The sequence below is a fragment of the Adiantum capillus-veneris genome, chromosome 30, assembly GCF_014529385.1.
Source record: "Adiantum capillus-veneris isolate H3 chromosome 30, ASM1452938v2, whole genome shotgun sequence".
NCBI classification, from domain to species: domain Eukaryota; kingdom Viridiplantae; phylum Streptophyta; class Polypodiopsida; order Polypodiales; family Pteridaceae; genus Adiantum; species Adiantum capillus-veneris.
Window position 1 is genome coordinate 4,269,201 of NC_140960.1, and position 61,993 is coordinate 4,331,193.

Consider the following 61,993-nt stretch of genomic DNA (forward strand, 5'->3'; position numbering starts at 1 on the left):
TGCAGAGATAATCCCACGAGTAGTCCATCTTGGGAGAAAATGAAGCAGGCAATCAAAGAACGTTATCTCCCTCCTACACATCAGGCTATCAAGATAAACGACTTCTTTGTTCTACGCCAGCTAGGACTTTCATTAGAGGAGTACTACACCAAGTTTGTGTCTTTACGATGCTATGCTCCCCAAATGACCATGGAGCAACAAATTGCCCGTTTCTGTCAAGGTCTCAACAAACCCCTGAGTACACGTCTAGAAGCCATGAGGCCTACATCAATGCATGATGCCCTTCTCAGGGTTAAGCCTCTTGCAGTTGAAGGAACTAACTCTACAAGGAACTATAGTGGATTTAATAACGTTAGGGAAAGAGCCAGGGGAAATTTCAACCAAGGATATCAACAATGTAGAGTAGTTGCAGCGGTGAACTTGGAGCACACCTTCCTAAACGTTAGGTGCTATGGATGCAATCAAATGGGGCACTATAGAAATAATTGTCCTGAAGAGCAAAACTCTCGAACTACTACTAGAGCCATTCCTCAAAATCAAGGAGATAATCTAAGAGGAGGTAGAAATGGAGGACTAGGTAGAGTAAGAGCAAGAGGAGCCAAATCTTATGCAGTCATGGGAGAACGAACCTTATGAATGAGGAAGATAAAAGAGCCACTCGCTTGGCCATAGTGCAATCCTAGAGCTTTGTAAACCACTATAAATCAATAATGTAAAACTTTGAGTTACTTATATAATGGTACACATTATTTTCTTTCCTAAATTACTTAAGGAATCTAAAGTTAAATTAGCATTCAATCAAGAAATTAGGGATTGATCTCGCAAATGAGAAAAAGGTTCTCGTTAGTATGAAAAGAATTTGAATTTTGAAATTGAGATAGTTATTAAGAAACCAACTTACATTCTTTATGCACACGATAGCCTTCCTTGCAAAATGACCTAGATATGAAAGTAATGTACGAGACTAATAGGCAGCCGAAAAGAACTCTTGGTATAATACTTCTTAAAACCCTTTACGTATTGTTGGTAAACCACGTTAGAGCACAGAGGGGGTACCTCTGGTGCAATGGTGGAAGCTTGTGCCGAATGCAAATTGCTTGTAATGGCAAGAACACGCCGAGCGCGTTCAGATTCGCAAGCTGAAATATATGATACTTGTCGCTCTGAATGGTCAGTTAGACCGAGCACGTTCATGTTGACAAGGTGGATATATGGATCTTTAATGGAATTGATTTAACTTGGTTTTTGAGACGATACAAATGGTTTGTAAAGGTTTTTAAGATGGGCTCAACACTGAGAGTTTCTTGTGGAAAAATTGACTAGCAAGTAACTCCAACTAGAAACTAGAAAGAACTCTAAGAGTAATCAGTAACATTTGGTAAAGTGCAAAGGTTTTTCCTCCAAAGATGCCACTTGGGAGGATGAATTTCTCTTCTCAAAGATTTTCCTAATTTCGGTTGAGATGAGGGCATCTCAAATTCTTAAGTTGGGGTGATTGTAAAGTTTCCGGTTTCCGAAACCTTAAAGATTGTATAAAGCTTAATCAAACTGATATGATTATTGAAAAAGCAATATAGAATTGTCCGACCATGGCAAATATTGGTATTTTTGGAATCTTAAGCAGAACAAACCCCGGGCTAGAAATTTTCAGATTTAAATCCGAACAAAAACTAACCCCCCTAGTCCTTCCGGAAGATTCAATGTAAATTAAATTATTAAGAAAAATTAAAGGGTTGCAGTAATCATTTAAGCATAGACTTTATTAAAGGCCTCCCAGATATTTACAAGATATTTACCAATTAAGCAAAAATATGTCAAAATATAGCAAAATTGATATTTTAAAAGATGGCAGGTAATGGGAGGGTCATTGCTGACCTGCCAGGGACTCATTTAGCAACAAGGGTCGCCATCTGGAGCTGTAGGACTGCTTAGCTGCAAGCAACTGCTTTTTCCAGCCTTTGAGAGCTTGTGAGTGCCAGAAACCTATAAATAGGACCCCTTGCTTCACAATTTTGGACGGACTCGGAGCCTTGGCAGATTCTCTCTCATCTAGAGAGACCTCTACGTAGAAATCACTAGAGATCAAGCTCTAGTTGGTTAATTAAACAGTAATAACCCCTAATCTTTCTTAATTAGCAAAACTAGATTAACCTATTTACAAATTTCTTAATTAATTAAAGATTAAACCTATGTATACTCAAAAATCCTCTCTAAATTCAAAAATTCTCTTCTGATTATTATGATTAAGCTTAGGGATATTAAGCTAATTAATTATTATATCATATTAGGACTGAAATTATTCATTTTAATCATAAATTAATGGTAATTATACTAATTAAGTTTAGATTAAGATCAGATAATTATCAGAGATGTGTTAAATTGTCATTATCCTAGAAAAATTATCTTGTAATCTTTTGAGTAATTTTCATAATTAATTAAGCAAAATTACATTGTTTTTGAGAGAAAAGTAAAGGGAAAAATGATCATAATAATCGAATATAGTTTGAGATATTTATCAGAGGTAAATTACATCTTGAATCCATGATAATTATCTTAACTTCAGATAATTAGTTTATCTAATTATCTTAGCAAAATTACACTTTTTTGGACAAATTAAAAAGAAAATAATAACAAATTGATTCAAAATGCATTGACATAATTATCACAGGTAAATCACATTTTATGAAACCTCTAATGATTATGTTAACCTCAGATAATTAGTTTAACTCATTATCTCAACATCATTACACTGTTTTTAAGAGAAATTAAAAGGAGAAAAACAGCAAATTGATCCAACATGCTTTGAGATAATTATCAAAGGTAAAATATATTTTATGAAACTTGTGATAATTATTTTAACCTCAAATAATTAGATTATCTAATTATCTCAATATAATTACACATTTTTTAGGAGAAATTAAAAGGGGGAAAATAGCAAAGTGAATCAAAATGCTTAAAGATAATTATGAGAGGTAAATCGCCTTTTTTGAAACCTATGTTAATTATCTTAACCTCAAATAATTAGTATAACTAATTATCTCGATAGAATTGCACTAATTTTAGGGGAAAATACAAAGGAGAAAATCGCAAACTAATCCAAAATACTTTGAGATACTTATCAAAGGTAAATCACATCTTAAGAAACATGTGATATTTATTGTAAACTTAGATTATTAGTTTAACTAATTATCTTAGCAGAATTACATTGTTTTTAGAGGAAAATAAAAGGGGCAAACTAGCAAATTCATGCAAAAAGCTTTGAGATAATTATTAAAGAGAAACACATCTTAGAAAACCATTGATAATTATCTTAACCATAGATACTTATTTTAGATAATTATCATAGTAGAAAACCAATATTATTGAGTGTAAATTAAAGACAAAAATTAGTAAATCATGTGATATGATTACCTTGTATTTATCAAAGCTAGATTACATAATGAAAAGGCCATGATAATTATGTCAAGGTTAGAAACTTAGTATAGATATTTATTTAATTCAAAATATATTAATTCTAGCTGAAATTTAAAGGGAAAAACTAGCTAATCATGTTACATGATTACATTCTATTTATTAGAGTTAGCTTACATAATAAAAAGGCCGTGATAATTATTTCAAGGTTAAAAAAGTAGTATAAATATTTATTTAAGTCAATTTATCCTAATTTTAACTACAAATTGAAGATGGAAATTATATAATTAAGTTAGAAAATAATAAGATATTTACTAGAGGTCAAAAATATCCTTATCTACTTGTGATAATTATATCTTGTGATAATCATGCCATAAATTTCTAGTAAGTTTAGAAAATTATAATTGACTAAAAGTCCTATTTTTGGCCAAAGATTAATTAAAATAAATAGACTTTGCAGTCAAAAGTTTTTAGGAAAAGTATAGTAAGTGTAAACCTGTATATAAAGTTGGGAAAATGAAATCTTTGAGAGAAAATAAATAGAATAAATATTAAGCTCAAAATAAGCAGATTCCAAGCTTAAAATTCGATGGAAAAATTAGGAAAAAGATATACAAAATTATAAGAAAATTAGGATAGCTTAGAAAATTCTTAGGGAAGCTGTGGAAAAAGTTATCATGCCTATATATGAAAATAAGAAATTACTAAGTCAAGAATTTACCAATTAAAACTATAAATTTATCTAGATTTGGGTAAAGTTGGATACAAAGGTTATGTCTAGCTTTCGGATAATTTACCTAATGATTAAACGTCCTTTTTATAAGGATAATAAGTTATGACACCTAAAAGGACCCGAGAAAATCCTACATCTGATGATGAGGACATAGCTCCAAAACGAACTAGAGCATCGTACGACGATGAAGCCAGGCCTAGTAGTAGGCCTACGGAGGAGAGTCTTCAGGCGCTAGTGCAGCAGCAGATGGCCAATCAATCCCAGGTGGGTTTCCACTTATTCAATTAAGTCTTTAAATAGTTTGAGTTTTTTTATAAGTTAGCATTGCATACGTAAGGAGTGAGTAAGAATAAGAAAATGAATAATTGACCAAAAACAGAGAGTAACTTCCAACGTGCATTTGTTTATAATGTAGGAAAGAATTTTTTGGGTTAAAACTGGTTGAATTAGGAAAGATATGATTGATCATCCTTAAGACAGCTTGTCTCAAGACACCTCGACTCCTTGGTATATTTTGATGATAATGATGGCTTTCCACAGATAAGTTGGTTACCCCCATGTACGTTGAGTTTCTACTCCGTGTCATGTTTTGATGTTTCTACGTAAGTTAGGATACGTTTTTTATCCTAGGGGAGCCGCCCGGTTGTATGGCCAACTGGTTTGGTGTATGGGCACCCGGAACCTTGGATGGGGGTTTATCCACTCCGGATTGTGAATAAGAAATGGGTGTCGTTTTTTTCACCCTTACGTGGTCTTGAGACAAGCAGAGTATTGGTCACGGTTATTATGGACAATGTTTTTATTGACAGTATCGTGTCTTAAGTTTAAAGATGTCTGTTTGCTAAAAGAATGTTTTCAATACTGTTTTCAAGGGCTGTTTTAATAAAATCCTGTTATGAAGGATAAAAGAAATCATTATTTTAATTGTGATAAGAACGTGGTAGTAATTAAATAAAAAAACAATCATGTGTGAGTGTGGGGTGGTAAGTCGGGATTGACTAAGGTTGTCAATCATGGACGGATGGACCTGGTCAGTCAGGTAACTATCCATCCCTGCACACTAAAACCTTTAGAAAACTTCTTCACTTGGAAGAGGGATCTACCAGCGGCTGTGTCCTCACATATGTTAGGGGGAAAAAAGCATTGGTTGAGGATACCTTATCCTAATTTGTGGAAGTTATAGGGCCAAAATAGTTTTTTGGACTTTTAATACGTTGTCCCGTTTCCGCTGCGAGACAGGACTAGGTCTTCTTCTAAGGCTATAGACCCAAGCCATTGTCAACGGTAAAGGTCTATTCCTTGGATTTTTCTTGTTTAGAGACTCTGATTTTTACCAGACCTAGAGACCTGTCAAGGATCCCATCCCGACCTTGGTATTGGCGGGTTGGAGATGTCACAAGTGGTATCAGAGCATGTCTTAACTAAAGTCTTGGACCTAGGAAAAAGTTAAGGTGTTAGGTTACAATAAGTGATCTTGATGAATTCAATTAAAGAGATATTTGATTAAGAAGAAGGAGAGAAAGAAAGAGAGAGAATTATTTCCATATTTACAGGAAGATTTCCATCAGGCCTACTGCAGATCCATGGATTTCAACACTAGGTTTATGAAAGCTTGCCTATCTCGACACTATTCAATGCAAAAAAGCGTGATGAAATGGCTAGAGAAGAGATTTTCTCCTTCCACTTGGAGGATCAGTTGGTCAGGATCTGGTGGAATTTTCTTCATTGATGCGGAAGAGCTAGAAGGTTTAGAACTAAATATGAAGAGACTCAAGTGGGCCGAAGATCTTCAAGTGATTGAAGTATACTTTTTCATTGGAACGGAGAATCCAGAGGAAACCCTTGTAATAGATGATGTCCAAGTATCACAAAAATCAGTGGGTGTTTGATTTAGGTGTCTAAAGTAATCTACCCAGGTTGATTTAGTCCCATAGGTGTAGGCCCTAGCTTTAATGGACCAAAATGTTGTATATTTTGATCCTATATCTGATCCACCCAAAGTCCACTAGATTCTAGTATAGGATTGTCATCACCCTTGTACATAGTAGGAGCTTCATGGATTGTATTAACTCTTGTACATACTATGGTTCTCATGGGTATGCTATAAGCAGTTTTGTTTATAGTTTGGCAATTGTCCTCATCCTACGTGTAAATAAGTAAAAAGCATAAGTAAGAGAGATTTCAATTGGTACTAAATTCCACTAATTTAATCTCAGGGAAATACTCGTGTAAATAGCCTTTATACTGTTTCTCAAGAGAAAAAATTAATACTAAAGCAAGTTCAACTCCCTACTTTCAAGGGAGAGGGACCCAATTTAGAGCAAGATGCCGAAGCATGGCTACATGCTATAGACGACTATTTTAATACTGCAAGAACTGCTTAAGAAAACGGAACAATGTTGGGTATGTTCCATCTCAGCGGAGGTGCCAAACTTTGGTGGAAGCAACACTGCAGAGATAATCCCATGAGTAGTCCATCTTGGGAGAAAATGAAGCAGGCAATCAAAGAACGTTATCTCCCTCCTGCACATTAGGCTATCAAGATGAACGAGTTCTTTGGTCTACACCGGCTAGGACTTTCATTAGAGGAGTACTACACCAAGTTTGTGTATTTACGATGCTATGCTCATCAGATGAGCATGGAGCAACAAATTGCCCGTTTCTGTCAAGGCCTCAACAAAGGCCTGAACAAACCCCTGAGTACACATCTCAAAGCCATGAGGCCTACATCAATACAGGATGCCCTTCTCAAGGCTAAGCCTCTTGCAGCTGAAGAAACTAACTCTACAAGGAACGATAATGGATTTAATAACGTTAGGGGAAGAGCCAGGGGAAATTTCAACCAAGGATATCAACAACGTGGCTTAGCTGCAGCGGTGAACTTGGAGCAGACCTTCCCAAATGTTAGGTGCTATGGATGCAATCAAATGGGACACTATAGAAATAACTGTTCTGAAGTGCAAAACTCTCGAACTACTACTAGAGCCATTCCTCAAAATCAAGGAGATAGTATAAGAGGAGGTAGAAATGAAGCACGAGGTAGGGGAATAGCAAGAGGAGCCAGATCTTATGCAGTCATGGGAGAACCAACCTTATGAATGAGGAAGATAAAAGAGTCACTCGCTTGGCCATAGTTAGCAATCCTAGAGCTTTGTAAACCACTATAAATCAATAATGTAAAACTTTGAGTTACTTATATAATGGTACACATTATTTTCTTTCCTAAATTACTTAAGGAATCTAAAGTTAAATTAGCATTCAATCAAGAAATTAAGGATTGATTTGGCAAATGAGACAAAGGTTCTCATTAGTATGAAAAGAATTTGAATCTTGAAATTGAGATAATTATTTAGAAACCAACTCACATTCTTTACGCACGCGATAGCCTTCCTTGCAAAATGATCTAGATATGAAAGTATTAATGTACGAGACTAATAGGAAGCCGAAAAGAACTCTTGGAATGATACTTCTTAAAACCCTTTACATATTGTTGGTCAACCACGTTAGAGCATAGAGGGGGTACCTCTGGTGCAATGGTGGAAGCTTGTGCCGAACGCAGATTGCTCATAATGGCAAGAACACGCCGAGCGCGTTCAGATTCTCACGCTGAAATATATGATACTTGTCGAACGCAGATTGCTCAGAATGGTCAATTAGACCGAACACGTTCATGTTGACAAGATGGATATATGGATCTTTAATCGAATTGATTTAACCTGGTTTTTGAGACGATACAAATGGTTTGTAAAGGTTTTTAAGATGGGCTCAACACTGAGAGTTTCTTGTGGAAAAATTGACTAGCAAGTAACTCCAACTAGAAACTAGAAAGAACTCTAAGAGTAATCAGTAACATTTGGTAAAGTGCAAAGCTTTTTCCTCCGAAGATGCCACTTGGGAGGATGAATTTCTCTTCTCAAAGATTTTCCTAATTTCGGTTGAGATGAGGGCATCTCAAATTCTTAAGGTGGGGTGATTGTAAAATTTCCGATTTCCGAAACCTTAAAGATTGTATAAAGCTTAATCAAACTGATATGATTATTGAAAAAGCAATATAGAATTGTCCGACCATGGCAAATATTGGTATTTTTGGAATCTTAAGCAGAACAAACCCCGGGCTAGAAATTTTCAGATTTAAATCCGAACAAAAACTAACCCCCCTAGTCCTTTCGGAAGATTCAATGTAAATTAAATTATTAAGAAAAATTAAAGGGTTGCAGTAATCATTTAAGCATAGACTTTATTAAAGGCCTCCCAGATATTTACAAGATAATTATCAATTAAGCAAAAATAGGTCAAATTATAGCAGAATTGATATTTTAAAAGCTGTCAGGTAATGGGAGGGTCATCACTGACCTACCAGGGACTCATTTAGCAGCAAGGGGTGCCATCTGGAGCTGTAGGGCTGCTTAGCTGCAAGCAACTGCTTTTTCTAGTCTATGAGAGCTTGTGAGTGCCAGAAACCTATAAATAGGACCCCTTGCTTCACAATTTCGGACAGACTTGGAGCCTTGACACATTCTCTCTCATCTGGAGAGACCTCTACGTAGAAATCACTAGAGATCAAGCTGTAGTTGGTTAATTAAATGGTAATTAGCCCTAATCTTTCTTAATTAGCAAAGCTAGGTTAACCTATTTACAAGTTTCTTAATCAATTGAAGATTAGACCTATATATACTGAAATATCCTCTCTTAATTCAAAAATTGTTTGCTGATTATTGTGATTAAGCTTAGGGATATTAAGCTAATTAATTATTTTATCATATTAGAACTGAAATTATTTATTTTAACCATAAATTAATGGAAATTATACTAATTAATTTTAGATTAAGATAGATCATTATCAAAGCTATGTTAGATTGTCATTATGCTAGAAAAATTATCTTGTAATTTTTTGAGTAATTTTCATAATTAATTAAGCAGATTACATTGTTTTTGAGAGAAAAGTAAAGGGGTAAATGATCAACTGGTCCAATATACTTTGAGATATTTATCAAAGGTAAATCACATCTTAGGGAATCCATGATAATTATCTTAACTTCAGACAATTAGTTTACCTAATTACCTTAGCAGAATTACATTGTTTTTAGGACAAATTAAAAGAGGGAAAATAACAAATTGATTCAAAATACATTGAGATAATTATCAGAGGTAAAGCACATTTTATGAAGCCTATGATAATTATGTTAACCTCAGATAATTAGTTTAACTCATTATCTCAACAAAATTACATTATTTTTAAGATAAATTAAAAGGGAAAAATAGCAAATTGATCCAACATGCTTTGAGATAATTATCAGAGGTAAAATACATTTTATGAAACTTGTGATAATTATCTTAACCTCAAATAATTAGTTTAACTAATTATCTCAGTATAATTACATAACTTTTAGGAAAAATTAAAAGGGAGAAAATAGCAAAGTGAATCAAAATGCTTAAAGATAATTATCAGAGATAAATTACCTTGTTTGAAACTCGTGTTAATTATTTTAACCTCAGATAATAAGTATAACTAATTATCTCAACAAAATTGCACTGTTTTTGGGAGAAATACAAAGGGGAAAATAGCAAACTAATCCAAAATGCTTTGACATATTTATCAGAGGTAAATCACATCTTAGGAAACACATGATATATATTGTAAACTCAAATAATTAGTTTAACTAATTATCTCAATAAAATTACATTGTTTTTAGAGGAAAATAAAAGGGGCAAACTAAAAAATTCAGCCAAAAAACTTTGAGATAATTATCAGAGAAAAAAAACATGTTAAGAAACCATTGATAATTATCTTCACCATAGATAATTATTTTAGATAATTATCCTAGTAGAAAACCACTATTATTGAGGATAAATTAAAGGGAGAAATTAGTAAATCATGTGATATGATTACATGCTATTTATGAGAGCTAGATTACATAATGAAAAGGCCATGATAATTATTTCAAGGTTTTAAACTTAGTATAGATATTTATTTAAGTCAAAATGTAATAATTTTGTCTGAGATTTAAAGGGAAAAACTAGCTAATCATGTTACATGATTACAGTCTATTTATTAGAGTTAGCTTACATAATAAATAGGCCGTGATAATTATGTCAAGGTTAGAAAAGTAGTATAAATATTTATTTAAGTCAAATTATCCTAATTTTAACTACAAATTGAAGATGGAAATTATATAATTAAGTTGGAAATAATGAGATAATTACCAAAGGTCAAAAATATCCTTATCTACTTGTGATAATTATGCTATAAATTTCTAGTAAGTTTAGAAAATTATAATTGACTAAAAGTCGTATTTTTTGCCAAAGATTAATTAAAATAAATAGACTTTGCAGTCAAAAGCTTTTAGTAAAATTGTAGTAAGTGTAAACCTGTGATATAAGTTGGGAAAATAAAACCTTTGAAAGAAAATAAATAGAATAAATATTAAGCTCAAAATAAGCAGATTCCAAGCTTAAAATTCGATGAAAAAATTAGGAAAAAGATATACAAAATTATAAGAAAATTACGATATCTTAGAAAATTCTTAAGGAAGCTGTGAAAGAAGTTATCATGCCTATATAAGAAAATAAGAAATTACTAAGTCAAGAATTTACCAATTAAGACTATAAATTTAGCCTAGATTTGGGTAAAGTTGGATACAAAGGTTAAGTTTAGCTTTGGGATAATTTACCTAATGATTAAACGTCCTTTTTATAAGGATAAGAAGTTATGGCACCTAAAAGGACCCGAGAAAATCCTCCATCTGATGATGAGGACGTAGCTCCAAAACGAACTAGAGCGTCGCACGACGACGAAGCCGGGCCTACGGAGGAGAGTCTTCAGGTGCTAGTGCAGTAGCAGATGGCCAATCAATCCCAGGTGGGTTTCCCATTATTCAATTAAGTCTTTAAATAGTTTAAGTTCTTTTATAAGTTAGCATTGCATATATAAGGAGTGAGTAAGAATAAGAAAAGGAATAATTGACCAAAAACGGAGGGTAACTTCCAACGTGCATTTGTTTATAATGTAGGAAAGAATTGTTTGGGTTAAAATTGGTTGAATTAGGAAAGATATGATTGATCATCCTTAAGATAGCTTGTCTCAAGACACCTCCGAATCCTTGGTATATTTTGATGATAATGATGGCTTTCCACAGATAAGTCGATTACCCCCATGAACGTTGAGTTTCTACTCAGTGTCATGTCTTGATGTTTCTACATAAGTTAAGATACCGTTTTTTATCCTAGGGGAGCCGCCCGGTTGTATGGGCAACTGGTTTGGTGTATGGGTACCCGGAACCTTGGGTGGGAGTTTATCCACTCCGGATTGTGAATAAGGAATGGGTGCCGTTTTTTTCACCCTTAGGTGGTCTTGAGACAAGAAGAGTACTGGTCACGGTTATTATGGACATTGTTTTGATTCTCAGTACCCTGTCTTAAGTTTAAAGATGTCTGTTTGCTAAAAGAATGTTTTCAATACTGTTTTCAAGGGCTGTTTTAATAAAATCCTGTTATGAAGGATAAAAGAAATCATTGTGATAAGAACGTAGTAGTAATTAAATAACAAAAGAATCATGTGTGAGTGCGAGGTGGTAATTGGGGATTGACTAAGGTTTTCAATCATGGATGGGTGGACCTGGTTAGTCAGGTAACTATCCATCCCTGCGCACTAAAACGTTTAGAAAATTTCTTCACTTGGAAGAGGGATCTACCAGCGGTTGTGCCCTCACATATGTTAGGGGGATAAAAGCATTGGTTGAGGATACCTTAGCCTAATTTGTGGAAGTTATAGGGCCGAAATAGTTTTTTGGACTTTTAATACGTTGTCCCGTTCTCGCTGCGAGACAGACTAGGTCTTCTTCTAAGGCTATAAACCCAAGCCATTGTCAATGTTAAAGGTCGATTCCTTGGATTTTTCTTGTTTAGAAACTCTGATTTTTATCAGACCTGGAGACCTGTCAAGGATCCCATCCCGACCTTGGTATTGGCGGGTTGGGGATGTCACACCCTTGCTGACCGATTATGCCCCCGCTTGCCCGGCCCTGCCCGCCTTGCCCGTTGGCACTAGCATTGGCTCCCGCTGCCCCACTACTTTAAAAGCACGAAGCCTTAAAAGGTCCCATTCCCGCGGCCAACCTTTTGGCTCACACACTTGTCCAAGGGGAGTGTCCCACTGGCACTTCAAAAGAATCCTTCAAAATCTAACTTCAAAGAGGGAACACACCAAAGGCCACTCAAAACCATCAAGCACTCCAAGGGCTACCAAAGAGGCCGTTCTCACTATGCCGCGACAAGAAGTTTATTACCAAGCTTCAAGGAGGGTTTCTTTCGAGCATCAAAAGCAAAAACAAAGAGTTATTTTTCCTATCTGTGAAGAGGGGCTTCACCGACGGTGAAGAGGAGCTTCACAAAAGGGAGTAAAGCTTTACCAAAGAAATTTTCCCTCTCATTCTCTCTGTCTCTCAACTTGCAATAAAATGAACCCTGTCGAGCACAACTTTAAATAAATTTTCAAATTCTTGTGCATCGTGTAAAGAGGTAGACACTGGCTAGGAGAGTCTCCTAAGCTAAGACCCCTCTATTAGAACAATTGGGGGACAAGGGAATAGAAAAATTCAACGGGGAAGGGTTTCACACCTGGCAAACAAAGTTAAGAGGTTACCTTATGAAAAAATGTTTGTGGTCTGTCATCAGCACTGCCTTAGAGCAACAAGCCGAACCCGATGGAGTGCACACTAGGGCATCTACACTCATAGCAAGTGCACATAATTTGGCCAAAGACGAACAAGCGTTAGGAATCATCATCACCTCCTTGCATGACAATTATGTGCATTTCATAGACGAATGTACGCATGCACATGATGCTTGGCATGTTTTAGAAAGCAATTTTGGAGCCAGGGCCAAAAGAAGTAAAGTTATTCTCAAAAGACAACTTTACAAGATCACCATGATTGAAGGGGAGGACATTGCTAGCCTAGTAAATAGGCTTAAGAGCATTGTCACGCAGCTCACTTACATGCAGGTCAAAGTACCAGAAGACGACAAAGTGGTCATACTATTGAGTGCACTTCCACCTTCTTATGACCACTTAGTCACAATTCTTGAAGAAAAAGAACCAGTGCCACCGTTCCAAGATGTCATCAACTCAGTTCCAAGTAGAAGAAAGAAAGCAGGGAGGTTTACTAACCTCATCAAGAGGAGTTTTTATCGCAGCATCCTCAAGGGGAAGGTATTCTCCATGGACATCGACAAACGGAAGAAAGTGTTATGAATGTGGAAGAATGGGACACGTAGGAAAAGACTGCTACAGAAACAAACCTTGCAACAAATGTGGTAAGAACGGACACCCTCCTTCTCGGTGCTACTCAAATGGAGGCAGTAGCAGTGGAGAAAGCAACAGTAGTAGAAGCAGCAGCAACAGAAGTCACGAAGGGAAGAGACCTATCAAAGGATCAGCTCACATGGTAGAAGACAAAGAAGATATAGACAAGAGCAACATTGTCTTTTATGAAGACCCATTTTGAAGATGCAGCCTCTCTACTTGTAGGGGAGGACTTTTATTTTCCTATGTGGATTTTATCATCGTGTGTGGATATCACCATCCTTTGTGGATTTTGTTAACCTGTGTGGATATTACCATCCTGTGTGGATTCTGCATCTTCAGTACCTTGTCATAGTCCAAACCTCAAGGGGAGGATTGTAAAGTGTGAGCTTTGTCCTAATGTGTGAGTCAAGGAGAGGAGAGTGGATTTATCCCACATACTGTGGAGCAAGGATGTAGAGCTATATAAAGCTCATTTTCATAAATGAACAACACAACTCTATTTTGCACTACATGCTTGTCTATGGTGAGCTTGTGCTAAGCTAAGTCAATACTCAAGATTGTGTTTATGAGTCCAAGCTAATTCTATCTTGGAACCTAATTCACTTGAGTGATAACCTTGCTTACACACACACTCACACATTGACGCTATGTTTCTATTTCATCCACCATAGCTAGCACGACCCAATTCCTAACAACACATACACGCGTGCATGCTACACGACCACACACAAACAAAGAGAGAGAGAGAGAGAGAGAGAGAGAGAGAGAGAGAGAGAGAGAAGAAAAAGACCAAAGTGAATAAATAATAGATAAGTGAGATAAAGAGAGAGACAACAATGAAATGAGTAATGGTAATGTGCTCAAAAGAGTACATCCATGTGCCCCTAGACTAGATTAAAGATAAGAGAGAAAGAGGGAGGGAGAGACATAGGGAGAGTTAAATGTGAGTAACAATTCCATCCAAAGATGTAGATTTTAATGTCATAGAGAGGGTTTCCAAAGATCTCGGGCTTGATGTAAATGCCTAAAGCAATTCCAGTAGACCTTAGAGATTCTTGCGTGGTCTTGAAAATCAAGGCATGATATTGAAAAGGCAATCCCAAGAGAGCCTACATACTGAACCAAGATGGGATCTTTATCTTCACCCTAATAAGGAAGAGGTTTTTAGGGTCCTGTCTATGGAAGTATTGAAAGATCTATCTAATGATAGGGCTCCAAATCTAGCTATGCTATTCTAGTGATAATTAACATAACCAGTTTGTCACTCTCATACGAATAGTTTCAAAAGATCCCAAGGATATTGTAAGTGCCTTGACACTAGCATTTATATTCATATATAAAGAACTCTGATTAATGAAATTCAAGAGAGAATTTGGATCATCAACATCTTATTCTTAATAATAAGATAAAATGGGGATAAAACACGTCCCGATTGTTCTATACATCATGCCAAGTTTGATGATTGTGGGAGGAGATGATGTCCCAAAGAGGCAAGGACTGATCTGTTTTCCATATGATGCGAAGTGAGGGCTTCTCTCCTAATGCAATTACATATGCATTACAGTTCAAAATAAACCATAGGTTGATCACCAAAAGGTGACCACATGGATAGAAGATCGCATGAAACCATTATAGATTTCAAAAAGGGTTGGATAGAGAGAATAACACGTGTGATTGAAAGATTCAGTACTGCTTCCGAACCCTATAAATTTTAGATATAGAGTGAAAGTGAGTGAGTGAGAGAGAGAGAGAGAGAGAGAGAGAGAGAGAGAGAGAGAGAGAGAGAGAGAGAGAGAGAGAGAGAGAGAGAGAGAGAGAGAGAGAGAGAGAGGGGGGGGGAGAGGGAGAGACAGGGATGGGAAACAGAGAAACAGATTTATTTAAAGAGACATATTGTAAAGTCAAGTTTTGTGGATGAAGTCCTACCAGCAACCACACTTACAATGTCTCTCTTTTTTTTCTTAGGAACTTTATGGCACCTAGGGGTATCTGCTGAATGTTTTGGTCATGGATTGGAAGTGATGGAGATAGTAATGGATCATATAATGATTCACTACTCTCCAGAAAACAAAACTGACTTCTTTCAAAGCATTGTTCAAGGGTTCTTTCCGGGTGTTACTATAGAAGAAACTTGGAGAACCTACGATCGCACTTCCATGACTCGAGATGGGACACCCTTTCACCAGGTGTTTGTCAAAATCCAGAATGATCCCAGTCAATGGTTTTGCAACCTATGCCTTTTGCAAATTCGAGTAAAGATGGGATACTCAAATGCCCTCTACCTTGATTCTGAGTTAGGTTGTTGTTCTATATCTGAAGTTTATAGCAAAATTAATGCGCTAAAGAGCATTGTAGGACTTGATAAGATAGAGAATCATAAGGAGCCTATTTTCAAGTGTCCCAGTGCTAAACGCTCTTTTCCCATTTTCAAATGTAGATGGGGTTGATCATGTATTGAGCAAAACTTTTATCTACTGAACAAAAAATGATTCATGAGCATTTTGGTTTGTTTTTCACTTCTCATGCAATCCTTTGTTGTTTTTCACATCTAGATAGAGATGATGTATTTTTTTAATTCTAAAACAGCAAGCACTTAAAAAGTGAATATTCTATGAGGGTTATTTTTTAATTTACAAGCATTCAAACCTTCTCTTTGGTTGTCACATTTCTCTTTGCAACCACTGTAGTTTTTTGTGTGCAGTAAAATGGAGATTAGTTGTGCCATTCCATTGGCTATTGCAACCAATGGCTTGATATCTTCTGGAATAGCTGTAAGTGCATCAGTGGGTGTCATAATAATCAATATCTAATTCTCCTAAATGATTTTCTCATGTTAAACTGATCATTTAATATGGGGAAGTGCCAGGGGAGAAAAAGCTAGAATATCGGTTAAGCTAGCATACCGGCCACAGTAGGGATCCAAAGAAGGGAAAATAGGGATCCAAAGGGGGGACCATCTGAAAAAGAGCCATGTGCAACAATGGGCTAAAAAGACCCTAAGGTTTAGCCCATTAAGACTTCCAATATGCTAAGGTTCCAAAATTCAAAGGTTGTGTCCAAAGGTCAACCATGGGGGAATTGGATGCTTTGTGTGTGTCAAAAAAGTCTTTACAAATCCCTACTAAGGAGGGGGCGAGCCTAGCTTGTAGGGGATGAGAGAGAAAGCCACATACACACACACAAGCTCCCTTTACACAAAGGGAATGAGGGACACATGTCAGCTCCCTAGGCCATGCCCACAAGGTGTACCCAATTCCTATTGGATGGCCTTGGAGGTGGACCAATGAGAATTAGGCTAGAGTAAATATAGTTTAATTAATTTAAAAACACTTAATAAAAGAACCAAGGAGAATTAAGTCCTCTAGAAGACTATTGGACAGTCTCCCAAGGGATCCAATGAGCATTCAACAGCCCAATGGCTTGCATGATTCCTATTGGCCAGGAGGCAAAGGGTTCCAATGAGAGTTTAGTTGAATTATTAAATTACCTAAAGCTCTCACAAAAGGGGAAAGGGGGACACATGTCAGAAAGCTATCACTTATGCTGCTTAATTGTCATTGGCTAGCCCTAGGGAGGTCCAATGATAGGACAACAAGAGCAAATAGCAAGAGGGCTCGCCCAAGAGAGAGAGGGGACTGATTTTTGCAAGGCATTATCACACACACACTCTCACACAGTCTAGGTGAGAAGCAAGAAAAAGTCTATCTCTTCCCAAGCTTTAATGGAGAGCTCATCACCTACTCCAAGCTTGTGAGATAGAAGCCTACATCGACACACTCTTGGCATGTGGATGCAAATCCAACCAAGAGCCAAGCTCCAATGCATGCTCATCTCCTCTACCAATCTAATTACTAAGCTAAGCTATGCTAATATGAGTGATTATGTGAGGAGATGTACATCTTTCTCGTAAGACTACTCCTTCTTCCTCTCAATCTACTCTCATACCCTGCTAGCTCTCACCATCTTCGAAGGTGTGTGAGGTCTTGGGTCTGAGACCGGGGATAATTGATGTTGTGTTTGCTAAGTGTTTTGCTTAGTGCATGAAGCTTTCATCTTCATTGCACTAGCTAGTCTTGAAGGAACACAAAGAATTGTATTGTACAATATCTCTCTTGATGGGAGAAACCATAATACAAAGCCTTTTGGAGGGGGGACCGGCTCCATGTAAATCCGGTCCGCGACTGTTGTCAATATCTTAATTTCTCTCTCTTTTGAAAGTATTGTTCATGCTATCTAACTAGGTGTTATGCTTTTTGTTGCTCTCTCTCTCCGCCCAAGCACTCTTGTAATTCTCATTAGGAATCTATTCTAATGAAATGCCCACTATGTTCATGCTAATTTTCGCTACACACAAGTTTTTAGGCCATTAAATGTTACATTGGTATCAGAGCACAAGGTTTCTCTTTTCTTGCTCAAGAAGGGAGGTCCTCAAGCTAGCTATAAATGGTTGGTATTATCAATTGCCTGTGAGTAAGTAGAATAGGGATTTTTCAGCCTTGCAGTGCGCCTGGCTTCGTGCAGTTAACGGAGCATCACCATCGAGAGCTATGGTCTTAATAGTGGAGTCCTACGGGGCTTGCCTACGGCTTAACCACTATTGAGCTATTAGAAGCTTGAGAGGAGCCAGTGTTGTTTTGGTGTTGAACGACCCTCTCTTCTATTCCTTGCAATTAATGGTATTCGAGCCACGGGTACAGTAGCTTGAGTGCTTTTTCTAAAGGGGTAAAGAGGAGTAGCAACTAGGGCTTGAAGTGCCAAAGTACACCTAAAAAGTTTACACCTAAAAGTTGTTAGAATGGCTGACAATAGTAAAGAGAGTGAAATTGATGTTGATAACTTTGATTTTGCTAATGAGCAAGCTACTAATGATGCTCCGATGCTTGTTAACTATCTTGTTTCTAGGCTTGAACAAGCCATGGGCAATCCATCTCTCCAAAGTGAAGTGCAACAGCAGCTCCGTGCTCATGGGATTCTCCAAGCTCACCACCATGACGAGAGAACACCTAGGAAGCCTCCTTGTGAGACTTCCAAAAGAGTTCTCTCTCCGATTCGGGAAGAAGAAGAGAATCCATCCGAAGGGCTCAAGAATTTACTTCTTGATGATGCATCTCCTTCCCAAAGGAGAACTCAAGAGCTTCCATCGAAGGAACGAGAAAGAAGTGAGTCTCGCGCCACCTCGGCGGAGATAGCTCCACGAAGACGGCGGGCTAAACGCTCTCCATCACCACCAAAGCGGAGAATACCATCGCACCCTTCTCGACACCATAATTCAAAGAGGGATGATAAAAAGCAAGAGAAGAAAAAGGCGATAAAGAGGACACCCTCTTCTCCATCTTCTTCATCCTCTTCCTCTTATGAAAGTGATGGTGAAGACGACAAAGATCAGACAAGAAAAAGGCAAGAAAGAGGTCACCCTCTTCTCCACCTTCTGAAGAAAGTGATGGTGCAACCTTTGAACCATCAAAAAGAAGAGGCCATAGGAAATCCTATGCTGCATGGAAGAGGTCGTCCAAGCTGAAGAAGTTCAAAGAGGGAGGGAAGAGCATCTCTTTCCTTACCTATGATGGCACCTTTGGTGCTACAAACAAAGTCTTGGCCTTTATCCAACAGTTTGATGCGGCGTTTGGAGATGAGGGCTTCACGGAGTCCTCTAAGCTACGCCATGTAGCTATGCACTTTCAAAAGTCCGCCAGGCAATGGTGGTCTAGCCTACGAGCCAACGGTGAAGCTCCACGAACATGGAAAGCTTTAAGAGCTTCCATTATGAAGAAGTTTTTGGCCATCGATGCCAAAGACAAAGTACTCACCGAATGGCGAAGCTTAAAGCTCTCTCCCTAGAATCCATCCACAAATATGTAGACAAGTTTTGGGACCTACAACTCAAAGCCACTGTCTTCAAAAAGTTGGATTTTGGAGAGCAAAAGCAACAATTTTGTGCAGGCTTAACCGAAGAAATGGTGGAGTATGTCAACTCCCAAAGGCCACGTACCATATCGGCGGTAATACACCATACTATGGTGGCCTCTCAAATCAATTTCCAAACGGGGGCTAAAAGAAATAATAAGCCCACGGAAAACAAGGGTTCCAACGAGGCTAAAGGGAAGGACAATGTCCAAAAGTCTCCTAAGGGCAACTCCAACAAAGCTAAAGAGAAGGTTTTTACAAAGGTAAAAACAAAATCTCTCCTGAAGAGTTTGAACGTTATCGCAAGGATAACCGGTGTTTCAAGTGCGGCGAACAAGGGCATGCGTACCGCGCTTGTCCCCAAAAGAACAACCACCAAGATCCTCCTAGAGCTACCTTGTTTGAAATCCAAGAGGAGGAGACTCACCAAATTCACCACAAAGGATCTCCTCTATGCCATGCTTGGGGAAAGGTAAGAGAACATGATGCTTTTATTCTCTTTGACCCTGGTTTGACCCTGGTTCTACTCACAATTTTATATCTATAGAGTTGGCCACCAAGCTAGGCATACAAGCCTACGAGATGGGAGATGTCCAAAAGGTAGTGCTTTCAAGGAGCAAGAAGCTTCAGTAACTCCCTTAATCGGGAAATTGAGGCTTCATGTCCAAAGCTATGTGGACAAAGAGGAATTCTTTATCTCTCCTCTCAAGCATGAGGATGTAATCCTAGGGGCACCATGGTTTGATCGCCTGGCTGCCAATGTTAAATTCCCTGAAAGGAGAATCTCCTTTAAGTTCAGGGAAAAAGACATGTATATAGATGCTAAGGAAATGGGTAACACTATCCCCATTGTACATACACCAGCTTTCAACAAGTCAATAAAGAGCTCTATTTTCGTGTGCATGATTTTTGTTAAAGATTCTCAAAATGAACCTAATGCTTTAGCAAAAGAAAATAAAAGCAACCAAAAGGAATTAGAGTTATCCAATTTTGTCAAGGGGTTTCAAGATGTTTTTATTGACAACATCCCTTGTGAGCTACCTCCTAAACGAGGTAATGATGACCATGCAATTGAACTTCTTCCAGGAAGTTCACCGCCTAACAACCCTCCTTATAGAGTTTCTCAAGCTCAACAAGAGGAGATTATGCGGCAAGTGCATGAGTTAGTTGAGAAGGGCATGATTAGGCCTAGCTCATCTCCATTTTGCTCACATGTGCTATTAGTGCAAATGAAAGACGGCACATATCGTATGTGTGTCGACTATAGAGCACTAAATAGGATCACTATCAAGAATAGGTTTCCCGTTCCACGGGTAGAAAACCTATTTGATAAGCTACAAGGATCGACCTACTTCAGTAGGATTGACCTAAAAAGTGGATATCATCAAATAAGGATAGTTGATCAAGACATTGTAAAGACCGCATTTCGCACCACATTTGGTCTTTACGAATACATTGTCATGCCTTTTGGCTTGACCAATGCACCAGTCACATTCAACCGCTTGATGGAGAAGCTATTCAGGCCTCATCGAACCTTCACTGGAGTGTTCTTTGATGATATTATCATCTACTCTAATTCATTAGACGAACACAAGCAACACCTCCATGTAATATTTCAAGTTTTAAGAAAGAATAAACTTTATGTTAATCGAAAGAAAAGTGAATTTTTCTTGCAAGAGATTCAGTATTTAGGTCACATTATCTCTCAAGATGGCATCCAAATGGATCCATAAAAGTTAGAGGTAATAAAAGGATGGCCTAAGCCAAAGAATCTTCATGAACTAAGAAGCTTTATAGGTATGTGTGCATACTATAGACGCTTCATAGAAAAGTTCTCACAAATTGCGGGACCATTGCATGACCTAATAAAGAAAGCGTTAGGTATACATGGTATGCTAAGGAGAACAATGCTTTCGAAAAGCTTAAAGAAAAGCTTATCTCTCAACCTGTGCTTACACTACCGGATCTCTCAAAACCATTTGAGGTCCAATGTGATGCTTGTGGTGATTGCCTTGGAGCTGTTTTGCTTCAAGAAGGGCACGCATAGGCTATGAAAGTCGAAGGCTCGACCCTGTTGAGCAAGCTCTAGGCATATATGAAAAGGAACTCCTTGCAGTTCTACATGCCTTAGACTCATGGAAGCACTATTTATTGGGGACTCCTTTCATTCTACGAGTGGATCACCAAAGTCTTAAGTACTTCATGACGCAGACCAAGCTCTCCGACAAACAAATGAGGTGGGCAAATTTCCTTTCGCAATTTCATTTTCATATTGCTCACATTGCTGGCAAGCATAATCAAGTAGCTGATGCACTCTCAAGACGGCCGAGAGTGAAGGCGGTTTCCATAGCAACTCACAATGATCTATCTTCAATGATAGATGAGTACGCTATTGATCCCGATTTTAGAGATGTGATTTCAGCCCTTGCATTAGGGAAGAAAGAAGAACCATTTACTTTACAAGATGGTTATCTTCTCTATGGCAATAGACTATGTGTTACTAACTCACTACGTGAGAAAGTAATGTATGAATCTCATGCTCCACCTTATGCGGGGCATAGAGGGATTCAGTCTTGAAACATATTTCTATTGGCCTACCATGAAAGTGAACATACAAGAGTATGTTTCTAACTGTGTGGTATGCCAAAAGACAAAATTTGATAGAGGGAAGCAACTTGGATTGATTCAACCCTTGCCAATCCCTAATTCACCATGGGAGAGCATATCCATGGATTTTATCTTTGGATTGCCTAAGTCTATGCATGGGAATACGAGAATATGGACGATAGTAGACAGGTTCAGTAAACAAGCTCATTTTATACCTGTCAAAAAGACTATCAAATCCCATCAAATTGCAACCCTCTTCATTTCACAAATTTTCAAGTACCATGGCTTGCCAATGTCCATAGTGTCGGATAGAGATCCTAGAATGACCAGTAATTTCTGGAAGGGTCTCTTTGAGAATTTAGGGACAAGGCTAAACTTCTCTTTGGCCTATCATCCACAAACGGATGGCCAAAGTGAAATAGCTAACCTAACATTTCTCGATCTACTAAAAGCTTGTGTAACGGAAGTAGATCAAAGATCCCAATGGGAGAAGTACTTACCCTTAGTGGAGTATGCTTACAATAACACTGTACATACTTCCACGGGAAAAGCACCTTTCGAGGTAATTGAGGGAAGATCAAAAAGTCCCTTGCTACTTAAGGTACATGGGAAGATCTTCGATGCAGATGAGTATAGCCGGGACCTACAAGAATCTTTTCAAAAGATTAAGGATGCTATCTCTATCTCACAGCAAAGGCGAAAGGCTGCTGCTAACAAGCACAGAAGAGCCCAAGCCTTTAAAGAAAATGATTGGGTCTTATTAAAGTTTCCCAAGGCTTGATTAAGGCACACAACGGGCAAGAATCCTACGGGACACCAAAAGTACTATGCTAAACTAGCAAAAAGGTACTATGCCCCTTCCAGATTCTTAGGCCAATCAATGAGATGGCCTATCAACTCAAGTTGCCCAATTATTGGCTCATACACAATGCTTTCCATGTGAGCCTATTAAAGCCTTACAAAGGAGAGCCACCTCAAGAACCAACTATTGAAGACCCACCGGAGATCGAGGACCAAGAGGAGGTGCTGCAGCCCGAGTCCATTCTCCGACATGAAGACAAGGTACTAAGAGGCGGTAAGACTATCCGACGATATCTTATTAAGTTTAAGAATTATCCTTTTGAAGATGCTAGATGGATGCAAGGCATACAATTAAAGGATAACCTAAACCTTGTCAATGCTTACAATGCTTCCCAAGTGTAAGCAAATGTACAAAATGTTAAAAATGAACAAAGTTTTTGTCTTATAAGACTCTCTTTTTCTTTATTGCACAAAAATGAAGTAGTATGCATGCTTAGATCAAGTTTGCGGAGACGACGTCTCCCAAACACCAAGTAGAGCTTGTCACTCTACTATGGAAGATTGATAGTACTAATGTGCAGGCATGCTTGCGGCAGCCTCAGGCTCTCAAGCGCCAAATGGACTAGTCATCCACTGTGGAATGATGTCGTAGGGTAACATAGGGATCCTCTACCCGCTGCTGAGAAAAGGACTCATGAATATGCTTTATCTTCTCTACACCATAGTCGAGGACGACTATGATTTCAAGAGAGAGGTAATGTCATAATAATCAATATCTAATTCTCCTAAATGATTTTCTCATGTTAAATTGATCATTTAATATGGGGAAGTGCTAGGGGAGAAAAAGCTAGAATATTGGTTAAGCTAGCAGACCGGCCACAGTAGGGATCCAAAGGAGGGAAAATAGGGATCCAAAGGGGGGGCCATCTGCAAAAGAGCCATGTGCAACAATGGGCTAAAAAGACCCTAAGGTTCCCATTAAGACTTCCAAAATGCTAAGGTTCCAAAATTCAAAGGTTGTGTCCAAAGGTCAACCATGGGGGAATTGGATGCTTTGTGTGTGTCAAAAAAGTATTTACAAATCCCTACTAAGGAGGGGGCGAGCCTAGCTTGTAGGGGATGAGAGAGAAAGCCACACACACACACACACACACACACACACACACACACACACACACACACACACACACAAGCTCCCTTTACACAAAGGGAATGAGGGACACATGTCAGGTACCTAGGCCAGATGCCCACAAGGTGTACCCAATTCCTATTGGATGGCCTTGGAGGTGGACCAATGAGAATTAGGCTAGAGTAAATCTAGTTTAATTAATTTAAAAACACTTAATAAAAGAACCAATGAAAATTAAGTCCTCTAGAAGACTATTGGACAGTCTCCCAAGGGGTCCAATGAGCATTCAACAGCCCAATGGCTTGCCTGATTCCTATTGGCCAGGAGGCAAAGGGGTCCAATGAGAGTTTAGTTGAATTATTAAATTACCTAAAGCTCTCACAAAAGGGGAAAGGGGGACACATGTCAGAAGGCTATCACTTATGCTGCTTAATTGTCATTGGCTAGCCCTAGGGAGGTCCAATGATAGGACAACAAGAGCAAATAGCAAGAGGGCTCGCCCAAGAGAGAGAGGGGGCTGATTTTTGCAAGGCATTATCACACACACACTCTCACACAGTTTAGGTGAGAAGCAAGAAAAAGACTATCTCTTCCCAAGCTTTAATGGAGAGCTCATCACCTACTCCAAGCTTGTGAGATAGAAGCCTACATCGACACACTCTTGGCATGTGGATGCAAATCCAACCAAGAGCCAAGCTCTAATGCATGCTCATCTCCTCTACCAAGCTAATTACTAAGCTAAGCTATGCTAATATGAGTGATTATGTGAGGAGATGTACATCTTTCTTGTAAGACTACTCCTTCTTCCTCTCAATCTACTCTCATACCCTGCTAGCTCTCACCATCTTTGAAGGTGTGTGAGGTCTTGGGTCTGAGACCGGGGATAATTGATGTTGTGTTTGCTAAGTGTTTTGCTTAGTGCATGAATCTTTCATCTTCATTGCACTAGCTAGTCTTGAAGGAACACAAAGAATTGTATTGTACAATGTCTCTCTTGATGGAAGAAACCATAATACAAAGCCTTTTGGAGGGGGGACCAGCTCCATGTAAATCCGGTCCGCAACTGTTGTCAATATCTTAATTTCTCTCTCTTTTGAAAGTATTGTTCATACTATCTAACTAGGTGTTATGCTTTTTGTTGCTCTCTCTCCACCCAAGCACTCTTGTAATTCTCATTAGGAATCTATTCTAATGAAATGCCCACTATGTTCATGCTAATTTCCGCTACACACAAGTTTTTAGGCCATTAAATGGTACAGTGGGTGAAGAGAAGATATTGTCATCTCTTCCTACTATTCGCAATGTGCGTGGAGCAAAGAGAGTAGCTCAAAATGTCAGGAGGAATAGTCTGGAAATGTGTACCGGATGTCATCTAATTCCACTATTAATTTTTGAATTTGTTCACAAACCTTAACATATATTTCATCTTGCTCATTGCCCGAGCTGCCACTACTAATCCAGAAGACTTCTCCTCTTGAGAATCTTCATAGTTCCATTTCCTTGTTTCGCCTCTGGTTGCTTGCTGGCTTGTGATGAACGCTCCTAATTCTTCCACAGACCAGTGTTTCCAGCTTCGGCCAAGTCTGCTGTGACTTGCCTTGTTTCATCAACCATGCTCTGTACTGCAACAATCATAAACTCCTCCAATCTATCTATTGCTTTCTCCTTTCTTGGTTCTGAAGACCGGGGGGTATCTTTTGAATGGTTTGAACTTTTGAACTCTTTGGTTGTTCTGACAACTTCCTTGACGAGTTTTTAGTGATTTTTGTTGCAAGCTCCCTTTGTTCACGCCATTCATCTGCAATCTTCTCCTCACCCTTAGTCTTCCAAACCTTCCTTTGTTGTTCCCACTTTTGAGCTTCAACACTCTGATTCTCTTCTTCAGTGGTAATCTCTTAGATCCCGACACCCTTGCTTCTAATAACCCCTCTTACTGGTACTGGCTTTGGTGGTTTCTGGTCAGCTACCTCTAGCTCCCTGACAAGAATGTTTTTCCAAAATTATTTGATGTAGTGAGTCGTTGTAATGTTCATGGGCCATGTGGTCCTTTGAACCCAAGTTCTCCATGTATGGTTGATGGAAAGTGTAGATTCAAGTTTCCACGAACATTTTCTACGTCTACAAATGTAAACGAAAGTGGATATCCTGTGTATATGAGACGAGATGATGGAAGGTTTGTTCCGTCTAAAAATTAAAATTTAGATAATCATTGGGTTGTTCTTTATAGCCCTCTCTTATCACTAAGATACCAAGCCCATATTAATGTGGAGATCTGCTCAACTGTCACTGCCGTGAAATATCTTTATAAATATGTCTACAAGGGACATGATCGAGCCACTGTTGTTCTTCAAGATTGTGAAGGAGCTACTGATGAGATTAAGAGTTATCTCAATGCACGTTATGTTTTTGCATCTGAGGCTATGTGGAGAATATTTGGCTTTGGCATGCATAGTGAAAGGCCAACTATTCAACGATTGCAAGTACACCTTCCATTGCAGAATATGATTACGTTTCAAGATGGTGATGATGTATCACATTTGTTGGATAATGAGAAAAATAAAAAAACTACCTCGACAAAATGGTTTGTTGCAAATCAAAACTATCCAGAAGCAAATAGCTTCACATATACTGACTTTCCAAATGGTTGGGTATGGAATAAAAGTCGAAAGGCATGGTCTCCACGACAATAGGGTGTTTCTATTGGAAGAATGTATAATATTGTCCCTACTGCTGGTGAGGTTTATTACCTATGAATGCTTCTCAATATTTGCAAGGGATATAAGTCTTTTGAAGCCTTGTGGATGTATGATGGTCACATTTATGATACATACAAGGAGTCATGTATAGCTAGAGGATTATTGCAAGATGATGAAGAATGGTCACTTTGCCTCCAAGAGGCATCTTTTTTTCAAAATGGAATGCAGTTGAAACAGTTGTTTGCAATCATATTAGTCTTTTGTGAGCCACTTCATCCGGCTACTCTTTGGGACAGGTTTTGTACCGAATTTTGTGAGGACTATGTTTATGCACTATGGATGTGTATTTCAGATGCAAGTGTGCGATTTGATGTGGCAAAAAATCAAGCTTTGCTTCATATAGAATGATTTTTACAACAACATGGCAAGAGGCTTTACAATTATATGTTGCCTGCAATAAACTCAACAATGGTATCCTAAAGTGAAAATGGTGCTATGGCTGAAGAAACAATGTTCAACATTGATGAACAATGTAGTATAGCAGATTGTATGGAGACTTCCTTAAATGAGGATCAGTGAGATGCTTACCACCAAGTGCAAGCAATTTCATCATAAGGTAATTGAGGTAGAGATAGTTACAGGATCGAATATTGGAGAGAGAGTTTTTCTTCCAAGGATTGACTTTATTCTTAGAAACCATCAGGGGCTTCCATTTCAAATGAAGCGTCGTTAGTTTCCAATCAGGCTTGCTTTGGGGATGACTATCAACAAAGCACAAGGGCAAACACTGGGAATTCTTGGTCTATATCTTGCATCATCGATCTTCTCTCATGGACAATTATATGTTGCAATGTCACGTGTACGAAGTGCATCTTCTATGAGGATTGTTGTCAATACTAAAAACACTCAAATGGAGTGTTACTACACTCCAAACATTGTATTCAAGGAAGTATTACAACTAGCGAACTCATAACAATAAGTTCAAATTGACATTGTGGCTCTCACTTAAAGTCAAACACACTTGATGTTAAATTTTATTCATATCTCTCAGATCAAAGTATTGCCCACAGATGGATCCTCGGCGCAATGCCTCCTATGTAGTGGGTCACATCACTGAATTCATTCGAGGTATTTATCTTCTTTTTTAAATTAGTTTATTAACTTGACTTATTATTTTCTTTAGAAGATTGGCTTATACATTGACCTACTATGTTAAAGATCCACCACAATGGAGGGGAAGAGTTCCTGCTATGTTTTTGGTGAATCTTATTTGATACAACTCATATTATATTGTAAGAGTTTTTATATATGGTATATTGGTATTTTCAAGCTTTTATTGCACTACATAATTCATGGATGCCTTTGCAGAGATCACTCCCATCGAGGATTTATCATCGTATGTGTTTCTGAAATGCTATACTTAGATAGAGATATGTCTATGGAAGTTCTTGGATACTACCATGTTGCCTTTTCTTCGGACCATGAGCATCGTCAAGTTCAAGTTAATATTTGGTTTGTGAGTGACGAGAGGCCAGTCAATGCACATCAGGTGGGGGTTGCTAGAGACCGCACTACACCATATCGATTGAGGATATTTACTCAAGTTGACACACCACCCCGTATCTTGCAAAATGTATATAACATAGGTCCTTGGACTTATAGAATCCCTAATGTGGTCTCTCGAAGACTACACTTTGAATAAATGTTTTGTATTGTCTTTGCTATATTCAAAATGTTCAAATAATCTTTGTGAAGTTGTGAAATTTCAAAGTCTTTTGAATTGCTTTCATTCCTCTCTGTCTCTCTCTCTCTCTCTCTCTCTCTCTCTCTCTCTCTCTCTTAAATCCTTCACTAAAACAAAAGAAAGATGGACCTGATTCTCTACGGCATGATCGTCAAAGTCTTCTTTATTCTATTTCATCTCTGTTCCTCTTAAACTTCTAAATCTTCGCTGTTAGAGCAGAAGATAAAGAATGGCTCGATACATCATGGTTTCGTACACCCTCAACGATGTACCTACTTATATTAGAGGTATGTAAATGTAAAATCTTATATTTGATACTTACTTTTAGCATGACTGAGAACTTTGTGGCCTTTATTTTGTATGTTTACACGTGTTACTTTTTTTCTAGATCCTCCATTGTGAAGGGGTCCTACACATGCTGAGGATATTTTTCGTATTATTGAGGATTTTGAGATCCTTCGGTGCGAGTCGCTTGAACTTGAATCCATATGACGTTAAATGTGTTGTTACTTTTTATGTCTGAATGGTAGGTTGTTATCTTCATTGTAGGCTTCAATATTATTGCATACATTCTGTCTTGGCATTATATGAAGCACGGTATTTAAGAAGTGTTGTAGGTTATTATCACATAGAGTTTGATATAGATGATATGCGAATCATTGTACGAGAGTTAGGTATGCAATAGCCTCTCAATTGCAACTTTTCATACGGTCCCTATGGAGTGAATGAATGGATGTTTAGAATCTATTATTTGAGTGAATCACCTCGACGCCTCGGTCGCAGTGTTCGACGTGTCGGACCTTGGATCTTGAGAGTTCCAAGTAGAGTGTGTCGTAGGCTCAACTTCTCTAGATGATCAAACACTTTGATCCATTGTCTATGCATTCTAAGTACATATGGTTGATATTTATTATGTCAATGGTTGTGGTTGTGATATTTAGTTGCAAAAGATATATCACAATCACAAATTTTATATTTCAGATGAAGAGTTTGAAATTTTGAAATTAATTGTGAAGTTTATCTAGAGTAGAATATGAGTCGTTGTAAACAAAAACATTGAGGTTGTTGTAAAAACTTTGACCTAATGAACCTCTTGACACTTTTTGGCACGACAATTAGTAATTGAAGTGTTCATATCCACTTATACTTTTGTAAAGTGTTTAAGTGGCAATGTTCATCATCTCTCTCTCTCTCTCTCTCTCTCTCTCTCTCTCTCTCTAATTTGAAGCTTTGAGTACTAATGTTGTCTTCTTTTCTTGCAGCCAATTAAATGGCCCACGAAATTGTGAATATTTTTCCAAGTGTAAAAAATCTTATTGGTGATTCCTTTGAAGAAATTTGTTACCTGTTGAACGGGGATGGCAATGGGCATGGGAAGTGATCGAGAAAAACTACACTGTTTGGGGTCATATGTAGATGAAGAGTTGGACACGATTTACATCAAGTTGCTTGATCCCTATTTCTTTCCTAACATTAGGCTTATGCTCTTAAAGCAAGAGCTTGGGTTGATTAGTCATTACAAGATTTACTTGAGCTGAGTTCAAAAAATAGATTTAAAAGAAGTTTGTAGAGCTGCAACTCTATATCTTGATCCTGTTGAAATACAATGACTAAGAGTGTTATGCAGATATGTTCCTGAACCTTTTTGGCAATAATGTAAACTTTTTTTAATTTTTTGTTTGAAATATGTCTCTTTAGTCATGTGCATCTCTCTCTCTCTCTCTCTCTCTCTCTCTCTCTCTGCAAAAGGGGTTAAATGTACCAGGAGTAGTCTAAAGCGGAGTAGTCTAAAGGGGCCAAAGACAGAAAGTGTCGATCGTGTTAGTGTCGAGCGTGTGTGTGTCATGGAGAGATGTATAAAGATGCACATACACACAAACACATACAGAGTGAGGTGGTAAGAGCGAGCGAGGCCCGCCGATAGGTGGGGCGTGCGAGCTAGTGTTGGATATGTAAAACCCTGCCAGAAGCTCGCCAACATTGGAGACAACGATCTTGGCTACACCATCGCGAGATAGTGCTTCAAACTTTTTTGGTGTTGTCATTGATGGTTTGCGCCCCCCCTCCCCCCCACAAACCCCAAAACACACACACACACACACACACACACACACACACACACAAGCTAACTCTGTACTAAGACAAGGTGTTGAGTTCAAACACACTCCCCTTCTCCCCCTCTCATTTTCGTAAAACCTCAGCTCGCCCACGAAACAGTGAGGACTTACACTTCAGGAGCGTCACCAACGCCGTTAGCTCGAGCTGCTCATCTACATTCCGCGCTCTCACCAGACACAGGTGACTGAATGTACTCTTGTGTGGCCTCCGGCATGTTGCTGCCCTGCATAAGAAACTAACGCGGTGTAACCAATCTGGGACGGCCGAAACAAAATGAGCTAGAAGGCATGCATACAGACGGGCGAGCTTGGGATTTTTTTTTTGCTTGGTTGAACATTGCAAGACCTCGCCAATTCCCTACAATACTGGAACATCAGTGAATGCGAGAATTGTGCTTGGTTTTGCCTGCAGCAGCCTATGTCACATGCAAGGGGATGTTATTTGTATTGGAATAGAGTGGCCGAATGCTGAGGACTCTCAAAACCTTCCTAATTTGAATTGTCCTTTGGAAAGCGTAGAATTTGCGATGCCTGTTTTGATGCATTATTTACTTTGCACTGTCACGTGCTTATGTCAATATTTGTTTGCCAACACACTTTGCAATTTTCAGGGTCTCAGTTGGAAGGGATAGAAGATCAACAGCCATGTCAACAGTGATAAGGCAGAGTTCACAGATGAGGTAACTTGTGTAGCTTCTTGTTCTTCTCTTTTTTTGAGGCTCTAAAATTTTATAGAAATTTTGAATCTTTGTTTGAATATTTCTCTGTTTTTTCATTCCATTGCTAGTATATACCCCCCCCCCCCCCCCCCCCCCCCCCCGTCGCATCCCCTCCTACCATGACCAGAAGAAAAAGAAAACAAACAAAGAGAGCGACAAAAAAAAACATTGGCTAGGTCTTAATTTATGTTCAGTGAATCAATTTCAAGGTAGAACCAGGCTTGTGATTGGCGGTAGTTGTGAGTGGCGAAGTCCATTTCTTGATCAAAGATAGAAAGTATCACCTTTTTAACTCCTTTGTTGGGGGACGTGTCTCTAAATGGCTACTCATCCTTATGATCTAGAAGTGATTCGAGAGTGAACAATGTGTCACATGGTCAAGTTAGGGCCCTCCCTGAAATTTGTAGATTGAACAAAACTATTAGTATTGGGGAGGGCAAAAGGCACCTAGGGCTGGAAAGAAGTTTCAAAAGTCTTGTTGCTCCATCAGAGTCAACTATCATAAGGATTAGGTGGCAAGATCTTGCTACCCTCATTGCCAAAGGTAGTGCCAAAAGTCAGTGGCATACCTCCTCCATACATACCATTGATCCCTCCTTGGTGGAATCCATATGGGAATCCCTGCATGCTAGGCTCCCATATAACCAACATACATGTGTCGAAATTCACTTTGGCTAGCACTCAAAACGCATAGCACTCCACTAATCTCTTGCTTAAGATCCCAGTCATGTTGCATAGGTCTAGAGTTAAAACTTGTCGGATAAATTTGTGCAGTCCCCTATAATTCCTTCGTGCAAGTTAGCTCACCATTCTCTCCTCTTGCATCCATGTGCCATTTAACCAACATACATGTGTCGAAATTCACTTTGGCTAGCACTCAAAAGATGAGTACGCATAGCACTCCACTAATCTCTTGCTTAAGATCCGAGTCATGCGCATTGGTCTAGAGTTAAAACTTGTTGGATAAATTTGTGCAGAATCTTATAATTCTTTCGTGCAAGTTAACTGTTAGCTCACCATTCTCTCCTCTTGCATCCATGTGGAATTGTCAAAGGTTGAAACTTGGCGGCGATATCTAAAAGAGTCAGAGTTGTGTCGAGATAGTCTAGATTGAGTTTGTCACCTCTCTCACCAGTCGTAACGGCTGTGAGTGCTCGAGTATCTCCCAAGGGCTGATCATAGGGAATGACGGCTCTTTTGTGGCTGTGCCATGCCCATGTAAGGTAGTTTCCTCATTTTTGGCGTGTTTCGGTCATTGTTTTGTCCACCTTGTATTGCTAGCTGTGTCATTTTGTGTGCCTCTTGGCTTGTTAGGTGCAATGGAATTGTTGATGGTGATAGCTCATGATGAGTGCTTCACACTTACACAAGGTTCCTTTAAACTTAAAAGAGACGTGCAAGAATAGTGTCACGTGCGCCACGTCGGCAAGAATAGTGTCACAAGGTTCCTTTAAACTTAAAAGAGACGTGCAAGAATAGTGTCACGTGCGCCACGTCGGCAAGCTTCTGCTACAGTCTAGCTTCAGTCTTAGCTTGGGACCTAGCCTTGCACTTTGTGAGCCTCTAGCAGGATGTGCATGTCTAGGCTGGTCATAGTTGCATACCCTCTCTTGCACAATACAACATTTTAGCATATAGGCATTTACCGCGTGTGAACCACCTTTTGTCAGGCATTTAATTAATAAGTGACCGTTCAACTTCCAAATCTTAGGGACTTATTGGAGGCTGCTTGACCCAGCATTTGGCACCTATAAAGGAAGCCCTTTGGGTGCTAGAGAAGGCAGAAGACGCGGTGTCACAAACTGATGACGTGGCAGAGCCATCCGGGTCCCAGACACACACCCTAATAAGTTGTCCCAACTTATGGCCAAGGGACGAGGGGCCCCCGGGGACATTAAAATAAAGCGCAGAATCTGCTGACGTGGCTGCTGTATGGATCTTCGCAAATCACGCTGACTGTACGGACGATCGCAAATCGCGTTGGTTGCTGACGTGGCCTGACTGTACAGAATTCCGCGATTTCCGCTGGCTGTTTTTAGCGTTGGCAGCTTTTGAGATTATTGCTTTTGATTTTGAAGCTGTCACAAACTGGTGACGTGGCAGGCCCCCGGACACACCCTGTTGACGTGGCACATCTCCGTAAAATGCGTCGACAGGCTGATGTGGCAAACTGTACGAACGCTTGCAATTTCTGTTGACTGTTGACGTGGCAGATTCTCCGCAAAACGTGCCGGGCTACTGACGTGGCAATACGTACAGATCTACGCAATTGGCGTTGGCTGCTTTTTGATGGCAGATTTTTAACCAATGCTTTTGGGAGCCATTGCTTTTGAGTTTAACTTTTTGGGGCTCTGCTTTTGGGCATCCCTTGTAAGAATAAATAAGTCCTTTTGGGACTCACTTCTTAGAGCATCTGGACGTAGAGTCTGAGAGTGAGTACCCACGGACTCTCTTGTACTTTGCACACAGATTAATATAAAAAGAAATACTGAAAGGGGTGCCAGTCTTTGGGGCCAATACCTCTTGGCACGGAACTACGCCGGGTTGTGTCGTCTTTTGTGAACTGTTTTGAAGTGAATCTCTACTGTGTCGCGGTAGAATCTTGACTTGGGATGTCCAAGTTTGTTACAGTGGTATTTGAGCGCGGCCGATTTCTCTTCTACTGGGAAATCCAATCCTTTTCTCACGACACTTATGGATTCCAAAAAGAATCAGTCGACTTCTTCTGTATTTGCTGATGCGGGAGGAAATCACGAAGAAGATTCAACCGAATTAACAAAGGAAGACTACGGGCCACCTCGGCCTACTCAGTACGAACTTCAAGAGATGGAACGTCGACAGCAGGTTGACGAGTGCACAAAGCAGATTTGCAAAGGATTCTCAGTTTACAAAATTTGTCTCAGCAATCCATCGTTGAAGTGCACACCCAGTGGTGGCAGAAAGCCACCGAACCACCAATCAAACCGGCACGCAAGAAACCTCCTTCTCCGAGGATGTTTACAGAACAAGAACTACAGGAGGTGGTTCAGACTGAGATCTGTCGGCTTTTGGACACGAACAATCAATCCAAAAAGCAAGTGAAAAAGCGCAAGAAGGGGACTGACTACCCTGGTTATTTGGGCCGTCAATCTTTTTTTGCATCTGCAAGAAAGCAGAAGAAGCTTGTACGCTTTGAAGGACTACCCAATTCTTCTTCTTCCTCTTCTTCTCACAGTTCTTCTAGCTCTTCTGACTCGAGTGAGGAATACAGGAAAGGCAAAAAGCGAAGCAAAAAGAAAAGCTTTGGAAAGGGCAAGGAAAAGGCAAAGAAACCAGATTTCGCCCAGTTTCTGACAATTCTACAAAGGAGTCATTCTCTTACAGTTCGGACTCCGATGACCATATGTTTTATGCAAAGAAGAAGCATTTTTAAAGAGCCAACCAATATGATTTCCTCGAAGACGAAAGCAAGAAAATAAAAGAATTCAAAGAACGTGGACAATCGATTAAATTCGAATCCTTTTCTGGGTTCCGAGATACTCCGAGGGCTTTGGCCTTCATCCAACAGTTTGACATAGCCTTCTCTGGAGGGCATTCCTCAGAGCACTCCAAGATTCGGAGGGATTCATCTTTTCTTAAAGGAAAAGCTCGAACATGGTGGTCCACTCTTCTAGGAAACTCCAGTCAAGTGGTTGAAATTCAAAAGGCTCTTCATTTCTTCTTGGCTGACCGTGGAGTACGAACGGGATATACGAACCGCTTGGAACCATCTTCGGATGACCAAGGGAGATTCTTTAGACGCTTATTGCGAGAGGTTTTGGGACTCTTTTCTACCAAGCTTTTCATTTAAGAAGGTCTCTTTTAAGGAACAAATTGAGCGGTTTTGCTCCGGACACCCTATAGAGATCCGAGATTACTGCCTTGAACAAAAGTCATTCTATTCAAGATTTGATGGGTCATAGCGAAACGGGGTTTCTCGATACATTCGGGAAATTTGACTTACCCCATTGATGAGATCTTGGCTTAGAGAACTTGACAGACCTCCAATAATGAAAGTAGAAAGAAAAAGAATTCCCAAGAAAAGAAGGATAAGGATACACGACCTCGGCTCACTCTTCGAGAGAGGGCCAATTACATTAGAGAGGGGAAGTGTTTTGGTTGCGGGGAACATGGGCATATCTCCGCAAAGTGCCCCAAAAAGGCATAGCAAGAACAGACTGAAGACAGGCCAGAGAGTTCGAGAGCAGCAGAGGAACGTGGCAGAAAAGGCAAGATGAAAGCAGGACTGATACCTGATTGCATGGGTACTGACCCAAGCCTGATTGATGAAAGTACAGAACTTTGCCGAGCTTGGGGCAAAGTGAAAGATCAAGAAGCCCTGATTTTCTTTGGAGGAGCCAAGGCCAACTTCATTTCACTTGAACTGGCGGCGCGGCTCGAGATTACACCCGACAGGATGGGACCACCAGCAGAGGCAGTTCTAGCGGCACCCGGACGGGACATAGCCATTACACCTGTCATTGGCAAACTTCGATTGCATTGTCAGGGGGTATTTAGGACACGAGGACTTTTACATAAAGCCCTTGGAAGGTTGTGACGTCCTCCTAGGAGTCCGTTGGTACCATAAGAACAACGCCATGGTCGATTATCGGGTAAAGAAAGCGACTTTGACAAATAAAAAGGGCCGAAAAATTGTACTTGATGTAAAACTGAAGAGCGAGTCCGTCCCTAATGTATCGGCTTCAGCCATTTCCAAATTAATGAAATCCAATCTCTTTGTTTACTCGATCTACTTGAAAGAGTTAAATGATGAACACAAAACGAACATGTGTGAACTTGATAGAGAACGCCAAGATTTTCTCCATACTCATGCCGATTGCTTCTTTAAGGGCCTACCAGGCGAGTTGCCCCCATCTCGACCTGAGGATCACACCATTGATCCGATTCTTGGAAGCACACCACCAAACAGCCACCTTACCGTGTTGGCCGAGCCCAAAATGAAGAGATTATAAGACCTTCTAGAAAAGGGGTCTTATCCAACCGAGTACCTTATTGCTCTCCGGTGTTGTTGGTTTTTAAAGAAAGACGGATCTTGGAGAATGTGCATTGATTACAGAGCTTTCAATAAAATCACCGTCAAGAACAAATTTCCGATTCTTAGGATCGATGATATTCTTGACCGACTTCGGGGATCCTCTTGTTTCAACAGGACTGATTTGAAAAGCGGATATCATCAGATTCGAATTGCTCCAGGAGATGACTCAAGACAGCCTTTCAGACAAGCTTCGGTTTATATGAATTTTTGGTGATGCCTTTTGGCCTTACCAATGCTCCAGCAACTTTCAACTGAATGATGGATAGGATTTTCCGATCGCCATCGTCGCGGTTTGAAATTGAAGGGGATGATTGGGTGCTTTTACGTTTTGAGAAGGCACGCCTGAGAAAGAAAAAGGGAAAGGAGAGGCTTTTTCCAAAGCTTAGTATGCGATACTACGGACCTTTCTAGATCTCTGAAAAGATCAATGATGTCTCCTTCCAACTGAAACTGCCTGACACTTGGAGGATTCACAATGCATTTCATGTGAGTCTCTTGAACCTTTTATAGGTGATGTGTCCGAAGATGGGGAGCCCGATGAGCAACCTGAAGTGGAGGAAAACGAGGAGATCCTTGTTCTTGAACAAATTTTGGCACGTAAGGACACAAACAATAAGAGTAAAGTAAGAAGGCGGTTCTTGGTTAAATTCAAGAACTATCCTGCATTGGATGCGAAATGGATGGAGTAGAAGGACCTAGCAGATACTCCTCAGATTGTGAAACTTTACCTTGAAGCTTTTGGTTTAGCATAGTCTATTCCATATGGAACCCATAATTCAGCTTGGCCGGAGATCTGGTGCAGTGGGTTGCACAAGAGGGGAGTTACTCCGCTCCTTTGTCAACAGATGCCTTGATTTTTGAATACTAGAGTCACTGATGTCTCTTTGAGCTTCAGGGATACTGGGAGCTGACAGTATTTTGCTGTATGACTTTATGGAATGGAATTGCGGAATATGAAATTGATTTGTTCTTGACTTGTTTTTAAGTGCAGGAATTGATAGACGAAATGACTGCAGCATTTTGGTCTGAATGATCTTGAATAGACATGGTTGCAATAGGGGTTAGTCAATCGGGCATCTATGAGGTCCTGAGTGAATCTGGATGCGATTGCTAACTACATTGCCAATAAATCATGGTCTAAGATCCGAATGAATGTTGAATGTCATGTGATGTCTAGTGGTCCTGTGATGTCGTGTGATGTGACTGTTGATTGGTACATGTGCTAGATGTGTGTTCCTAGTGCGTCGGTACTAACAGTCAGTGTCTGCTAAGGCAGTTTATGGCTTCTGTCTGTTTTGCAGGCGTAATCGAGGGCGATTACAATGCTTTCAAGGGGGGGTATGTCACAAACCGGTGACATGGCGTGCCACAACACACACATACTTCCTCTGCTTGCTCTTGACTGGCTGGCTATTGACATGTGGCAATTGTACGGACACCCGCGGACTGGACTAACTACGGACGTGGCAAATTCCGTACGATTGCTGACGTGGCAGCCCGCAAATCGCGGTGGATTTTACGGAAAGCTGACTGCTTTTTAGGCTACGCAATTGCAAGAGAGAGCCCTTTTGCTTTTTTTGCTTTATTTTAAAAAGCTATTTTAAGGACAGCTTTTGGAACCTGCTTTATTTTACAAGCAGAGAGAGAAAGAGCCTTTGCTTTATTTTTGGGCTTTTGATTTTCAGCTTTTGGGCTCTGCTTTTGGCATCCCTTGTAATCTTCAAATATGTGAGCAAGCCTCTCACAACTCAGAGTATCTGGACGCAGAGTCTGAGTGTGAGCGCCTGCCCGCACTCTTGTACTTTGAACACAGATTAATACAAAAAGAAATACCGAAAGGGGCGCCAGTCTTTGGGACCAATATCTCTAGGCACGGAACTCCGCTGGGCCAGTGTCGAATCAATTGTGAACTGTGAACTGTTTTGAAGTGATTATTTGTGCTGTCGTGGTAGATTCTCGACTTGGAGTGTCCAAGTCCGCTACATCAAGAGATGCAATGTCGACAGCAGGTTGACGAGTGCACAAAGTAGTGATTAAATTTGCGAAAGACCCTCAGTTTACAAATTTTTTATCTCAGCAATCCATCGCTGAAGTGCATACTCAGTGCCAGAAAGCCACCGAACCACCGATCAAACTGGCAATCAAGAAACCTCTTTCTGCGAGGATGTCTACAGAGCAAGAACTTCAAGAGGTGATTCAGACTCCGATCAGTCAACTTTTGGACGCGAAAAATCAATCCAAAAAGCAATTGAAAAAAGTGCAAGAAGGGGATTGACTACCCTGGTTATTTGGGCCGTCAATCTTCTTTTGCATTTGCAAGAAAGCAGAAGAAGCGTGTACGCTTTGAAGGACTACCCAGATCTTCTTCTTCCTCTTCTTCTGACAGTTCTTCTAGCTCTTTTGACTCGAGCGAGCACAGAAAGGGCAAAAATTAAGCAAAAAGCAAAGCTTCGGAAAGGGCAAGAAAAAGGCAAAGAAACCTTGATTCCGCCCAGTTTTTGACAGCTCTATAGCGGAGTCATGCTTTGACAGTACGGACTCCGATGACCATACGTTTTATGCAAAGAAGAAGCACTTCTTCAGAGACAACCAATATGACTTCCTCGAAGACAAGAGCAAGAAAGCAAAAGAATTCTAAGGTGGGCAGTCGATAAAATTTGAATCCTTTTCTGGATTTCGAGATGCTCCGAGGGCTTTGGCCTTCATCCAACAGTTTGATATAGCCTTTTCTGGAGGGCATTACTCAGAGCACTCCAAGATTAGGAGGGCTGCATCTTTTCTCAAAGGAAATGCTCGAACATGGTGGGCCACTCTTCTTTTGAGGAAAGAAGCTCCAGTCAAGTGGTTGAAATTCAAAAGGCTCTTTATTTCTTCTTGGCTGACCCGGGAGTACGAACGGGATATAAGAACTGCTTGGAACCATCTTCAGATGACCAAGGGAGATCCTTTGGACGCTTATTGTGAGAGGTTTTGGGACTCTTTTCTACCAACCTCTTCATTCAAGAAGGTCACCTTTAAGGAACAGATTGAGCGGTTTTGCTGCGTCCCTACAGAGATCCGAGACTACTACCTGGAACAAAAGTCAAATTCTATCCAAGGATTAATGGGTCATGTGAAATCGGATTTCTCGATACATTCAGGAAATTTGACTTACCCCACTGATGAGATCTTGACTCAGAGAACGCGACAGACCTCCAACAATGAAAGTAAAAAGAAAAAGAGTCCCCAAGAAAAGAAGGATAAGGATGCACGACCCCTAATGACTCTTTGAGAAAAAGCAAATTATATCAAAGAGGGGAAGTGTTTTGGTTGCAGGAAACAAGGGCACATCTCCGCAAAGTGCCCCAAAAAGGCACAGCAAGGACCGACTGAAGACGGGCCAAAGCGTTCGAGAGCAGCAGAGGAACGTGGTAGAAAAGGCAAGATGAAAGCATGACTGGTACCAGATTGCATGGGTATTGACCCAAGCCAGATAGATGAAAGTACATAACTTTGCCGAGCTTGGAGCAAAGTGAAAGATCAAGAAGCCCTGATTTTCTTCGATGGAGGAGCCAAGGCCAACTTCATTTCACCTGAATTGGCGGCGCGGCTCGAGATTAGACCCAACAGGATGGGACCACCAGCAAAGGCAGTTCTAGCGGCGCCTGGACGGGACATAGCCATTACACTTGTCATTGGCAAACTTTAGTTGCATTGTCATGGGTATTTAGGGCACGAGGACTTCTACATCATGCCTTTGGAAGGCTGTGACGTCCTCCTAGGAGCCTGACTGTACGGAATTCCGCGAATTCTGCTGGCTGTTTTGAGCACTGGCAGCTTTTGAGATTATTGCTTTTGATTTAGAAGCTTTTGGGGCTCTGCTTTTAGCATCCCTTGTAAACTGGTTAAAAGAAGCCTTAGGGGCTCACTTCTTAGAGCATCTGGACGTAGAGTCTGAGAGCGAGTACCCGCGGGCTCAATTGTACTTTGTTCACATATTAATATAAAATAATATCGAAAGGGGCGCCAGTCTTTGGGGCCAATATCTCTTGGCACGGACCTACGCCGGACCGTGTCGATTCTCTTCTGGTTTTGTCAGTTAATTTGAAGTGAATCTTTGCTGTGTCGCGGCAGAATCTTGACTTGGGGTGTCCAAGTTTGTTACACACGGAAGAAGAAGCAAGACCTGCAGCAATGCCTCTTCTCAGTAATACCCAGCAGTACCAGCGTTTTGGATCTCAGCCCATCAGCGTTTTGGCATCCAAAGCCTCGTCGCAGTCGCGGTCTTCGTCGCAACTCCATCAGCGTTTTCAGTTTTCAGCCATCGCCGTCTTCGACGATAGCAGATCAACCCACATCCTTGTCGTCATTGTCGTCGTCATCGCAATACCAAGCATCTCCAGCAGTATCCATTAGTACCTCAGCAACACCGTAGTACAAGTACCCCTCGTCGTCGTCGTCGTCATTGACGCAGTACCCGAGCATCTAGCACCCGTTGCGTTGTGGCTTGGCTCCTGCCTAGCGTAGTGTCGGGATCATGAGAACCTCTGTGTCCTTAGCACCCAAGTGCTCGTAGTACCAAGCACGAGCAGTACCAAAGTACCCGCAGTACCTAGCACCAACAGTACCAAAGTACCCGCAGTACCAAGCACCAAATATTCTTAGTACCCAGTCCTTAGCCTCGTAGTATCAAGCGTCTACGCAGTACCCTTTAGTACCTCATCAATTACCAGCATCAATAGCATCAAGTACCCATTAGCATCTCAACATCTAAGCATTTAGTCACTGTATCAACATTTGTACAAGTAATAAAGCAAGTACTGGCTCTTGCAATAGAGCAAGGGGGCCCTGGAGGGTGGTTGGGACCCTACATGCTGTGTCCTCTCTCTCTCTCTCTCTCTCTCTCTCTCTCTCTCTCTCTCTTTCATTCAATTCAATTCAGCTCTTTCAAGTGAAGTAAAGTAACCTTGTGTTTGTGCGGAGTACTAGATCCGAGCTAAATCCTTAAAACACTTTGGCTACGCTTGACATTGGTATCAAAGCTCTGTGCATGCTTCGGCTTCGCGAACTCAAGGGAAGAACCAAGAACCCCAAGTACCCAAAGAACCACCAAGAACCCAAGCAGAACCAAGAACCCAAAGAACCTCTCAGTTTTTTTTTCTCAAAGAATCTTGGTGTCTCGATCCAGGACTTACAAGCCACTCCTACCCTTAGTCCATCGCGCATCGGACGTGCTCCTGTCTTCATCGCCGTGTCTTTCAACGAAGATCAACATCGGATACACGAAAATCCAGACCTTGAGTACCAAGATCTACTTGCCCCCTATGCGGATATGGAAGAGTTGGTACAAGGATCCCTAACCCTCTTCGGCATCTGCATTCACATGTAGCCTGCATCCATTTCCGTCGACAACAAACCCTTGGAAATACCTCCGAGCACCCTTACCTTTCAACTTCACCCGCAATGTTTTCACTACAAGACTATTCGATTGGTAGTACTTGCTCGCAAGGCAGAGTCAGCACCAAGAATATTCTGCGATAGTAGTAAGGCTACCTAGCAACTCGTATGGTCGGTGTTTACGTCGCGATAGTACCTACATCTGCATTATCCACAAGTTTGGAGTTTTCATCAGCTTATGCATCCACAAGCATCATAAGCATTTAGCATCAGAAGTATAGATAGAAGTTCAGCAATTGTGCTTCACCTTTAACAGGGGGGGATGTCACGTGCGCGCTTCACTTGCACCACATCGACAAGCTTCTGCTACAGTCTAGCGTGAGTCTTAGCTTAGGACCTAGCCTTGCACTTTGTGAGCCTCTAGCAAAACGTGCATGTCCATGCGGGTCATAGTTGCACAGTACAACATTTCAGCATATAGGAATTTATTGCGTGTGAACCACCTCTTGTCAGGCATTTAATTAATAAGTGATTGTTCAACTTCCAAATCATGGGGACTTATACCCTCTCTTGCAGATTGCAACATTTCAGCATATAGGCATTTACCGTGTGTGAACCACCTCTTGTCAGGCATTTAATTAATAAGTGATTGTTCAACTTCCAAATCATGGGGACTTATTGGAGGCTGCCTGACCCAATGTTTGGCACCTATAAAGGAAGCCCTTTGGGTGCTAGAGAAGGCAGAAGAGGCGGAAGAAGAAGCAAGACCCGTAGCAATGCCTCTTCCCAGTAGTACCAACGTTTTGCATCCAGAGCCTTAGCGTTTTCAACATACAGCCCTAGCCTCGTCGCAATCACGGTCTTTGCAGCAACTCCATCAACGTTTTCAGTTTTCAGCCATCGTTGTCACAAATTGCTTACGTGTCAAGCCACTGAAGAACCGAGCCAACCTGCAGATCCCGGCCGAGGAACCTAAACCCTAAGAGAAGCAACAGTAAAAGAAGTTTTACCAAGTTGCAAAGTCTTGCCGAGTGGCCTACTTTTAAAGATGAGTTCCTACCAACTTATGGGACCCCGTCCCAAGTGACTCAAGGATCATTTAATAAAGCAGGACACACACTCACAATCTTTCTTGCGTAAAAGGTGATGACGTGGCAGAGCAATACGGATTTCGCAATTTGCGCTGACCTGTTGACGTGGCAGATTTCCGCGAATTGCGTGATAGCTGCCACACTTCTGACATCAGATGCTTTTAGAACTTGAATCTTTTCATGTAACTGCTTTTGAATGGCCAAGGGCCTTCAAATATGAATTGTGGGCTCTCACTTTGGCATTCTACCGTGGGCAGATGCGGAGCAAGAGCCACAAGAGTGTACCTTGTTCAAGCAATATAAAGAAAGTCTGCTCTTTGGTAGGACCGGTATGCTTTCAGAAAAGCACACGATTGATGCTCTGATACCATTGTCACAAGACGGGCACCACGTGCCAATTGAAAAGAACAGACTGAACAAACTTTTATCACTTCAAATAACAACTAAATTGAGAGAGAGACGACATGCGACACGGAGTGGCGGAATTCCACCCCAGAGAATATTGGCCCCAAACCTTGGCGCCCCTTTCGGTATTTCTTTATATTGTATCAACTTAGTACAAGCCGGTACTCCAGACTGTGCACCTTCTCCAGGAAGCATGCCAGAGAATGAGCCCATGGCCTCTTATTTAAAGGCCCTAGGCCCCAAAAGCAGTTTATAGTGAAAAGCCTTCAAACTCAAAAGCATCTGCTTCAAAAGCAATGCCAAAAAGCTGCCAACGTAAATCACGGAATTCTGTACAACAGTCAGCTTAAAACGCGGAAATCCGTCCAGCCTACCACGTCATCATGTCAGCGTAATTTTTTGTACAGCTGCCACGCCATCAATTGCTACGCAATTCTTTCTCTCGGTCAGGGTCTCCATAAGTTGGTAGGACTTCTTCTTTTGTTACTTGTTCTTCTTAGGGTTTAGGCCCCTCGGCTGGCATTTGCAAGTTGGCTCCATTCTTGAGCGCTTTGACACGTCAACAGTTTGTGACAAGAAGGGTGTGACGTCCTCCGAGGAATCCCTTGGGTTCCCAAGAACAGTGCCGTGGTTGATTATAGGGCAAGGAAAGCCATCTTGAAGAATGAGAAGGGCAAAGATATTGTACTTGATGGAAAACTGACAGGCGAGTCCATCCCACTTGATGAAGTCTAGTTTTTTTGTTTACCCGATTTTCTTGAAAGAACTAAATGATGATCAAAGGTCGAATATGTCAGACCTTGAAAAAGAATGACAAGATTTTCTGCAAGCTCAGACTGACTGTTTCTTTGAGGGCTTACCAAGCGAGTTGCCTCCTTCAAGTCTTGAAGATCACATGATATTTCCGGTAGTACACCACCGAACTGGCCACCTTACACAGTTAGCCAAGCCCATAATAAAGAAACAATGAACGAGAAAGATGGATCTTGGAGAATGAGCATTGATTATAGAGCTTAAAATCACTATCAAGAATGGATTCCCTATCCCACGGATCAATGATATACTCTACAGATTTCAGGGGTCTACTTGCTCAACAGAATCGATCTGAAGAGTGGTTATCATCATATCCGAATTGCTTCTGGGAGACGTCTACAAGACAGCTTTGAGGAACACTTTTGGTTTGCATGAATATTTGGTGATGCCTTTTGGTCTTAGGAATGCTCCGGCTACATTCAACCGCTTGATGGATAGGGAGTTTTCTAGACACTGCGGAAGCATAAATTGGTTCTAAATGTGAAAAAGAGCAAGTTTTTCTTTCCACCCGGGTACGTTTCTTAGGACACATCGTCTCAACAGAAGGAATTAGTGTGGACCCGGTTAAAATTCATACGATTTGCCTGATTTGAAGAATGTTCATGAGGATCAAAGCTTCTCTGGCCTTCTGCTCCTATTATCGGTGGTTCATTTGGCAGTTTGCAGAGATAGCTTCACCTTTGTCTTTGCTGACTCAAAAAGGAGTTCCTTTTACTGGGGACCGATAGAGATTGCAGCCTTTGAGGCTCTGAAAGAAATGTTGCCTATTGTACTCGTGTTGGCCTTACCAGGCTTGCAAAAGCCATTCAAAGTTTATTGTGATGTTTATGGTCGCAGTTTGGGATTAGTCTTGATGCAAGAAGGCCATGTAATTGCTTTTGAGAGCAAAATGTTTTTACGTCGTGAAATGGTTGCACATATTTATATAAAAAAAAGAGCTATTAGCAGTGATCCATGCTCTTACCCAATGGCGACACTATTTACTTGGAGCTGATTTTAGAGTCCTTATGGATCATCAGAATTTATTCTACTACTTGTCGCAGAAGCAGCTTTGGGAAAAGCAAACACGGTGGGCTAACATCTTGACACAGTTTCACTTTCAGATAATCCATGTTCAGGGACAAAAACTTTGTGGCAGATGCATTGTCTTGGAAGCCCTTGGTTCTGGCTATTTCCGCGATACATCATTGAAGCTTCGAGGATATGTTAGATCAGTACGCCACAGATCCTGATTTTGCAGATATCTTTACCGGATACAGAGTGGAGAGACAATTGCAGGCTAATCCATTTGGGACGGCTATTTGATGTGGAAAATGATGTGTGTTACACAACCTTTGAGGGAAAAGGTTTTGACAAGTGCCATTGTCCACCTTTTTCCGGCCATTGTGGCATAGATATCACCTTGAAGGGTGTTGACCGTTACTTTTACTGGCCGAGGCTCAAAAAGGATGTGGACGAGTTTGTTGGCAGTTGCTTAGTATGCCAAAAGGTCAAGTTTGACAGGCATAAGGCATCAAGTTTTCTACAGCCTTTATTCATACCCTCCCGTACTTGGGAAAGCATTGTCATGTATTTTATTTTTGATCTTCCCAAGACTTAAAGTGGGCCTGATGGCATTTAGACAGTCATCAATAGATTCAGTAAACAGGCCCACTTCATTCGGTAAAGAACATAGTTAAGTCCGATAATTTGGCTAAACTGTTACAGATTTTTTGAATATATGGCATGCCTGAGTCCATTGCTTTGGACAGAGGTCTTTTACTAGTTTGTTTAGGAGGGCAATCTGGGAGAACATTGACACGCGGTTACAGTTCTCGTCCTCATTCAACCCGCACATAGATGGGCAATTTCAGATAGCCAATTCAATGGTTTTGGATTTATATTTCGGATCAGAAGCCTTAGAGGAAAGAAACCAACAACTAAGGTTAGTGGTTGCCACGTCCTCGTGACATACCTCCCTCTTGAAATCGCAAACGTCCTCGATTGCATGCCATATATACATTGCATTGATGATCTTGTGTTGTTAGCACCCTTTTATCATCGCATGTACCCGTAAGAAAGGTCACAACACATAGATACAAATGACTTAAGGAGACCTTCATACTTTTGTCATTTCCATCTATGATAGAAGTGAGCATAATACCTTTAACACTTAAAGAGCGATGCACACTTCTATTGCACTGAATCCGTTTGTACATTTGATGTGCTAGCTCCGTCATTACCCCTCTTTGAATACGTTGAGTTGGGGCATACGTAGGCTGTAACCCAAAGGCCTCAAGGCAGAGCTGCAATACTTTTGGCGATTCCAAAAGTTCACACTCTTCCATCCACTTGCATCCATAGGTGGATAGTTCTTGACCTTCACCAACTAGCGTCGTGCAACTTTTCCCTTAACTTTTCTTTCTTTATGTGCCAAAATCTGCTCAGGTACCAAGATCTCATCAAGTTCATCAACTTCTGGCCGATCCTCCTGTGGCATATCTTCTTGCACATCACCCACAAAGGATCTTAGAAGACTCACATGAAACGCATTATGAATCTTCCGAGTGTCAGGCAATTTCAATTTATAAGCAACATCGCTGATCTTATCAAACACTTGAAAAGGCCCAATGTAACACATACTGAGCGTAGGAAACAACCGTTCCTTGCTCGTCATCTTCTTTAACCTTGCCTTTTCAAACCTCAATAAAACCCAATCACCAGGTGAAAACAATAATTCACATCGGTGACGATCAACAGCCCTTTTTTGCTTTGGCAACTTTGATTTTCTTATACTTTTCATCCATGTTCTCAAGGTATCGATCTGCCTCAAAGATCTTGTCCTTTGTATGCAAATGGGAGGAACCTTTTTGCCACCTTCAACAATCTCAAAAGGTGCCTTGCCTGTGGACGAATGCACCGTATTGTTGTACACATACTCGAGCATAGGCAAATACTGTTCCCACTTGCCCTTATTATCTGACACATAACATTTCAACAGATCTAAGACAAATAGAATCAACTTCTTTTGACTGTCCATGAGTTTGTGGATGAAACGAAGACAAGAACTTGAGTGTAGTGCCCATGTTCTCAAAGACTCCTCTCCAAAACAAACTCGTCATGCGAGGATCACGATCACTGACAATCGACTGTGGCATATAGGCGCATAACCAGCCATACTTTGGAACACAGATTCACCCCCGAAATACCCAGGATGTACCGTGGGTGGTGGAAAAACCTGATGCATTGCCTGGAAACTGGTTCCGTGTCCATTTAATGCAACATGTGGACTCTGAAAGGTGGCAGGCTGAACTCACAAAACTTGTGGAATTGGCGTCCTAACCACCTGTTCATGGATGGAAGGAACTTGACTTGGAGCCCCAACAGACTCCGTAACGTGCAAGTGCTCCCTATCTTGCTGGGACACATGAAGGACCTAGGCTTGAGCCTCAATGGGCTCTACTGGTTGTGTGAGTTGCCTTGTCTACTATGGCATTGGTGGTGCTTGCGAGTGAAAACATTCACAGCGGCAACCAACTGAGTCTTGAATGCATCATCTTCAAGTTGCCCAATCACAAAGCCCTGCACTGGTGGAGCATTTACATCAACAAAAGATACAAGACACATCAACCTGTAGGGCTACTTGTCCTTTGAATCAGATGAGATATCTCGTGTCACGTGACACATCCAACCCTATGTGTCCGTGGACAAGCTACAACACGACAAGGGTTTAGTAAGTCCAGTCAGTCTAGATTTAGAAGTGATCTGGCACTTTTGTGAGTCTGTTCGCAGACCGTGCATGACCAGTCACTTAGTGTAGATGCATATCCTCTGTTTGCACACAGCATGATCATAAGCATTCCAATCAGAATCCATCAGAATCCTTCAGGGGAATATTCCAGTGCATTAAACCTATTTTCCCTATTTTTTACATTTTCCACTTATTATTTTTAAGTGACTTTTGTTGGAAAGTAGGTAGGGCAATTTTGCTAAGTTCATATATAAGCAAACCAGAGTTGGCACTTTCTAACAGAAGAGGCAGCAGGAGCACCTTGCTCAACAGGCAACTTCTCAGCAAGACCAATCCCCGCGACTACTCTGGCGTTTTCTCCATAGAAGACCTAGCGTTTTTGCATCAGATCAGCCTAGCGTTTTGCATTTGCAAAACAACCGGCGACAACAGCAGATTTTCAGCCCTAGCGTTTTTGCATCTGCATTATACTCCAGCGTTTTGCACATTCTCCGCGACGGAACCTCAAGAACCATCAGCGTTTTCAGTTTGCAGCCCTTAGACATTGCAGAAGAACCCCCGAACCTCGCAGATCTCACCTTCCCGCAACAGATCCTCGCTGCACGGTCAGATCCATCGAAGTTTGCAGTTTCAGCCCGGAAAACGCAGATTTCAGCATCTGCATTTTCAGCGCGTCGTCGTCGCATCGTCGCCATCGACATCGTCCCCGACATAGAGTCAGAATTCAGCAGATAGAAGATTTGCAGATTTCAGCCCTTAGAGTTTCCAGATTTCAGCCCGTCTCGTCGTCGTCCTCATCGTCGGCAAGTCGAAGCATTGTAGAGATTTGTGCAATCAATAGTAGACCACTCTCGCCGACGAGAGTGGGGCCTTCGGAGGAGGGTTTTACAACGTCTCTGGTGTCGTATTCTCTTCTCTATCTCTCAGTCTCATGCACGTCCATTCACAGTGTCCATTCACTTTGTTTGTGTCCATTGCACTCTCTCACTAAAGGAACGGAAGGCTCTCCCTTCCGTAAGTAAAAGGAACCTTGAGCACAGTTCGGAGCACTCATCTTGAGCAAAGTGCAAACATTCATTCCGTTGCACCTGTGACCTTACATTGATATCAGAGCTTTGGCAGTGTTCTGTATCACTCAAGGAAAGAACCACAAGAATCACAAGAATTTTTTTTGCTTGTTGAGGTTGCACGAACCCAAGTTCACTTGGGCGTGTCGATTTCTAATCGTGTTTTTGAAGTGACAGGAATCCAAGGAAAGAAGGGCTTGTCCAGCCTTCCCTTGTGCCTCTTTTCACTCATTGAGAGCAGACCGTGCACTTAGCGGCCGGCCAAATCGACGTGAGGTGGGAAAAAGCAACCTTGGTGTGAGCGCAAGGCCGCCAAGGGGTGCGCCCGCGGAAAAGAGCAGAACTCGGGTGAAGAGAAGATCCTTCTCTAACACAGATCGCAAGCGAAAGAAGAACCTCAAGAACCTCAAAAGACCCTCAAGAACCCAAGAACCCAAGACCCGCAAGAACCCAAGAACCCAAGACCCACAAGAACCCAAGTTCCTCGTGAACTTAAGAACCCAAGACCACAAGAACCCACAAGAACCCACGACTTCAGTGGATGGTCATCACTCGAAGCGGAATGGATACTTCGCTTAGAGGTGATGAGCATGAGAGAGGCTAAGAAGAATTTTCCCCACCAGGAGGTTTTTCCGACCCTCCCCCTTCCCCATCTACGCTACGAGTTGCACCAGATCCTATGGAGGCTTGGTGCAAGACAATGATGGACATGATGACAACGTGGCACAAAGCAAGAATGACAGCCATGGAGCGTGAGCATGAGCAATTACGCTTGGAGGCCAAAGAATTTGATCGCAAGTACGCAGAAAGAAAAACAGAATTGGATCGCAAGAACGTTGTTCATTCTTCCTCTCTCATTTCTAATGTGCAGGCGACGATTGAAAGGATTCAGGAGAAGGAGACTCTCTCAGTCTCTTCTTCTCCAAAGCATGACACACAGGATTTGCATGATCAAGATGTGATTTTCTCACAAGCATGATGATTTTGCATGAAGATGATGTGATTGTTCACAAGGATGATGTGTTAGTGGATACTTTCTCTAGTGAAGCTAACCTCATTGCAGATTCGATCAATCACGAAGAACCGATCTTGGCTCTCAAGCCTAGGTCCAAAGAACCCCCTCAGGATGAACCGATCTTGGCTCTCGAGCCTAGGTCTCAAGAACCCTCATAGGAAGTATTATGTGTTCGCATGATTCATATGCACGCATTGTACGAGTGTTTCATTCGTGATCGTTCCCTGTATTTTAGTCAGCGTCTTTATGTGATCCCTTTTCCTAGGCATGACATATTGTACGTTGAGCATGTTTCACTCATGAATGAGCACGGATGTATGCGGATTTTTCATGAAAAGCTGAAAAGTATGCATTCAAGGAAGTCACATTCCATGTCTCTTCCTTGGCATGACACATTCGTAGAACGAGCACATGAAAGTATGAGCACCAAGCATGGGCATTTCCATTGTGAATTGCCACAGTTGATTGATTTAGATCAACAAGACAAGATTCGATCTCATTGTTTGCATGTGTGTGGTGAACGGGTTAGCACTCCGTCTCTTGGTTCATCTACATTGCATGCACAGTCTTTGAGGAAGACAAGATTTTTTCCAGTCACTTTACATGGAATGGGTATGTTCATGTTTTTGTGTTGGAAGTGGTTTCAGAAATCTTCAGCCATGGAGATTCTTGAAGAAGAAAGAAGCATAACTATCGACGAAGTCGAAGCATCGAAGGAGCCACAGAAGACTTTGTGTCGCTTTCGGTGCGGCCCAAAGAAGAAGGCATTGCAGACCTTTATGAAGTTCAAGTACCGCACGACCCACACATCAGAGTGGGCCGGCGAAGAGTCCTTTTCAGGATTTCGGATGTTATTGGCGATCTCCCTCGACGCCATGCAGTTCGATACAAGTACCTCACTTTGAAAAGGAGGGGATGTCACGTGACACATCCAACCCTACGCGTCCGTGGACAAGCTACAGCACGACAAGGGTTCAGTCAGTCCAGTCAGTCTAGATTTAGAAGTGATCCGGCACTTTTGTGAGTATGTTCGCAGACTGTGCATGACCAGTCACTTAGTGTAGATGCATATCCTCTGGTTGCACACAGCATGATCATAAGCATTTTCATCAGAATCCATCAGAATCCTTCAAGGGAGTTTTCCAGTGCATTAAACCTATTTTCCCTAATTTTGACATTTTTCACTTATTATTTTTAAGTGACTTTTGTTGGAAAGTAGGTAGGGCAATTTTGCTAAGTTAATATATAAGCAAACCAGAGTTAGCACCTTCTGGTAGAAGAGGCAGCAGGAGCACCTTGCTCAACAGGCAACTTATTAGCAAGACCAACCCCCGCGACTACTCTGGCGTTTTCTCCACAGAAGACCTAGCGTTTTTGCGTCAAATCAGCCTTGGCGATTTGTGCACAGCAGATCAGCGCCGGCGTCGTCAAGACATAGCAGATCAGCCTAGCGTTTTGCATTTGCAGAACAACCGGCGACAGCAGCAGATTTTCAGCCCTAGCATTTTTGCATCTGCATTATACTCCAGCGTTTTGCAGATTCTCTGCGACGGAACCTCAAGAACCATCAGCGTTTTCAGTTTACAGCCCTTAGACATTGCAGAAGAACCCCCAAACCTCGCAGATCTCACCTTCCCGCAACAGATCCTCGCCGCACGGTTAGATCCATCGAAGTTTGCAGTTTCAGCCCGGAAAACGCAGACTTCAGCATCTGCGTTTTCAGCGCGTCGTCGTCGCATCGTCGCCATCGACATCGTCACCGACATAGAGTTAGAATTCAGCAGATCGAAGATTTGCAGATTTCAGCCCTTAGAGTTTCCAGATTTCATCCCGTCTCGTCGTCGTCCTCGTCGTCGGCAAGTCGAAGCATTGTAGAGATTTGTGCAATCAATAGTAGACCACTCTCGCCGACGAGAGTGGGGCCTTCAGAGGAGGGTTTTACAACGTCTCTGGTGTCGTATTCTCTTCTCTATCTCTCAGTCTCATGCACGTCCATTCACAGTGTCCATTCACTTTGTTTGTGTCCATTGCACTCTCTCACTAAAGGAACGGAAGGCTCTCCCTTCCATAAGTAAAAGGAACCTTGAGCACAGTTTGGAGCACTCATCTTGAGCAAAGCGCAAACATTCATTCCGCTGCACCTTACATCTCGTGTGAAGTCTCTCCGAATTCACCTGTACCTGCGGGGGATTAGCAAGTAGCTGATCCAGTACGTGTGCAAGAGGCTCTTGCCTTGGCAATTGTGCATGAACCCACACAACTGGACATACAAATGAAAAGCCCTCAAGCGGGGCATCACTTGAACTTCTTGGTCTTCTTGCTCACTTGGTCGCTATCAGCAGAAGAGGACGAGCTCTCCTCCTCTGAACTCCTAGATGGCCTTGCATGCCTTCTAGACTTTTTCAAAAATTTGCTTTTCTTGCTTTTTCTCCGCTTCTTCCATCTTTTCTCATCCTCTCTGGAACTAGAGGACGACGAACTGTCGAAACTCTCTGAAGACGAAGAAAAATCTGAGTGATCCTCGAAATGAGCACGTTTCTTCGATCTGCTTGTCACCTTGAAACTCGACTTCCGGTCCAAAGAACCGGGGAAATTCACCGATTTCTGCTTCTTTCGAGAGTGCTTCAAGCCTTTCATTATCTGGTTCATCTTTTGGTCAACAACTTTGTCCGGCTCTTCGTGCGAGTACAACTTCCGCTTTTCCGCACTCGTCTTGTCAAGGTAAAAGACGCTTTGCAGAAGTCTCAAGCACGACATAAGAAGGCAACAAACAAGCATCGACATGACTTGCAGTTGAAGGAGAATGATTGGGTGCTACTTTGTTTTGAAAAAGCACGACTAGGAAAGAGGAAGGGTATGGAGAAACTTTTCTCAAACCTTAGTATGTGATACTATAGGCCCTTCGAGGTACAAGAAAAGATCAACGATATATTCTTTTGATTGAATTTGCTAGATACTTGGAAGATTCACAATGCATTCCATGTGAATGTATTGAGACCTTTCACAGGTTAAGTGCTAGAGGACAGGGAGCCAAATGAGCAACCAAAAGTGGAAGAGGCGGAAAAGATTCTCGTTCGAGAACAGGTCCTAGCACACAAGGAAAGTGGAAGGTAAGCTGGTCACCGATATTTGGTCAAGTTGAGGAACTATCTGGCTCTTGATGCCAAGTGGATGGAGGAGGAGGACTTAGTAGATTCTCCTCAGAATCTAGAGGTTTACCTTGAGGCTTTTAGTTTAGCACCAACTATTCCGAAAGTAATCAATGAATGAATATGTTGAATCAGATGCAGTGGAGACTGCACAAGAGGGGAGCCACTCCACTCCTTTGTCACAAGTTACCTGGATGGGAATAAAGTCACTAATTTCTCTCCGAGATCTTAGGGATACTAATAGTCTGACAGTGTTTTGTTGAATGACTATGAAAAAAATGTATGTTGAAATGGGAATTCCTAAAATAAACTTGTTACATGTTCTCTTTCATGTGTGTATTGTTTGAATACGTGTCAAAAAGATGAAATGACTGCAACATTTTATCTATTCACCTGATAAGTGATGTGAATGTGAGTAACGAGATTTAGTAGATTAAGACAACCGTGAAAAGATCAATGCAGTCTGGATGTGATTGTTGAATAAGCTACAATGATCATGATTCTCATGTGAGATCTTGACGAGGATAATGATGTGAAAGTTGAGTGACTGTCGTCTTTGTGCAAGTGCTAGATGTGTACACTCTACTGCATGAGTACTTAAGAGTCAATGTCTACTGAGCTAGTGTTTATCCTTTGTCTCTACTGCAGGTGTAATCGAGGGCAATCACTTTTCTTTCAAGAGGAGGCTATGTCTCAAGCATAGCAATTAAAAAAACGCGTTTTTTAAATAGAGCAGATCGGGACGTTTTAAACCGTTCAGTACGTTGCTTTGCTAAAAAACGTGGGCAGTTTATAGACTTCAATAAAAGTCGGCTTTAGCCCTGGTGTATGACATTTTGTTACCTCTGGTCTAAACACTTTTTGTATGACCTTTTTTATTATAAATGGCAAAGAGGGTTTTTGACATTTGGGTACACTGTAAAGAAATGAAATTATCATTGACCGAGCGATGAGTTTAGGGTCTATAGATGTCAATTTTCCATTTAATTATGTGCAACATTTGGCTTCAATAAATTATATACCTATGTGTGGACCCATATAATATAAAAAATATATGTTTGAAAAAAACTGACGTATTTTATTTTGATCCTCGAAATATACGTTTAGTACGCGTAAACGTTCCATCCCATACCTTAGTTGCTATGGTCACACGTTTGTGACGTTGCATACTTCCCAACTTAAAAGATTGACCGAGGGGGATCAGAGGGTTAGGGTTTAATAAACCTAACCCTCCCAACTTATTGAAGATATCCTAGGGGCCTAAAATCTTAAAACAAAGCAACTCGCGTAACTTTCACACGTGTTAGCCGTACGGATTTCCACGTTTTACTGTATGGATTTCCACGTTTTACGGAATAGCCCTTTGGGCGCTAGCTTTTGGAGCTAGAGTTTTTCATTGGTAGTTACATTTGGACTAGGGGCCACATGTAAAACGTTTATAAGCAGGGACATGGCCTCTTTTCTAGCTAATTAGCTTGGGAGCAGTGCACAAAGAGAGGAGCCTTGGACATTGTACCTTGTGAAGCGCCAACCCTTGGGGCCAATGTATCTCAAATCAAAACTCCACCGCTTCGTGTTGACATACTACCGCTACTGGCATTCTCATAGACCGAGCATTGGAGCTAGGGAGATCTAGACGCCCGCGGTTGAGGAGAGGAGCTACACAACATCGACGGAGACTACAACAGAGTATTCGAGCCATACTCTCTCGACGTGCAGAGTGCAAATGAGGATGGATCTCCACCATATCTTCCCCCCTTCTTTCATTGTACTACACGTTGTATTTTGTTTCAGTTCTTTTTGATTTCGGACATGGTATCAGATTCACTATGTTGTAACGGCTTGGTCTCATAGGTCATTTTGGCCTTTTGAAGACGTTAATATATCATTTCATTTCATCTCTCTCTCTCTCTCTCTCTCTCTCTCTTCAAGTTCACTTAGCTGTTTGCAGTTTTTTTACATGTGTCGCTGTGGATTTCTCGCTTGGAGTGTTCAAGCTTGTTACAATGGGGATGGAGGAGGAGATGGGAGCGGCCCTCCTGGTGTAGGGAGCACCATCATTCTCATCCTCATCACCATCCTTGACATCGGCATTAGCAGATCAGTCCGTATCCCAAGTGCTCAAGAACCCGAGAACCCCAATACGAATAGCATGGTCATCACACGAAGTGGAATGGATATTCTGCTTGAAGGTGATGAGACCGAAGTTGAAGAAGAAGTGATTCTGAAAACTCTGGCTTAAAACTGATACTTGGGCTGGAAACACTAACGCTAGGGCTGATTTGGGTGTGCAAGGGATGATGAGGATGGTGAGGCAAAAGGCCAGGCTGAAATTGCTGTTCTTGATGGCAATGGGCTGGATCTGGTACCATGCTGAAAAACGCGAGGGAAGGACTGATGGTTCTAGGGCGCTTGTGCCAAAGGGTGCTGGGTATTGCATCTGATGGAGGGATCTACTAAAAAATACCCCACTACTTCTATAAAGCTAACTTTTCAATAAGTAGGTACCATTAATAAGAGGTGCTTTGTATGTGGTACTGAGCATAGTTATTTGTAACTGGTAACCGTGCATAACTTCGCTAAGTATAAATAAATACCTCTGTGCAAGAAGTTGCCAACCAACCTAGGCCCCAGGTATTATGAACTGTAATGGGAACACTCCCCAATGCCTACACCTAGCAGACATTGGTGATGCTCTTGTGCAATCAAAGGGTATGCAACTAATCTAAAGTGCCTGGACATGCATGTCCTGCGCACTGCATAGACAGCCCACAGGGCGCTAGCTTTTGGAGCAGAAGCTTTTAGAACATGCTGCTTTTCATGTAACTACTTTTGGATGGGCTTAGGGCCTTTAAATACGTGCTGTGTGCTCTCTCTCTCTGTGGAAATCTACCTCGTGGGATATGCAGAGCGGAGCCACAGAGTTGTACCCTGTTGAAGCAATATAGTATAAAGAAATACCGAAAGGGGCGCCATCGTTTGGGGCCATTGTAGTCTGGAAGTGGAACTCCGCCACTCCGTGTCTTGTGTGGATTCTTTCTTTCTTTCGGTTCAGTTGTTTGAAGTGCTAAACGTCTGTCTCAGTCTGTTCTTTCAGTTGGCACATGGTGCCTGTCCCGTTACACCTAAACATGTTAGCTTGTCCACCTAAGCGCCATCATATGGGGCCATTGTAGTCTGGGAGTGGAACTCCGCCACTCCGTGTCTTGTGTGGATTCTTTCTTTCTTTCGGTCAGTTGTTTGAAGTGCTAAACGTCTGTCTCAGTTTGTTCTTTCAGTTGGCACATGGTGCCTGTCCCGTTACACCTAAACATGTTAGCTTGTCCACATGTACATAGGTTAGATGTGCACGGGACATAGCAAGTTGGCAACTTCGCAAGGCTTAATGGCTATGAGGCCTGCACATTTGGTTTTGTGCCTCTTGGTTGATTGGCAATGGTCTTTTATAGCTAGAGTGAATCCCAAAGGCTCACAGATGCAAACAGTCACAACCTCCCCCAGTTTTGGATTGAAAACAGTCAGTTAACGATCAACTGGCTGTTGGCTGCTGTTCCCATCACTGCTCCACACAAAGGGACGTGTCCCCGGGACGCTAGTCATGATGCGTCTTCACTGTCCGGCGCTGTCTGACCCCATTTGGGCCCAGTTTTGCCCGTCCTTAACTTGGGTATGGCCATCCCCCGTCCCTAGGGCCTGTCCGCTCCATCCCATATCTCTATGGTGTTATAATGCCTCCCCTTTCGCACCGTTCCTCTGCCTGTTTCGATTTCTGTCCCCACTCCACGTTTCTGAACCTGTTTCATGCAACTGTGTGTGTGTGTTTGTGTGGGTGTGTGTGTGTGTGGCCTTCCCTATAAAGGCGCTAAACCTTGAGCTTTCTTTGGCAGGAAATATCTAAATCGCTATCGACCATCACAGCTTTTTGAAGCTGAGAAAGTGTTGGCGCAGAAGAAGATTGTGAGCAGGATATATGATGCACTGAAAGATGAGGAGGATATCAAGCCAAAACTGGAAAGTTTGAATGTTCGACTTACTCCTGCTACTGTAGCTGAGGTTGTAAAGAAGCTACAACCACGTCCAGCCTGGGAGTTTTTTACCTGGGCCAGAGGTCAGGAGGACTTTAAGCACGATAAGCAGACCTACACAGCGATGATCAAAAGATTTGAAGTCAAAAGAAATGCAGATTTTCTGAAGCAACTACTTGAGGATATGACTGCTGATGGCTGTGAATTGAATGCTGGGACTTATGCTAGTCTGATGCGTGCTTATGGAAAGGCTGGAAAATTTGACGAGGCTCTGGAAATATGGGATAAGTTGAAGCAGACAGATTTGAAGTTAGATACAGCTCAGTACAATTGTGTTATTGGTTTGCTTTTGCATTCCAAGCAGCATCAGCGAGCTCTTAAGTGCTACAAAGAAATGCTGCAATCCCATTGTGCTCCAGATGCTCAGACTTACCATTATTTAATTGAGAGTCTTGTCCAAGCCCAAAAGTTGGATTCTGCTTTCACAATAATGAAAAAGATGCCTAGGCTTGGAGTGCGCCCGTTTCAGCCGACATATACAATGCTTGTGCATGCCAGCTTAAAGGCTGGGGATCTTGACACTGCATTGGGTTCAATTTTGCACATGAAGGTAACACACCGGGATCCGAATAGAAAGACAATGAAAAAGGTGCGCCGTGCATGTGAGAAAGCTGGCAGAAGTACAGATATTCTGGCACAGTATTGGGAGCCCTACTTTGCATACTCAAATGAACCAAGTAGTGGAGACACTTCTGGCTCAGGCAAGTCTGATGAAGGAACAACCACTGGCTCTGAGTTTGAGGATACGGATGAAGATTTAGAGGTTGACAAGAACACCTTGGCAAGCATCTTAACTCCGTGGAACGAATCTACAGCAGAGGTCTTGAAGAAGATGGATTTTCAATGGAACACAAGCATTGCCTCTTATCTTATGAAAGACATTGAGGATGCGGATGTGGCATTTGGTTTCTTCGAGTGGCTAAGAAGTGTGCCAGGATTTAAGCATGATGAATTGACCTACATAAAAATGATCATCATTCTGTTGAGCGCCAGAAGGTTTCCACTTGTGGACTTGCTACTTGTTGAGATGCACGAGCGGGGACTGGAAGTTCCTTGTTGGGTGTTTACTCAAATTATTGAATGCTATAGCTCATGCCGTGATGCTGCAGGGGCCCTCAAGGTCTTGGAAAAGATGGAACATATGGGCACACAGCCTGATGGAGCAGTTTATACTGGGGTGATTGACATTTTAATGAGAGATGGTATGTATCAGCGGGCAATGGAAGTCTATGGCCAGATGTTGCAGGCAGGTCATGAGCCCAATAACTTCACATATTCGGTGCTTATAAATGGTCTTGGCTTTGCGGGGAAGGCTGAAGCTGCTCACAAGCTTCTAGGCATAATGCTCAAACATGGATATAAACCAAATGTAATCACATATACTGCTTTGCTAGGTGGATATGAAAAGCTTGGAAAGATATCAAATGTCATGGAGGTTTATAAGGAGATGCAAGATGCAGGGATCGAACCCACACCCATTACCTTTAGAGTGTTAGCACAAGCTTTCTACAGGGCAGGCAAGTGGGATGAAGGGAAGAGTTTTGAGGAGAAAATGAATAAATTGATTGCATCTGACGTTGGGGCGACTGTCATGGAAGAGACCAAGCGCGCAAGCTGCAAGGAAATACTGGAAACTCTGGAGGAACTCGCCGTTTTGTAAGAATGTCTACATGGTCAATATATGGCATTTTACGTCTCCATGTCCTTCGAATTTGTGTTCTGAAATTTAGTTCTTGTATAGATGATTGTGGTAACTAGCAGCCTTTAGGTCTGAGCTGATAGAATCTTGTATGCCTGTTGTTAAATTTCCCAACAGCTGTTTGGAATGCTTTGCGTACATGCGGCGTAGCAATGCATGGCGTGTCTTCAAGTACAGAATCTGTGCTTGAAAGATAGACATTTCATATAGTTCACACAAAACTTAAAGGGGAAAGGATGACGTACTCCTTCAATGGTGGACGGTTAGAACTCAGTAGGCTTGTCACAAGTTGAAGCTGAGCCACTAATAGATGATTAATGGCTCTAAAGTTAAGAGTGAATATCGGCGCTTAAGGTTGCACCTTCTTTTGGTTATAGGACACAAGGAACTACATCAAGTAAAGCAACACACAAGTTTTTTAACTAGAGCCAGCAATGTGTGAAAGAGGGGGGATGGGGGGGCAAGGTAAAGGAAGCTTAACAAACCACCTCCTCTCAACTTGGAACCAAATGTGAAAATACTCACCTACAAAAGAGATGATGTAGAGTAAACCCCTCAAGAGAGCTAGTTTGTGCAGGCCGAGGTGGATAGTGATCATAGGGGAAGCGTCTTTTTTCTCTCTCGCTAAACGTAGCCCAAGGTTGCTACATTAATGGCAACCTTATGGTGCTATCTTATCTCCCATCTCTATGTTAGTATCTTTTTAAGGGTAGAATACCATTAGACATGGTTAGCTAGTAAGCTTGCATACATAGCCAGAAAACTTAAAATCTCACCACATTGGTAGGCCTTTGCTAGCATGTTGACTTTCAACTTCAAACTTCGCCTTGTTTCTCTATCTCAGCACACTTGTTCATGAGTAGAAAGAAGGCAAATTTGCTTGGATAATTGCGGCTTTTTTCCTCTTTGTCTCTCCTACTACCACTATTGTTAGTGATGTGTTTAAATGATTTTCCTAACAAAATTTATCTGGATATTATCCCTGATTGTTCTTGGTCAGATTGACGCCCAATAATCATAACTGTTTTGTGCAAGGTTTGAGCACATCTGGCTTTTATTAGCCATGGAATCCCTATCAGAAGTGAAAATGTTGCATCATTGCATCACCTATTAAGGATGTAGCAAGTTTCTACGCACTAGACATCTCTCGATCATTATAGGAGTATGTGAGGAAGTCTTACATGAGCATACCATCCCACAAATCAAAATGTTATATGGATTTATTTGTTGGCCAAAAGAGAAATGGTGTCATATCTTAGGATTACAAGTAGCCATGGACCACCTTTGTAAATAAAGATAGCATTGGCCAAAAAAACTCATTTGTTGTTAATGGAGTTTCTTTCCCCACTTGCGATCGATTGACCACTCCCATCATTAGAGGTTTCTTTGCAAAAGTCACCTTGTGATTTATTCATCAATGCTCTTGAAATGTATTTTGATCTTCCTCTACCTCTACCCAATTTGTAGAGTTACTAGGTCCTCCATCCATAATTTTCTTCTTTGTGCTTGCAACAGTCGCTCCTTACCGTAAAAATTCTACCTAATGGCACATATTTCCAACAAAGGAATAGGGCAACAACTAGTCATTTGGCTCTCTTATTGGAGATCCGAATATGTGTTTAGTGTTGGTAATGTGCCTTGATTATTATTTACAGAGAATATTGTCTAGTAGGCATCCTTTACTCAATGCTTCTCAGGATTTTGTATGCTTTCATCATATTATACAAAAATGATGCACAATTTCTTTTAATAGTATTTTCTTTATTTGTAGCTTTCTATTTGAATCACCTCAAGCTCTTCAAATATATTACATTATTCTCTTAATAGGCACCTTGGTTACCCTATGGACTTAGGGAAATAAGTTTCTAACAAACATAGAGGGCTAGGGCCATATGATCTCTCATTGGAAAAGAGGACAACATATGGCCCTTGAGCTTATACATGACACCCTATAGCCCTAGGGACATAGGATCTCTAATAATAATAGAGGGAAACCTATGACCATAGGGCCAATTGTGTCAATGTAAAAGCTCTCAAAGAGCATTTAGGAAATTCATGGGAGCCTACATGGGCACCATGGTAGCCCTAGGGCCATAGGATCTCTCAAATGTTACAATATGAGAAAACCTATGATACTTGAGCTTATACATTGGAACCCTGTGACCCTAGCATTTTCATCCTTTTATCCATATGTGATTCTTTTGTTGTATGTTTCATTTCATACTTTATGAGTTAGATGTTTTAATCAATACAAGCAAACCGCATCCACTATAGATGCATACATCTGTTTTTGGAACTTTCCATACTGATGTGTTGCTTTATCCTCAAAGAGTACTAGGAAGGTATACAAGTTTTGTGAATACCTAAGTTACCTCAACTCATTGTAAGTGTGCATCCTATCTGTATCACATAGGCTTACAAATGTGCTACATTGAAGTTGGGGCCAAAAACATAAAGGGCGAGGTTTGGGTATTGCAAAATCTGCACCCTCAACAAAAAATATTTATTACTAAAAGTTGACCCAAGAAAATAACTTGAATAATCTCTCTAGATCAATCTATTGATGAGGAAAACTTTCCTCCTTGTTTAGTATACCTGCTTAAAACCACTCTATAGGGGTAAGGGACCATCTAAAACTGTTCAAGATGTAAGACATTCTAACTTGTTTTTGAGACACTTCTCTTGTAGATTTTGGAAAATGTAAGAGCATAAAGTCCATGCTTAACACCACTTAGTAAGTATGGTACCCCTAGTGATAGGAGAAATAGGATAAAGTTGCAATTGACAAAAACTATAAGGCACTAGGATGTCCCTAGTTATTACTTACTTGCTACTTGTGGTAGCTATTTACACAGAACCAAATTACTAACTACTAATTTCACAGAATCCGATAGGGCCTAACACTAGTTTGTACTCAGACACTAAAATATCATGACATTCTTAGGTCCTATGATAGGAGAAAATTGATACATTTATTTGGGCATGCAATTAGCCTTGCCCGAGCAGGGCCCATTTCCAAGAATATGGACAACAATGTAAAACATCGTACAGATCCTTATTTGAGTAAGAAACGAACCTTTTGAAGATTTAAAGAATGGAGGTTATTAAAATGTTTCCTATTTTTAGTCATACTTACTTGCATATTTGTTTTCTTGCAAGGGTGAAGTGATTATTCAATCTCTTATAAAATAAAACAAAGAACATTTTTTTGTGAAAAGTTGGGATAAAAACCAATCTTTTCTCTCTTTAGTGGCTACCAATTTCTCCCACCCTCCCCCCCTTCCTAAAAGGGAGTTTCTCCAAAAAATTGTTGTTCATTCTCTC

At 41.2% G+C, this 61,993-nt stretch overlaps 1 protein-coding gene across 1 annotated transcript; it reads left to right on the top strand.

The window, feature by feature from the left end:
- The first annotated feature begins 30,481 nt into the window (after nucleotides 1–30,481).
- On the top strand, nucleotides 30,482–58,668 carry LOC147417461 (uncharacterized). Its single transcript, XM_086507431.1, has 3 exons — nucleotides 30,482–30,627; nucleotides 31,058–31,126; nucleotides 56,773–58,668. Exons 2-3 carry the CDS (start codon nucleotides 31,092–31,094, stop codon nucleotides 58,628–58,630), a joined length of 1,893 nt encoding a protein of 630 aa, XP_086363557.1. The 5' UTR covers nucleotides 30,482–30,627; nucleotides 31,058–31,091; the 3' UTR covers nucleotides 58,631–58,668.
- Nucleotides 58,669–61,993: the final 3,325 nt, after the last annotated feature.

Excerpts from the sequence above, each read along its gene's own strand:
- LOC147417461 (XM_086507431.1), top strand. The coding sequence starts at position 31,092 with ATGTCAACAGTGATAAGGCAGAGTTCACAGATGAG. Across the intron at positions 31,127-56,772 it reads AGGCAGAGTTCACAGATGAG|GAAATATCTAAATCGCTATC; the intron begins GTAACTTGTGTA and ends TTTCTTTGGCAG.